Genomic DNA, 72,089 nt, shown 5'->3' on the forward strand with positions numbered 1-72,089 from the left:
GTGAGGAACAAATAATAGATGAAAAACTGAATAATTATTTCATGTCAGATTTCACGGCGGAAGACATGAATAATATCCCAAAAATTCAAGAGAATCAGGAGGCAGAGCTGATTAGGAGAAGCTACTCGAAAAAACTAAATGGGTATATACCCTGGATGGAGATCTTCCAGAAATCTTTGGAATCAGGGAGGATCCCAGAAGACGAGAAAATTGTGAACGTGGCACGCTGCTTGTTTAAATAGATATTTTTTATTGAAAAAAGGAGATTTTTGAATTGTTTTACAAAATTACAATGATAGTACAAACTAGCGTATTCTGCTTTATAATATAATAAAAACCCCAATATAGAATTTGAAAACAAACTACTAATCTATTCTCCAAACTAGCTAAACATAAGATAGGATATCCTACGTTACTAACAATAAACAAAAGGGTAAAAGAAAATAAATAAGTAAATAAATAACTAGATACATATTTTTAAACATTTGTATTAAGTAATAACAGATTTAATATTGATAGAGGATTACTCCTCCCAGGGCCCCCGAACCAGCCAGAACCACCCCCATGGCTAAGCAAAGTCTCTGAACAATGTGGCTGATATATCTGTGTCAATGTAGTTCAAGAAGCGATGCCATGTTCTATAAAATAATTCCACCTCTTAGTGCACCATATTCATAAGGAAGTTAAGGGGATATATTCCATGACTATCCTGTGCTAATTTGAAAGTCATAGGGGACCTTCGGATTCCAATTCACTAAAATGTTTTTTCCCGGACAAAAGGAAAGGATAATGAATAATATCCTCCAGTATACATCCAAAGAAGGGAAATTTGGGGAGCCGAAAAGTAGAGGCACAAGGTTCAACCCAATCTCCATACCCAGAATCTTTGGCAAGGCATTCGCTACTCTATCTCAATTCATGCAAGTCTTACGGGATGTCCACAGACAATGTGTGAGAGCACGAACTTCTATTTTGCATATAGGACTCATTGGGGATGCTCCTGCCTTAAACTTTGCAAGTCACCCAGGTGCTATGTGAGCCCTGTGAAGTATCTTCAATTGGATAGCCTGAGTTCTGTTACAAATAGACATCTCCCTAGCGTTTTCCCAGACGTCCTCCCACATCTCTAAGGAGTATTCAATCCCCAAATCTTGACCCAATCCCAACGTTCCCACTATAGGGGTATAAGGGAGGTTTTTTGTAGGTTACCCTCATCCTGTCTCATTATCCTCCAGGTTTTGATTGTATTTAATACAATAGAATTTTTACAATGATCCAAAATGACTCTCATCTTATCGATAAATAGTACATTGATGAGGGAATATTTTGCTTGGGGGGCTTCAATATGTAACCAGATTGATTGTGGTTCACAAGAGATCCAATCAGCTACGTAGGATAATAGAGAGCTCAATTCGTACCTCCTGAAATCCGGAAAATCCAGCCCACCCCTTATTTGTGGAAGCTGCAGCTTTTCTAATTTCATAAGGGGCTGTCTATGACTCCAAATAAAGGAGCCGAGCCAACCATAAAGCTTACGCAGCGCCTGCCTCGGCAGCATTAAAGGGAGCATTCTCATAGCGTATAAAAGGCAAGGTAGGACGTTCATGTTGACCAACGCTTTATTCAACCTAGCCAGGATATTGGGAGATCTTCCCAGCGGTGAAGGTCCTATCTTATTTTCTCAAATAAATGTGTATAATTGGCTTTATGTAGCTGACCAAATGCCAGAGAATTAAAAATAAATAAATAAAGAAAACCTCTCAGTGAGCAACGAAAGGGGAATCGGGATTCATTCGGGAAATTGTATATACTGGCAAGACCTCCAAGCAGCGTGGCCTGAGATTTTATTAAATTGATTTTATAATTGAGAACACACCAAATAAGTTAAGCACTTGAATTTAGCAGGGCACAGATGTCAATGGATCATTTAAGAACAGAAATACATCTGCACAGAGAGTAATTTTGTGCATACCCGATATAACCTCCGCAACCATTGTATTAGGGTCGGCTCATATAGCTTTCACCAACAGCTCAATCACTCGCGTAAATAATAATGGTGAGAGAGGGCAACCCTGTCGAAAACCTCTCCCAACGCTAACACTATCCGAACTTAAAACCGCTGCTTTGGGATCATTAGTTAATACTGTAACCCATTTAGTAAAGACCTCTCCAACACCAAACCGTTTCAGTGTACAAAAGAGATATGGCCATTCTACCCAGTCAAATGCCTTCTCTGCCTCTGGGGATATAACTAATGCCAGTATTGCTCCCTCCTGGCAGGCCTATACCATATTTAAGACTTTTGTAATGTTATTAGTTGATCTGCGACCCTTTATAAACCCCATCTGGTCCTCTTTTATAACGAATGGTAAAACACGCGCCAGTCTTAATGCCAACATTTTTTGTGAGAACTTAAAATGCACATTCAACAAGGGCATTGGTTTACATGAAGAGCAGTCATCTGGGGCCTTTCCCTTCTTAAGAATGAGAGAAATATTTGCTTCTCTCAGAGAAGGCGAGAGGCAGCCCTGACTATGTGAATCATTATACATATTGATAAGTGGCCTGGCCAATTCCCCAATCAATTCTTCATAGAACTCAGCTTGGAATCCATCTGGTCCAGACGCTTTGCCACCCCCTGGAGCTGCCTTACCGCGTCCTGTATTTCCTGGGTTGCCAGGGGGGCATTCAAGAACAACACCTGTTCCGAAATTAGGCCGGGGAGGGTCAGATGTTATTTTTATAAAAAGACTCTATCTTCCTCGTTCTACACTTACAGCCCTGTGATCTATACAATTCGACACAGAACTTTCTAAAGGCTGCACTACTCATTTCACGATCACAAGTCAGGGTACCAGCACTTTTTCTAATAGACATAATGGCTTGCGGAGCCAATTTCTTTCTGGAAAGGTATGGTATATACCTGCCCGGCTTGTCACCGTATTCAAATAATCTCTGCTTCGCCAGTAATATGCTGTTTGAGTAAGTGTGGTATTCAAAGTTGCCCTATGGGCTGTGATCAGCTGCAGTTTAGTAATGGAGAGTCTATCCACATACACTGTCTCACCCGCCTTCAGGCGAGCGACAAGCATATGCTTTTCTTCTCCCTTTTGTCTTAATGAGATAACCAAGCATCACACATATGCCTTAGCAGTCTCCCACATCACCAAAGGGTTACTGGCCGTGTTTGAGTTGATATCCCAGAAGGTTTTAAATTCATGCAAGAAATATTGTGTGAACTTACTATCCTTCAATAGGAAAAGGTCCATACGCCAATTTCGGGAAGCTGTCTTATCATCACTAGTCTTAACCTCCATATATACTGCGGCATGGTTGGAAATAGTTATATTACCTACTTTACAAAACAATATTGATTTCAAAAGTGTCGAAGGGACAGAAACATATCGACTCTGGTCTGGCATTTGTGTGGGTTAGATTAAAAAGTAAAGTCTTTACCCTGAGGGTGAAGACGCCTCCACACGTCTACCTGCCCCAACTCCCTACTCATATCCGCCCACTGCCGAGATCTTAAAGATGGCTGAAGGGTGACCTTATGGAGGATTACAAAATTATGAGTGGCATGGATAGGACAAATAGACAAAGTCTTTTCCCAGGGGACGGGAAGTCCAGAATGAGAGTTCATAGGTTTAGGTTGAAAAGGGGAAAGACATAAAAGAGACTTAAGGGACACTTTTTCTCCACACAGAGGTGGTATGGGTACGGAATGTGCTGCCAGAGGATGTGGTGGACGCTGGTACAATTACAATATTGAAGAGGCATTTGGATGGGTATATGAATAAAAAGGGTTTGGGGGGATATGGGCTGGGTGTTGGCAGGTGGGACTAGTTTGGTTTGGGATATGTGGTTGGCATGGACAGGTTGGACTGAAGGGTCTGCTTCCAAGCTGTACATCTATATGACTCTATGACTCTATATGCCCGCAGAGCTCTTATGTATTCTGTCCAGCCCTGGGTTGATGATACAATTAAAATATCCCCCTATAATTGTGTGGTGCATCCCGAGAACACTTCCATTACAAATTTAAAAGGGTGTGCCGGGGGTGGGGTGGGGTGGTGGCAACAAAGATTCAAAATCACATATACCTCCCCATATATTAGCGCATTAATGAATATATACCGTCCAGACTCATATTTTATCTGGCTTAGCATTTGGAAAGGTAGGTTCTTCCGAATAAGAATGGCTACTCACCTACTTATTGAGCTGAAAGATGAAAAGAACACCTTTTCAAAACCACCCTATTGCAGCTTCGAATGCTCCTTAGCAAGTAGCTGTGTCTCCTGTAGAAGGGCTGCATCTGCCCTTTCTTTTTAAAGACTTGATAATATCTTGTTCCTTTTGATTGGTGAGTGGCTCCCCTTGATATTTCAGGTGCACCACCTAAACTAATGACTAGCCATGATAATTCAAGCAAGCCCGAAACCCCCCAGGAGGAAGAACCCCATTCAAAAGACAATGAATTAAAACCAAAAATGATTCACATACGAAACACTCTTAAAAAGCAGCTAAATCAAAACAACTAAGAACCACTCCTAAAAACAAATAACATAAAACATATTTAAAAGGAGACTTTCCCCCTTGTTCACAAGGGGCACTATCATCTTCCAATAATCCAACCATTACATCTCCCAGTGAGAGCCATACCCTCGATCCAGGCATTACAATATGGAGTAAATAAATTCCAACATCTTATAAGACAGAAATTAAAAGTAGGCGACTCCCACATACCAACACCTAGATACACTTAGCAAGACAACACAATTTGAAAATATATAAATTTAAAAAATTACAATCCCAGCAAGTAATAAGCAACCAAAGTTAAAAAAAACGCCCACATATAATCAAATAAACTCCACTCGCTATAGGTAAGGGTCCATAGAAAGGATAAGGAAGGGTCTCCCACGTCACATCCCCTCACCAAGGAATCATGGAGACAAGAAAGAGGAAGAAAGGGCGAGAAAAACAAAAGCAGGGGCAAAATAAAGTCATTATCCATACATGTCAAGTCCTTCAGTCTATGTGAGAGCATCCAGGTATTATTTTATTTTTTTTTCCGGTAATCTGAAGTAATATACAGATCCTCCATGACTGCAGCGCATAGAATATTGAGTATTTAAATCCCTCAAATGCTTCGTACCCTCAACAAATGCCTTGCACTTATGGACACAGCCACAGAGAAGTCCTGGAAGAAGATTATCCTGGAGCCCTTGTAGATCATGGCATGAGAATCCTTCCCCAAGACTCTGAAGGCCTCTAGCAGCATCTGTTTTTCCCTCTAATGTTGAAGTTGAACTAGGACTAGGCAGGGGCGCTGGTCTGACCCGGGCCAGCTCACAGCAACCCGGTGGGCCCATTCAACCCGCACCCGGCCCAGCGCTGACTCCAGTTTCAGCAGTGTGGGAGCCATTGCTCCAGGAAATCAACAAGCCGCCCTTCCTCCTCCCGTTCAGGAAGGCTCAGCAACCGAATATTCTTCTGTTGACCTCGATTTCCTGAGTTTCTCGATCTCTCCGTCACGTCACTGCAGCATGACCGAGATTGACTCCCACCTGCACTGGGTCTCTTCAGTGGAAGTATCAATCTTCACTCGGAGTTTAACAAGCTCCGAGATCAGGCTCGCCCCTACAGGTGAGTCCCCCGGGGCGGCCGCAGAGGTTTATGTTGCTACAGGGTGGTGGTGGTGGGGAAGGGGTGTGTGTGGCGAGGGGTCCCTTCCTGTTGTGAACAGCGAGAACCTTTGCCTTTGGTCATTTTGAAAACCGTCAAATTCTAATCTTTGATGTAGATTAGCCAAGACTGCTGGGTAAAAACTGGTTTAAATAATTTAACAGGTGAGGTGAGGGTGGATCTCCCACTTTTTCTGAGTCTTGGGCAAAGCTCTGCAGACTCAGACCTACTGGCTCGCCGCCATCTCGGATCTCGCTGACTCCATGTATGAAAACGGATAAGGCAAAAGGCAGAAAATTACAAACTGATCAGCCTAACCTCGACCGTGGGTAAGTTCCTGGAATCCATTGTGAAGGATGAGATTTCTGAATAATTGCCAGTGCATGGCAAAGTAGGGCGAAGTCGGTATGGTTTTGACAAGGGGAGGTCATGCTAATGAATCTGTTAGAACGCTTTGAGGATGTAACAAGCAGGTTAGACCAAGGAGAGATAATGGATACTATGTGTCTGGACTACAATAAGGACGTTGACAAGGTGCTTCACAGGAGGCTGCTGAGTAAGATAAGGGCCCTTGGTATCAGAGACTAGGTCCTAGTTTGTACAGAAGCTTGACTGTTTGGCAGAAGGTAGAGAGTGGGAATAAAAGGGTCCTTCTCAGGATAGCAGGCAATGACAACTGGTGTTCCACATGGGAACGAAAAATTTTTACTTTGTACATGAACAATCTAGATGAAGGTACTGAGGGCAATCAAACGAGCTTTTTAGATGAAGCAAAGGTAGGTAGAGGGACAGGAATCATTGAGATGGCAGGGAGGCTGCAGAAGGATTTAGACAGGGTAGGAGAGTGGGCAAAGACGTGGCAGATGGAGTACACTTTGGAAAGTGCGGGGTGATGCACTTTAGTGGGAAGAAGAGAGGCATGGATAATTTTATAACTGGGGAGAAAATTCAGAAGTCTGAAGTGCGGAGTGTTGCAAGTTTCAGTCAGGATTGTCTCAAGGTAAATGTGCAGGTTGTGTCAGTAGTTAGGAACGTGGTGTATCTGCCATATAGTCTGCTTGAAATCTTATATTCAGCAAAAGAACTGAGTCAACTCTTTTTAGCAAAGATATTTGTTGATTGAACACAATTAGTATTAGAACAATAAAATGCATTATACTGTAATGAAAAACACTACAATCTATCTTATGATTTAACTTAAGTTTGGATGATCACATACCACCCCACCAGAAGGTGACCTTCCCCTCCTGATGGACTTGCAGGTGTCTTGTCTTTCAGTGGTTATTCTCAAGTTACCACTCTCTGAGGGGTTTTACAGTGATTCTTATCCTCCCAAGTCTTCACGCATTTTGGGATGGTTATGAGAATCTGCCAATGGAATGATCAGGTTCATTTACCCTGATCAATCAGATCCAACCTGGGGTTGTCACATTGATGGCCCAAGGGCAACATTCCATTCTCCCACTCAGATCAAACTTCAGATTTGTGTTACAGGGTCCGGAGCTGTCAGGTTTGTTTGTAAGTCATCTCTGGGTAGCTGCAGCCTGTCTGGATTCAGCAGCATGTGGATGAGCACAGAGACTTTGGTCAAGGCTGGGTTCTACTTCCCAGCATGCATTAATCATCGTTCATTTTTGGAACTCCATGGTAAATTTATTATTGCCCATTGTAAGATTATTATTTCAGGTGGCCTGTCTTGTCAGACAGGCAAATACAATGATGTTATTTGTTTTGCAATGGCTTGAATGGATGGATTTCCGCGGCTCTATAAGACTCTGGTCAGACCACATTTGGTTTATTGTGTACTGTTTTGGGCCTCATAACTCAGGAAGGATGTACCACCCCGGAGCATGTTCAGAGGAGCTTCATAAGAATGGTCCGAGAAATGACAAGCTCAACATATGAGGTCTCTGGGTCTATACTCTCTGCAGTTTATAAGGATGAAGGGGGATCTAACAGAAACGTACAGAATACTGGTTGCCTGGTCAGAGTAGACGTTTAGAAGATGCTTCCACTATTAGGTGAGAAAGGACTCAAGGACATAGCCTGGGAGTCGAGAGAACATCTTTAGAACGGAGATAAGGAGAAACATCTTCAGTCTGAGAGTTGTGAATCTATGGTAGAATGGCAGTTTCCTTCCCTAAATGGCATCAGTGAGCCAGGTCAGATTTTCTTGGCAATCGATTCATAACACCATCAGTCTCTTAATTCCAGAATTGAATTCAAGCTCCGCCACTTGCTGTGGCATGATTTGGACCCAGGTCACTCGAACATTATCTGGGGTGTATCACATAGGAATTCAATGATAACACCACGAGGCCACTGACTTGCTCAATCCTACACAGTGCGACTAACTTGTGCAGTATGACATGCAATGGGATTTTCCTTCATGTTATCCTTGACTTCCTTATCAAGATATGGATGATTTTTCTCTGTAATGCAATTCCTCTTCGGTCTTTCGTATCTCCCTAATTATTAGCCAAATTTCGTCAGCTGTCCTGCCTTTGACTGTTCTTTTCTTCCCCCAGAGTATCCACAGCATAATCCTTCCTTAGGTCAGTATAATTACCATTACCTAACACTAAACCTCTCATGTATGACTCAGTCTTTACTCTTTTAATCTGAATGTGAAACTCCAGCAAGTTGTGGTTACTCCTTCCAAGGCAAAGCTCATCCACCAATCCTTCCTTGTTACGTAATATCAAATCTAAATTAGATTAGATGCCCTACAGTATGGAAACATGCCCTCCGTCCAACAAGTCATTACCGACCCTCCGAAGAGTAACACACCCAGTCCCATTTCCCTCAGAGTAATTTACCTAACTCTATGGACAACTTAGCATGGCCAATTCACCCGACCTGCACATCTTTGGACTGTGGGAGGAAACCCATACAGACAGGGAGAGAATGTGCAAACTACACGCAGAGAGTCCCCAGTGGCTGGAATCGAGCCTGAGACCCTGATGCTGTGATAACCATTGAGCCACCGTGCCATCCCATTCTCTGGTTGGTTCCATGACGTCCTGCTCTCAGAAATAATCATACATGCACTCTATGAATCTTTATTCAAGGATATCACTGTCCAGTTGATTAAATGAGACAATTAATTTGCATGTTCAAACCGCCCATACTTACTGTTGTGCCCTTGTTACAAACCCTCATTCTTTTCTACCTCAAAAGTATTTTGGGGGGGGACAGTGCCTGAAAATTACTCTTCCAAAGAGGTTTCTACTTTTGCTTTTTATTTTCACTGAGACAGTTTTCAAATATGTTTTGGCACAAAACAATTTGAAAAGATCTGAGTTCCCACTCGCACGAACAAATGTTTATTTTCTTTTTATTAGCCACATTTCACAGTAAATATCGAGGATTTAAGAGGGCTAAAAGTGTTCATGAGATATCGTAAGTAAACTGGGTTGAGGAAAATCCCAAAGAGTTCTTTTCATATACAAGGAGCAAGAGGGTAACTAGAGAAATGTTTATGCCACACAAGGACAAAGGAAGAAAGTTATGCGTGGAGTCAGATAAAGCGGGTGAGTTTTGTAGCAAGTACATTGCATCTGTATTCACCAGGGAGAGGGACATGACGGACGTTGAGTTTAGGGATACATCTCTGAGTACTCTGCGTAAAGTCAACATAAAGTGGGAGGAAGTTTAGGATACTCTAAAAGCTATTAAGGTGGACAAGCCCCCAAGTCCGGATGGGATCAACCACAGATTACTGAGGGATGTGTGTGGAAATAACTGGGACTTTAACATATATCTTTGAACAATGATTGAACATGGGTGAGGTCCCAGAGTACTGGAGAATTGCTAATATTGGCTCCTTGCTTAAGAACGATAGCGGGGATAATCCATGTAATTGCAGACCGGCAAGCCTGACATCAGTGGTAGGGAAGCTGCTGGAGAAGATGCTGAGGGACTTGAGTAAGGCGTTTTATTCGGTTCCCCATGGTCGGCTGATGGAGAAGGTGAAGTCGCATGTTCTATCTAGATGGATAGAGAACTGGCAGGGCAACAGGAGACAGAGAGTAGTAGTGGAAGGGGAGTTCTCAAAGTGGAGACCTAAGACCAGTGGTGTGCAACAGTGATCAGTGCTGGGACGTCTGTTGTTTGTGATATATATCAATGATTTGGAAGAAGGTATCGTTTGCCTGATTAGCAAGTTTGCAGATGACACCAAGATGGTTGGATTAGCAGACAGTGAAGGGGACTGTTGGAGAATACAGCAGAATATAGAAAGATTGGAGAGATGAGCACAGAATTGGCAGATGGAGTTCAAGCAGTGCAAATGCAAGCTGATGCATTTTGAAAGATGCAGTTCAAGTGTGAACAATGCAGTAAACAGAAAAGTACTGGAGAAAATTGATTTACGGCGAGATCTGGGTGTTCGGGTCCATTGTTTCCTGAAGATGCCATCACAGGTCAGTAAAGTAGTCAAGGTAGCATATGGCATGCTTTCCTTCATTGGATCAGGTGTTGAGTACAAAAGTTGGCAGGTCATGTTACAGTTGCATAAGACTTTGGTTTGGTCGCATTTGGAATACTGCACATCGTTCTGGTCACCACATTAACAAAAGGGCGTAGATGTTTTGAATAGGGTACAGAGTAGGTTCACCAGGATGCTGTGTGGGATGGACGGTGCTGGTTATGAAGAAAGATTGAGTAGATTAGGAATATTTTCATTACAAAGATGAAGGTTGAGGTCTACAAAATCAAGACAGATATATGCAGGGTGGATAGCAAGAAGCTTTTTCCCCAGATTGTGGAACTCAATTACTCGTGGTCATGAGTTTAAAGTAAGAGAGGAAAGGTTTAGGGCAGATATATGTGGGAATTTTTTACACATAGGGCGTGGAAGCTTGGAACATGTGGCCAGTGGAGATGGTAGGTGCAGGAACGATAGCGTTATCTAAGATGTATTTAGACAGATACATGAATGGGCAGGGTGCGGAGTGATACAGACCCTCAGAAAATAGGTGGCAGGTTTAGAAAATAGGGGGTCTGGATCAGCACAGGATAGGAGGGCCGAAGGGTCTGTTCCTGTGTTGGAATGTTCTTTGTTCTTTATCATTCATTCTAAAAATAGCAAGTTTTCAACTTATTGTTTGCTACAATTTAATAACATAAACGATTTATTTATTTGATAGTGCATGTCAAATTATTGCCCTTTCTAAATTACAGTCACAGGATCAAAGAGATGTACAGCATGAAACAGACCCTTCGGTCCAACTTGTCCATGCCGAGCAGATATCCCAACCCAATCCAGTCCCACCTGCCAACACTCAGCCCATATCCCTCTAAACACTTTCTATTCATATACCAATACAGACGCCATCTAAATGTTGCAATTTTACTAACCACCACCACTTCGTCTGACAGTTCATTCCACGCACGTACAACCCTCTAAGTGAAAAAATGCCCCTTACATCTCATTTGCATTTTCCCTTCCCAACCGAAACCGATGCCCTCTAGTTCTGCACTTCCCCCACCCCAGGGAAAAGACCTTGGCTATTTACCTTATCCATTCCACTCGATTTTATAAACCTCTATAGGGTCACCCCTCAGTCTCCAGCGTTCCAGGGAATACAGCCACAGCTTGTTCCACCTCCAACTGTCGCTCAAACCCTTCAAACTTGGCAACACACACGTAAATCTTTTCTGAACCCTAATCGATCCAATCCTGGGGATTTTTTCCACCTTCATGCATTTCAAGACATTCAGCACTTCTTCCGAAATATAGGCATTTTTCAAGATATCACCATCTATTTCTCCGTATATCTACATCTCCCATGTCCCTCTCCTGAGTAAACACTGACATGAAATACTCATTTAATATCTCTCCCATCTCCTGTGGCTCCACACAAAGGCACCTTGTTGATCTTTGAGTGCTCTATACTCTCCCTATTTACCCTTTTGTTCTCAATGTATTTGTAAAATCCTTTTGGATTCTCCTTACCTCTATTTGCCAAAGCTATCTCATGTTCCCGTTTTGCCTTCCTGATTTCCCTCTTTAGTATACTCCTCTTGCCTTTATATTCTTCTCAGGATTCATTCGATCTATCCTGCCTGTACCTGTCGTATCCTTCCTTCTTATTCTTAAGCAGACTCTCAATTTCTTTAGTCATTCAGCACTCTCTATACCTACCAGCTTTTCGTTTTACCCTAACAAGAATATACTGTTTCTAGACTCCAGCTATCTAATTTCTAATCTAATTTCTAATTTATAATATCTAATTTCTGAAGGTTTCCCTTTTTCTAGCCGTCCCCTTACCTGCGAACATTTGCCGCCATCAGCTTTTTAAAAACCCTTTCCTAATAACGTCAAAATTGCCTTTTCTCCAATTTGGAACTTCAACTTTTAGATCGAGATAGCCTTTTCCATCATTATTTTAAAACTATTAGAATTGTTGGCAAATAAATGAAGTTCACACATTTCAGGTGAGAAATGAAATCGATTGATTATATTTAAATGTATAAGAGTTATAATTCTATTTGATTGTTCAATCATTTGCTCACTCTGAATATTCAATTAGTCAGAGATCAACCATTTTGCAAATGATAGAGCGACAATATAGGCATTTGAATACTGAGGTTCAGTGTGTAATTGTGATCACCAGCACTGTCAGACAACTGGTTCTTTTTCGATAAAAACAAAATGTGCATTCTTTACTTTTGTATTATAAAAGGTCGTTCGGTGTTTATATTTTAATTCAATCAATATAGAATCAATTTTATTGTTTTAAGCGACGATGCAGTTATTGTGAATAATTGTAGCTCATACATTATTATTGCCCAATTCATAAACATGGAAAACTCCCGATTATTTTTCAGGTCACCAAACCCATCTCTTTGCATCATGACCGACATTAAAACTGATTCCAAAAGGGTGAATTCGGGTACAATGCTACTGGACCTCACAGTTTCATGTAGCACTCAGAGAGACACTGGTCCTGAATCTGTGATGAGAGTTTCCCACCTGGGTCAGGGCAGTCATTCAAACATTCCCTCACAGAGAATCATTTGGAATCCACCTTGAGCAGAAGGAAACGAGCCAACAGGCTATCGCTGCTCTCAGTGTAGGTATCAATGCTGTCTAAATTAGATACCAATGGCTGACCAGGAACCATGCCTTACAAATTCACCCTCAGTCACAGCCTGGCCCAGGGAGCAGATATATGGACATGGAGGGTCAGAATCACATCTCAAAAGTTACTTATTGTGATGACAACTGGCACGTTACCCAGACTCACCCTGGACCAGACACTGGGTGAAAACGTTTACAATTGACAGTCTATTGCAGCATTTTGTGTCTCAAAGTGAACCCTCTGAAACTACATCCAATAAATGTACCTTCACATTCAACAGTATCAAAATAAAATTATACATGTCTGTGGATGGTCAGATACTAATTCATAGGTCACCCAGCAGAATATATCTGAAGAAACCACGAGCAAACGGCAAACAAAAAGTCATTTTAATAACTAAACTTGGTGGATTTTGTCTGGTATGGATAACCACACATACTGTGCTGACACCCAGGTGAATGCAACAATTACATCAAAACTGGAAGTCTTGGTCTAACGTCCCTCCCTACCTCCCTGAACTCACACCCCTCACTCCCTCACACACTCCATTCCCTCACTTCCTCACACACCTCACTCCCTCACACATTCACCAACTGATGATAATCCACAAGCTGAGTGAAACTTGGAACATTGAACGGTACAGCACCGTGCAGGCACTTCACCTCACTGTTTTGCCAGCCTTTTATCCGACTCTAAGATCAGAATAACCTACATAACCTTCAATGCACTTTTGTGTGCCTATCCAAGAGTCTTCTTAAATATCCCTAATGTATCTGACTCTTCTACCACCGCTGGAGGAAAGCGCTAGTTGCTCAACTTTTCTTTGTGAGACATGAACTCCAGTCCAGATAGCACCCTGGTAAATCTCCTCTGCACACTCTCTGAGGCTTCCACTTGTTTCCTATAATGAGGCAACCAGAACTAAACACAATATTCCAAGTGTGGTTGAACCACAGCTTTATAGAGCGAAGAAATAACCTTGCTGCTCTTAAACTCAATCCCCCTGACAATGAAAGACAACAAGCCGTATTCCTTCTGAACAACCCTATCAACTTGGGTGGCAACTTTGAGAGATCTATGGACAATGACCCCAAGATCCCTCTGTCCCTCCACACCGCCAATAATTCTGCCTTTAACCTTGTATTCCTTGTATTATTCATGTAAATGCGATCTTCCAAAATAAATTGCTTCACACTTTGTAAGGTTGAACTCTATCTGCCACTTATCAGCCCAGCTCTGCATCCTGTCAATATCCTGATGCAACCTACAACAGGCTTCCATACTCCACAGCCCCACCAACTTACTAACCTACTTGTCCACTTCCTCATCAAAGTCATTGACAACAATCACAAAGAGCACAGGTCCCAGAGCCGATCCCTGTGGAACACCACTGGTCACTGAGCTCCAGGCTGAATACTTTCCATCAACTGCTATCTTCTGTCTTCTATGAGCCAGCAACGCCCATATCCAGACAGCCAAATTTCACTGCACCCCATGCTTCCGTACTTTCTGAATGACCCTACAATGGGAAATGCCTTGCTAAAATTCTTGTTCACCACATCTACTAGTCTATCTTCATTAACGCGTTTTTTTACATCTTCAAAGAATTCACTAAGGTTTCTGAGGGATGACCTGCTCCTCACTAAGCCATGCTGTCTATCTTTAATCAAACTATCATTTTCTAAATAATTGTAAATACGCTCTCTCAGAAACGTCTGCAATACTTTGCCCAGCATTCATATCTGTTCGGTCATTCCCAGAGTTATCCCTATTCCCTTTCTTGAACAAAGGAATAACATTTGTCACCCTCCAATCATCTGACTGGCACTGCTCCAGTGGACAGTGAGGACGCAAACATCATCACCAAAGGCACGCCAATCTCTCCCGTCATTTCCTGGAGTAACCTAGGGTAACCCCATCTGGCCCGGGTGTTTATCTATCCTTACGTTTGTAATTCATTCAATCAGTCTGCACTTGCCTTCAACTTTTCTACACCATGCCTAACCAACTGACTGGCTGATTTCCATATCAGTGCAATATACAGTGCTGCCTTCCTGAGTAAGTACAGTTCACAACATTCTGCGAATCATGGAATGAAAAAATAAAGGAATGCATCAATGTCTTCCTGATGAAGAGTTTATGGCCGAAACATCGACTCTCCTGCCCCTCGGATGCTGCCTGACCTGCTGTGCCTTTCCTGCACCACACGTTTTGATTCTAATCTCCATCAACTGCAGTCCTCACTTTCTCCATTACTGAGGTCTGTCCCCTCTGCACGCTGAGTGGGGAATTAACCATCAGAAACTCACGTATGTGGAGCTGACTGCTCAGTTCTGGAAAGTTGTACTTGATGAATACATTTTATTAAAAAAATAAATTACAATTCCACACATATTCATTCAGTGCCAGATTTAGAGTTGTGGTTCATGGTTTGAGCAGCTTGATAACAAACAGGAAATGACTGAAGAACTCCGAGGTACAGGGTATTCCAGGTATTATATCCAGCTTACTTTAATGCTGGGAGTATTATCAGACAGGCTGAGAGATGTGATAAGGGAATGAGTTGACATGTGGAGTTGTGACATTTTTGACATCACAGAGACCTGTTTGAGGGAGGTCAGGGCTAACAACTCAATACTCTGTTGTACTGGAACTGTAGGCAGGACAGGGCAGGGTGTTAAAGAGGATGTGGTGTTGCATTATTAATTAACAAATCAGTTACTGCTGAAAGAAAGGGTCTTCAAATGAGGCTTTGTTGGTAGAGGTTTGAATCAAAGTGGTGACAGACACACTGCGTTTTTAAACACATTTTAGCTTACAGTGTGGAACCAGGCTCTTCGGCCCAACGAGTCCACACAGACCTCCGAAGAGAAACATTAGGATTGACAAGTCGCCAGGCCCGGACCAGATTTGTCCTCGGCTGTTTGGGAAACGAGAAATGTGATTGAATCGCCGCTTGTGAAGATCTTTGCATCCTCGCTCTCCACAGGAGTAGTACCTGAGGACTGGAGAGAGGCAAATGTAATTCCTCTCTTTAAGAAAGGAAATAGGGAAATCCCCGGCAATTACAGGCCAGTAAGTCTCACGTATGTCGTCTGCAAGGTGTAAGAAAGGTTTCTGAGGGACCATCTGGAAGAGCATGGCTTGATTCAATGCAGTCAATACAGCTTTGTGAGGGGCAGGTCATGATGAGGGTAGAGCTGTGGATGTGTTGTATGTGGATTTCAGCAAGGCATTTTTAGGGTTCCCCATAGTAGGTCCACTCAGCAGGTCAGGAGGAATGGGACACCGGGGAACTTAGCTGCCTGGATACAGAATTGGCTGGTCTACAGAAGACAGCGAGTGGTAGTAGAAGGAAAATATTCTGCCTGGAAGTCAGTGGTGAGTGGTGTTCCACAGGGCTCTGTCCTTGGGCCTCTACTGTTTATAATTTTTATTAATGACTTGGATGAGCTCATTAATAAAATTGAAGGATTGGTCAGCAAGTTTGCAGATGACACAAAGTTTGGAGGTGTCATTGACGGAAGAGAAATGTTGTAGGCTGCAGCGGGACATTGACAGGATGCAGAGATGGGCTGATAGGTGGCAGATGGAGTTCAACCTGGATAAATGCGAGGTGATGCATTTTGGTAGGTCGAATTTGAAAGCTGAGTACAGGATTAATGATAGGATTCTTGCTGGTGTGGAGGAAGAGACAGATCTTAGTGTTCAGATGCATAGATCCCTTAAAATGGCCACCCAAGTGGAAATGGTTGTTAGCATATGGTGTATTGGCTTTCATTAACGGGGGATTGAGTTTAAGAGTCGTGAGATGTTGTGGCAGCTCTATAAAACTTCGGTTAGACTGCACTTGGAATACTGTGTCCAGTTCTGGTCACCCTATTATATGAAAGATGTGGATGCTTTGGAGAGGGTTCGGAGGAGGTTTACCAGGATGCTGCCCGGACTGGAGGGCTTACCTTATGAAGAGAAGTTGATTGAGCTTGGACTTTTTTCATTGGAGGAAAGAAAGACGAGAGGGGATCTAATTGAGATATACAAGATAATGACCGATATAGATAGAGTTGAAGGGCAGAAGTGGCTAACACGAGGGGTCATAGTTTTCAGCACGTTGGAGGAAAGTATAGAGGGGATGTCAGAGGCGGGATATTTACACAGAGAGTTGTGAGAGCATGAAATGCGTTGCCAGCAGCAGTTGTGGAAACAAGGTCATTGGTGACATTTAAGAGACTACTGGACATTCATATGGTCACAGAAATGTGTGGATGCATGCATGAGGATCAATGGTCGGCACAACAACGTGGGCTGAATGGCCTGTTCTGTGCTGTACTGTTTTAGGTTCTATGTTCTGTGTTCTATTTTCAATGTCCTTGTACTTAATAATAACTTGGTCTTGGGTGTGGAAATGAGACCCATCATTTCAATGCTCCATACTGTGAGTTGTGCACTGTTGTCATCATATTTATATAAAAATGAACTGAATAAAGGTTGGGGGGGGGTGTTGGGTTGTGTTTATTGAACAATCTAAAAGTTGGTATTACGAAAGAATGTCGGACCTTCAGTAAAAAGACTTTGCTTTTAATGGTTAGAACAATGCTGCAAACATTTACAGAGATTTCCAGTTCAAGTCACACACAAGAATGTTGGGCTGGGCTGATGCAGGCCATCAATGGAGCTGCACAATTCTGTTTGGATACTGACATTGTGGAGATAACATACGCTGGATATGGTTTATGAGGGATTCAATGTAAGATGTCATGTGCTGCAGGAATTCGTCACCTTTATAACACATTCATTCAGGATTAGGTCCAAGGTACAGAATTACAGAGTTTAGGTGGCATACCAGAAGGGCTAAACTTGCAAGACATGGTTGTTTATAGGTCATTGCTACAAATATTGAACTGCATTTGGACCAGCGCCATGTGCTAGTTCATTGACCAATCTGCGCCAAACCCATCTCCCCGTTGTTCAGGTATGTCGCTAACCTGTTTATTGTAAGGATTGTGTGAGTAACTGCCCAGCTCCAGTTTGGAAGCTCCATGGACAGATTTTGGAGATGCCCAGTGTTTTGGAGGTCGTGGTGAGAGCTAAAAATCTGTGTCTGAATGTAGGTTTTTTCTCAATTTCATTTCCAACAGCTTTGCTGCCTGCAAGATGGTGTGTTCACTGAACTGAACATGAATCGGCTGTTGACTACAATCACTGATCTGTAAAAGTCAGGTGTGCGCTCTGGTAATTCAATTATTGTTCACTTCAATGGCTTTCAAGTGAAAAACAATGATTTGGTTCATTTTTAAAATATGTAAGAAACACAGTGATATTAACTCTTCATTATACAGAATGTAAAAGTGATCTGTTGTACATTTCCAACAGACTAATCAAGCAACAATCAGATATTGTCTGGAAAGCAAGATTATGTGAACAGGACTATTTCCCAGGCAACATCACCATCCTCTCTGGTAGGTTCTGTCCCACAGAAAGGGCACAGCCAGGCAGAAGAGGGCAGCTCCTTGGCATTTAGTCAATATAGTTTGGCGTGGTGGCTCAGTGGTTAGCACTGCTGCCTCACAGCACCAGGGACCCAGCTTTGATTCCAGCCTTAGGCAACTGTCTTTGTGGAGTTGGCCCATTCTCCCTGTGTCTGCGTGGGTTTCCTCCCACAGTCCAAAGATGTGCAGCTCTGGCGAATTGGCCATGGTAGTGGGTTGCTCTTTGGAGGGTTGGTGTGGACTGATTGGGTCGAAGGGCCTGTTCCCATCCTGTGGGGAATCTAATCTAATCTTAATTGATCCTGGATCCTGTGCTGGCTAGACTGCTGTGTGGCAGGTATGGGGAGCCAATTACAGGGAACCATATAATTGACCACATCATCACCAATCAGCCTGCTCCAGATATACCCCTCCATCGGGGTATATCGGTAAGAATGGTCACTGCACAATCCTTATGGCGAGCAAGGGCTAACTTCACATTTTCCAGACCTTCCTCACCATGACATGTACTGAATGGTACAGACTTTAAACAGATTAAGAAACTAATGACGATGCATCCATGAGGTACAATGGCCCATCGGCAGCAGCAGAATCATATTCTGTACAACTCATGGAGTCTGCAACTTCCTGGACCGACGCACCTCCCACTGTACATTAACCATCACATCCCGACATACCTCCTTCTGTACAGTAACCATTATGGCCCGACATACCTCCCACTGTACAGTAACCATCATGGCCCGACATACCTTCCACTCTATAGTAACCATCACGGCCCAACATACCACCCACTGTACAGTAACTGTCACGGCCTGACATACCTCCCACAGTACAGTAACCATCACGGTCCGACATACCTCCCACTGTACAGTAATTATCGCGGCCCTACATAGCCCCCACTGCACAGTAACCATCACGGTGTGACGTACCTCCCACTGTACAGTAACCATCACGGCCCGACATACCTCCCACTGTACAGTAACCATCACGGCCTGACATACCTCCCACAGTACAGTAACCATCACGGCCTGACATAGCCCCCACTGTACAGTAACTATCACGGCCCAACATACCTCCCACTGTACTGTAACCGTCACGGTGTGACATACCTCCCACGGTACAGTAACCATCACGGCCCAACATACCTCCCACTGTACAGTAACCATTATGGCCCGACATACCTCCCACTGTACAGTAACTATCACGGCCCGACATACCTCCCACTGTACAGTAACCATCACGGCCCGTCATACAACCCAATGTACGTTAACTATCAGGCCCAACATAGCCCCCACTGCACAGTAACTGTCACGGCCCAACATACCTCCCACTGTACAGTAACCATCACACCCCGACACACCTCCCACTGTACAGTAACCATCAAAACCCGACATACCTCCCACTGTACAGTAACTATCACGGCCTGAAATACCTCCCACAGTACAGTAACCACCAAAGCCCGACATACCTCCCACTGTAAAGTAACCATCACGGCCCGACATACCTCACTGTACAGTAACCATCATAGCCCGACATACCTACCACAGTACAGTAATCATCACGGCCCGGCATACCTCCCAAAGTTAAGTAACCATCAAGAGCTCAGTGCTTAGCACTGCTGCCTCACAGCACCAAGGTCCTAGGTTCAATTCCGGCCTTGGGTGTCTATCTGTGTGGAGTTTGTACCTTCCCCCATGTCTGAGTTAGTTTCCTCCGGGTGCTCTGGTTTCCTCCCACAGTCCAAAGATGCGCAGGTCTGGTGAATTTGCCACACTAAATTGCCCATAGTGTTCGGTGAATTAGTCAGGGTTAAGTACAGGGCAGGGCAATGGGTCTGGTTGGGTTACTCTTCTGAGGGTTGGTGTGGACTTTTTGGGCTGAAGGACCTGTTTCCACACCGTAGGGAATCTAATCTAACCTCCAAGGTTCAAGTCAGGAATATGATGGAATAATCACTTGTCTGAATGTGTACAGCTCCAACAGCATTCTAATATGGACTTAATAGCAACAGGAAACACAGTTGTGTGGGGAATATCTTGTCTCACAAACTTGATTGATTGTTTTGAGGAGGAGACAAAATTGATTGATGAGGGCATGAGGTTGGGCGTTGGCCGTTTGGACCTTAGGAAGGCCTTTGATATGGTTCCTTATGGCAGGCTCATACAGAAGGTGAAGTGAAATGGGATCAGCGGTCAGTTACTAAGATGGATAGAGACCTGCTTGGTCATAGAAGACAGAGTAGTGGTGGAACAGTGTTTTTGTGACTGGAGATCTGTAAATAGATTGGCAGAGTTGCAGATTGTGAGGATGATTGCCAGAGAATACAGCAGGATGTAGGTCAGCTGCAGACTTGGACAGAGAAAACGCAGATGTAACTTTATCTGGACAGTTGCGACGTGATGCGTTTTAGAAGGTCTAATATAGGAGATAAGTATAAAGTGGATGGAAAAACTACTGGCCGCATCGACATCCGAACGTGGCGACACGGGTGGATAGGGTGACCAAGAAGACTGATGGCAAACTTGCAGACATGCATCAGAGCATGCAGTGTGAATATTAGCGGGTCATATTGCAGCTGTAGAGAAACTTAGTTCGGGCACATTTAGAATATTGTGTACATGACTGGTTGCCACATCGGCAGAATGACGTGGAAGTGTTAGAGAGGGTATGGAAATGTTTTACCAGGATGTTGCCTTGTTTGGAGGGTATTAGCCAGAAGGAGAAATTGAACAAACATGGTTTGTATGCACCTGGGCATCACTGGCGATGGGGCGACCCGATAGATATTTACAAAATTATCAGAGGCATAGATAGATGGACAGTTAGAAGCTTTTTTTTCCAAAGTCGAAATACTCATGACCGTAGGTTTTAGGTAAAAGGGAGAAAGTTCACGAGATATGATCGGCAAGATTTTTTTTGTTTTTTCTGGACAGAACGTGCAAGTGCCTGGAATGCACTGATATAGGAGAAGGAGCCAATAGAGCAAGGTTTAAGAGGGATCTTGGCACAAATATGAGTGAGCAGGGAACAGAATGACGTAGAGGGTGTCTGAGCAAAAACTTTCGTATTAACTTTAGAACGGCATCATGTGTCAGTGCGGCTTGCTGGGATGAAGGGTCTGTTCCTGTGCTGGACTGTTCTTTAAAACAAGATTTGAGTGCAAGAGTTGCAAGATGTTGACTGAATGATGACTGATGATCAACAGCCACATTCAGTGACTCTCTCCTCATCAACTTGCAGCTTCATACCCTCCCTCCCATAGCAGGGAAACTCAATTTGGAGAATGGGACGTAAAAGTCAGAGCTGGGAACTGGTGACTACATCTCGCCCCTCGCTCCTGCAGCCTTCTATCTTGTGCACTCGCGTCTTGGGGGAACACTGCACAGAGAGAAGCTGCATGTACTCCACACCCACCTATGCTGACATCTGTCACATGCCAGCCTCATCATGCCATCCCAGCACATCTCCAACCCATTGACAGAACACTTTTGTACTTCAATGCTGCAGCTCAGGGTGCACTGAAAACTCTCAGTGCAATGCTGCTGCAAGGACACCGTGCTCAGGGACACACACCCAGCTCATGTACTGTCCCTCTGGGCTTCTCACTCCGTGTTGCTACACCCTCAATACTGCTGCAAGGACACTGTGTTCAGGGACACACACCAAGCTCATAGATGTCCCTCTGGTCTGCTCACTCCGTGTTTCTACACCCTCAATACTGCTGCAAAGACACGGTGCTCAAAGACACACACCAAGCTCATAGACTGTCCCTCTGGGCTGCTCCCTCGGTGTTTGTATGCACTCAGTTTGAACTGACTTGAATGCTCACAGAATTATTGCCTTGCCTTACCCTGCCCTCAGCAATGCTTCCCCTCAACCAGAGCTACCAGGCTCACCCACCTGCTGTATTGTCTTGGTGTTGTGGTTCTGTTCGCCGAGCTGGGACATTGTGTTGCAAACGTTTCGTCCCCTGTCTAGGTGACATCCTCAGTGCTTGGGAGCCTCCTGTGATGCGCTTCTGTGATGTTTCCTCCGACATTTATAGTGACTTGTATCTGCAGCTTCCAGTTGTCAGTTCTTGCTGCGGTGGTCAGTATATTGGGTCCAGGTCGATGTGCTTATTGATTGAATCTGTGGATGAGTGCCATGCCTCTAGGAATTCCCTGGCTGTTCTCTGTTTGGCTTGTCCTATAATAGTAGTGCTGTCCCTGTTGAACTCATGTTGCTTTTCATCTGAGTGTTTGGCTACTATGAATTGCTGGTCATGTCGTTTTGTGGCTAGGTGGTGTTCATGGATAGAAACCGTTAGCTGTCTTCCTGTTTCTCCTATGTAGTGTTTTGTGCAGTCCTTGCATGGGATTTTGTACACTACATTGGTTTTGCTCATGCTGGGTGTCGGGTCCTTCGTCCTGGTGAGTTGTCTCAGAGGGGCTGTGTTTTGTGTGCTGTCATGAGTCCTAGTGGTCGCAATAGTCAGGCTGTCAGTTCAGAAATGTTTTTGATGTATGGTAGTGTGGCTAGTCCTTTGGGTTGTGGCATGTCCTCATTCCGTTGTATTTCCCTTAGGCATCTGTTGAGGAAATTGCGGGGTTATCTGTTTTTGGCGAATACATTGTATATGTGTTCATCTTCCTCTTTTTGCAATTCTGGTGTACAGCAGTGTTTTGTGGCCGTTTCAACAGGGTCTTGATGCAACTTCTTTTGTGTGTATTGGGGTGGTTGCTTTCGTAGTTTAGGGCTTGGTCTGTGTGTGTGGCTTTCCTGTATACCTTTGTGGTGAATTCTACTTTCGGTGTTCTCTGTACCATCACATCTAAGAATGGGAGTTGGTTGTCCTTTTCTTCCTCTCTCGTGAATCGGAATCCTGTGAGTGTGGCGTTGATAATCCGGTATGTATTCTCGGACGCACACAACAGACTACACAAGTATAGACAAGAAATTGAACTCCAAAAATCGTTAATTTTAAAAACCACCATTCAGGAATGGACCCGGACCATAGAACAGGCCGTCACCATAAGGCAGAACAGAACCACACAACGCAAAAAAAGACGGCACTAAAAGAAAAAAAAGGCCAAACTAACACACAACAGAGAGGACACCACAAACCACTCTTGGGTTAGAAATCTCTCCCACAGACAGCTCACAGACATGGAAAGAACAAGACGGGCCAAGGGTCTCAATTACAACCACAGGGACACCAAGACAGCAGACTTCCTAGTACCACTAGAATGGACACTCAGAAACAATGGACTGACAGAAGAGACACAACAAACAGTGAGACAAAGTATCGTACCCCTGATAACAAGGAAAAGACAAACACATAACCTCAACAACAAGGAGAGGGAAGCACTAAAAGCACTAAGAAACTATAAGAACATAATCATACTACCAGCAGATAAAGGCAGAATGGCCGTCATTCTGGACAAAGCAGAGTACATCCAAAAAGCGCAACAGCTATGTGCAGATACCAACACCTACCAAAAGAGGGAGTTATACCCCACCCCACAGCTCACCAAGAGGATAAACAACACACTGAGGAACCTACAAAAAAACTGACAGATAACCAGGCTTTACCGAAAGAGAATGAAATCTGAAAGCAACAACACCGCTAGATTCTATGGACTACCTAAAGTGCACAAACCAGACATCCCACTGAGACCCATAGTATCACTACCAGGGAGACCATCACACAAACTGGCTAAAGAACTACAGCTGAAACTGAGACACCAGATCAGCGGATCCAGACACTCTACACAGTCAATACCGGAATTCTTGGACATCATCAGAGATATACACATAGACAAGGAAGAAACTATGGTCTCATTCGACGTAACGGCACTGTTCACCTCTATCGACAAAACCCGAGCCAGAGAAACAACAGCCAACCTGCTGGACATTCAGAACAGACAACAAGACGGGGAACCTATCAACAAAGACGGCATACTCAAACTACTGGACCTGTGCCTCACAACACAATTCACATTCAACAACCAAATATATGAACAAATCAACGGCACACCAATTTGCTCATCCATCTCTGGAATCATAGCAGAAGTGATAGTGCAAAGATTAGAACAAACAGTCTTACCGCAAATTCAATCCAAACTCTGGGTCAGATATGTGGATGACAACTTTGTAATCATTAAGAACACACCAGTTCATCAACGCCACACACACAGGAATCCGATTCACTAGAGAGGAAGAAAAGGACAACCAATGCCCAGTCCTAGTCGTGATGGTACAGAGAACACCGAACGGAGAATTCACCACAAAGGTATACAGGAAAGCCACACACACAGACCAAGTCCTAAATGACGAAAGCAACCACGCCAACACACACAAAAGAATTTGCATCAAGACACTGTTCAAAAAGGCCACAACACACTGCAGTACACCAGAACTGCAAAAAGAGGAAGAAGAACACCTATACAATGTATTCGCCAAAAACGGATACCCCCACAATTTCATCAACAGATGCCGAAAGGAAAGACAACGAAATGAGGACATGCCGCAACCTAAAGGACTACCATACATCAAGAATACTTCTGAACTGACAGCCAGAATACTGCGACCACTAGGACTCATAACAGCACATGAACCAACAGCCACTCTCAGACAACAACTCACCAGGACGAAGGACCCGATATCCAGCATGAGCAAAACCAATGTAGTGTACAAAATTCCATGCAAGGACTCCACAAAACACTACATAGGACAAACAGGAAGACAGAAGATCCGCATCCATGAACACCAACTAGCCAGGAAACGACATGACCAGCTATCCTTAGTAGCCACACACTGAGATGACAAGCAACATGTGTTCGACTGGGACAACACTACTATTATAGGACAAGCCAAACAGAGAACATCCAGGGAACTCCTGTAAGCATGACACTCATCCACAGATTCAATCAATAAGCACATTGACCTGGACACAATTTACCAGCCACTGCAGTAGACAGCTGGAACTGACAACCGGAAGCGGCAGATACAAATCACTATAAATCATAGAAGCGCTTCACAGGAGGCTCCCAAGCACTGAGGATGTCACCTAGACAGGCGACGAAGCGTCTGCAACACAAATTCCCAGCTCGGCGCACAGAACCACAACAGGGAAGAGTTGCTTTCATGCAAATCCACATTTTGTATGTGGGAACTGCTTATAAAGTCCTGACAGCAAAACCATCTGGTGAACGTCGTCCCGACTGCTCGAATTTCAATCTATTTTGTTTGAACAGATATTTCAAGGCCGCTGCATATCAGACAACAGGAAGAGATAAAGGATGATTTTGCACTGTTTCCTTCGCAGGACCAGCTTGTCTCCCCAGGCACCTAAAGTCTTTATTGTGGGTCAGAGAGCTTCAAAATTAATAGAGCACTGAAGGAGGCCATTTAGACTATTGTACACCGACGAGCTCTCCAACATCACAACTTGAAAACGGAGAGAACAGAGTGTGTGTGTCTGTGTGTGTGTGCGTGAGAGAGAGAAAAAATAACAGGCAAAAAGGGAGTGAAGAGAGATAGAAGGAATGGAGAGAAAACGGAGTGACAGAGTGAGTGAGAACAAGAGGTATCAGATGAGGGTGAAGTTAGATCAGAAGACAGCATGAGGAGAAATACACAGAAATTATATTTAGAAACTCCCACAGACTGCAAGCCCTTTGTCTGGTGCCGTACCCAGTGAGCACAATGCTATCATCCCAGATCATTTATCACCAATAATATCACAGAGCCGGGATGCTGACGGCTGAGCAGGATCCAAAAGAACAATAGATTGGTTCCAGGGAGAAGGTGAATTAATTAAATATTCTGGGCCAACAGGAACTTGTCGTCCCTCTAGACAGTGTGTGAGAGACAGGGCGAGAGAATCTCAGTGAGGGGGATCACTGACAGGAGGGAAATCAACATCTCAGCTGTGGGTCAAATAATGAACGATAAAGTTTGAACACCTCGTCCATGGTTTTGGATTCACATTTCAATTCATATAGCTCCACATCGTAAGTGTATTTTAACAAACTTGTCTCTTTGTAGTTTTCATGTTTTTGTATGTACAGAAATGCTTGTTTTTCGTCCCTGTATTTTGTGTTGAATAAACACATTTTATTACTGAGGAAGAAAGGACCTGTTCCGATGGGACAGTTTTCGTCTGAACCGTGCTGCGGCCAGAGTCGGGGTGATTCCTAACTAAGGCTGTAGACAGATCTTTAAACTGATTAGGAGTGTGCGTGAGTGCGGTGTGGGGGTGCAGTTATAGGGTTTAATTAGCATAGAGGGGGTAAGAGTACAGAGCTCAGGAGAGTTTATTTAAATCTGCAGCACAGATACAAATAGGACAGTGTATGGAAAGTGTAAGCAATCAAACTGAACAAACAAATGACAACGAGAAGAGGAACCATTAATACAGTATTGAAGGGGTTATATCTGAATGCACGCAGTATAAGGAATAGAGTAAATGAGCTTGTGGTACAGATTGAAATTGGTAGGTATGACGTGATGGGCATCACAGAGAAGTGGCTGCAAGGGGTCAGGATATTCAAGGACATATATTCTATCGGAAAGGTAGATGTTAGAGGGAGTGGATTTCCATTTTTAATAAGAAATGAAATTAAATCAATAGTAAGAAATAAAGAAGGTCAGATGGTATAGAATTTGCGTGGGTAGAATAGAGGAACCACAAAGGAAAGAGAATCACAGTTGGAGACTTGCACAGGCCTCCAAAGAGTAGTCAGGAGCTGGGGGACAAGATACACCAGGAGATAGTAAAGATCTGTAGGAAAGGCAAAGTTATAGTGATCAAAGGGGATTTCAATATGCAAGTGGAATTAGAAACCAGGTTGTTAGTGAATCGCAAGAAAAGGAATTTGAGAAAATGTCTACAGGATGGCTTTTTGGAGTAACATGTGGTGGAGCCCACTCGGGAAGGGATGTCACTGGATTTAATGAAACAGGCTAGATAAGGGAGCTTAAGATGAAGGAAAACTTCAGATGCAGTGATCAGAACATGGTTGAATTTATTCTGCAATAGCAGAGAGAAGAAAGAATCAGAGTTTACAGTATTTCAGCTGAATAAAGGCAACTGGAGAGGCAGAAGGGAGAAGCTGGGTAGAATTGACCGGGACAGCGGTCTAGCAGGAAAGACAGGGGAACAGCAATGGCAGGAGATTCCAAGGTTAATTCAGGAGACAATGCAGTGATTCATGCTGAGTAATAGAGACATGGTACAGGGAGGATGAGGCAACCAGGGCTGACAAGGGAAGTCAGGGATTGCATATAAGCAAAGGAGCCGTGAATGGCAGAGGAAGCGGGAGAATTGGGGCCAACAGAAGGCAAGAAAAAATAAATAAGGAGGGAGAAGGTTAAATATGGGGCTAACTTAACCACTAATACAAAGAAAACTGTAAGAGATTCTTTAGATATATAAAGTGCAAAAGAGAGTAAAAGTGAATATGGACCACTGGAAAATGATGCTGGAGAGACAGTAGTGGGAAACAAAGAAATAGCTGAGGAAATTTGCATCAGTCTTCACGGTGGAAGACACGAGAAATTTCCCAGAACTGAAGAGAGTGAGAGGGCAGTACTGAATACGGTGGCCATCACCAAGAAGAACATGTTAGAAAACGGAATGGCCTGAATGTGGATAACTCACCTCGACCAGTTGGACTACACCACAACCTTGTAAGCGAGATAGCTGAAGAGTTCGTGCAAGTGCAAGTGGTAATCTTTCAGGAATGACTAAAACCTCGAAAAGGCCAAGTGGCTGTATACTTGCTAACATGACACCCTGTTTAATAAGGGTGTTAGGCAGAAGATGTAAAACTATAGACTGATTAGCCTAACCTTGTATGTGGGTAACATCATGGAATCCATCGTGAAGAAAGTGATTTCTGAATACTTGGAGGTCTTTGGTAAAATAGGACAGAGTCAGCATGTTTCATCAAGGGGAGGTCATGCCTGACAAACCGGCTAAGATACTGTGAGGGAGTAATGAGCAGATTGGATCAAAGAGAACCGATGGATATTATCCATCTGCACCTCAAGAATCCTTTGACAAGGTGCCATGCATGAGGCTGTTGCGAAAGATATGGGTCCATGGTTTTAGAGGTAAGGTGCTAGCATGGATAGAAGTTTGGCTGTCAAACAGAAAGCAGAGAGTGGGGATCAAAGGGTTCTTCTCAGGATTGCAGCCAGTGACAAGTGGTGTTTCAAAAGAATCAGTGGTGGTACCACAACTTTTCACTTTGTGCATTCATTATCTATATGAAGGAACTGACGGCATTCTGGCTAAGCTTTCAAACAGTGCAAAAATAGATAAAGGGTCAGGTAGCATTGAAGAGGAGGTTCGGCTGCAGGAAGGTGCTCTAGCACATTTCCTCAACTTCGCACACCTCTGCCCTTGAACTACTGCAACAAGTTAGAACCTCTCTGGTGCTCGCCTTCCGTCCCACCAACCTCAGGATACAACTTATCATTCTCCGCCATTTCTGCTGCCAACAGTCAGAACACACCACCAGAGATATACTTCCTCCCATTCCTATCATCAAACTGCTGAGACCATTCCCTCACAATCTCTCCCTCGTTAGGTCCACGCGGCCCCAACAATCCACCTTGCACTCCCCGCACCTTCCCTTGCTATTGCAAAATGTATGAAAGCTGTGCCAACACCTCCCACCCCACGTTCACCCATGACCCCAATGGATCCTTCCACATCAGGCAGAGAACATCCTGTGCATCCAAACACCCCATTTAGTCTGTCCATTTCTCCTGGTCTCCACTACATTGGCGAGACAGGACGTCAACTTGCAGAACGGTTCAGGGAACACTCTCGGACACCCAAATCCAACAACCCCACTGCCCTGTGGCAGAATACTTCAACTCCCCCTCCCACTCTGCCAAGTTCTTACAAGTTTTTGGCCTCCTTCACTGCCAGATTCTTGCCACCTGACGTCTGAAGGAAGAACGCATCATCTTCTGCCTTGTGACCCTGCAAACACACAGTATCATGGACAATTTCACCAGTTTCTTCATCTCCCCTCCCTCCACCTTATTCGAGATCAAACCCTCCAACTGAGGACCCGCCTTCTTGATCTGTCCTACTTGTCCATCTTCCTTCCCATCTATCCACTCCACCTTTCATTCTGACCTATCACTGTCACCACCTACCTTCATTGAGCTGTCACCTTCCAAGCTACCTTCCTCCCAGCGCCAGCCCCTCCCATTTATTTCTCTGCCCACTTCCGCCCACCCCACATTCCTGATGAAGGCTTTATGCCTGAAACGTCGAATCTCCTGCTCCTCTGATGCTGCCAGACGGGCTGTGCTTTTCTAGGACAACCCTTTTTGACTCTGATCTCCAGCATCTGCGGTCCTCACTTTCACCTGCTGAAGGACTTTCACAGGTTTGGAGAGTAAGCAAACAAGTGGGAGATGGAGTACAACATGGGAGAGTGTGGGAACGCATTTTGCCAGGATGAATGGAGATATGGAGTATTTTCTACATAGCAAGCCAATTCAGAAATCTGAAGTGCAAAAAGACTAGGTGGTTCCAGTCCAGAAGTCTTGAAAGGTAAACTTGCAGGTTGTCAGTAGTTAAGAAGGCAAATACATTGTTGGTATTTATTTCAAGAGCGCTTGGATATAAAAGCAGGGATGTACTCCTAAGGTTCTACAAGGCTTTGGTCATGCCACATTCGGATTATTGTGCGCAGTTTTGGGTCTCATACCTCAGGAAGGATTCACTGGTCCTGGAGCGTTTTCAGAAGAGATTCCCGCGCATGGTGCCAGGAAATAAAAGCTTAACATATAAAAAATATTTGAGAGCTCTGGGTCTGTATTTGGTAGAGTTCAGAAGAATGTTATGAGGTCAACTGAAACTTACAGAATACTAAATGACCTTGAAAAGAGGGGATTTTGGGAAGATATATCCAATGGTAGGAGAGACTAGTACCTGAGGGGACAGTGTAAAGAGAAGACCTTTTCAAAAAATGATAACGAGAAACTTCTTCAGCCAGAGGGCGGTGAAATGATGGAATTCACTGCCACAGGGCGCTGTCGAGTCCAGGTCATTGAGTATATTTAGGAGTGAGACAGATAGGTTCTTGACTATAAAGGGGATCAAGGGTTACAGGTAGAAAGTGGGAGAATGGGGTAGAGAAGCTTAACAGCCATCATGGAATGGCGGAGCAGGCTCAATGGGCCTAATGGCCAAATTTCTGTTTGAATGTCTTCTGGTTGCATGGCTAATATTGGGTCTCCTCATTCCTCATTGGAGATGTATCCTGAAATTTGATCACCATATGATTTATAAAGTATAAAATTCCAATACAGATAGCTGGGAAATATCATGTTCCCTCCCTCCAGTCTCAGCAGCCATGCCCCAATATCATAATCACACTGCAGTTAAAATCCAGTGAAATTTACTTCAATGCAGTTGATTGACATCGATAACATTAACAGCATTACCCTCACCTGCCGTCTCTGATCCTTGAATAACCATCTGAATTGTGTGTCACATCATATTTTCTGTTAATTTATCCATGCCATTTGTCTGTTATCACTCATGTTGTCATAGGCACTTTTCTGGCAGATTATGGACTAGAAAAGTTCTCTACATGTTTTACTGACATTATAATCACATCACTGATCAGTAGTTAAAGACTGTATGTTTCGATTTATAAACGGAGAAACTTATTTATGTTCTGACAATCCTTTGACAATACTGCCAAAGCTAAGGCAAATTGAATGATTACATACATTCAATCTACCATCTCAAATATTTCTTCCTGTTCACCCCCACACACATATCCCATGCCAAATGTCTAAACTTTAAACGTTCTTTTGAATTTTAATAAAATCAATATTGAATTCAAAGGGGTTAAAGGGGTTAGCTGGAGGTATTTGTTCAGTGACTGTGATTAATATCAATCTGCGTGGATCCTAATTATGGCGTGAAGAGTTTCCATCATTGGAAGATAAATGGGCTCTCTTCAATGTGCTATCCCACAGTGTGAGTAGGAACATCACTGACAGCACTAACAGGGATTAGCAGCTCGAGAGAGAGAGAGTGGGAGGAGACATCAGAATCTGAGAACATTAGACTGGAATGTTCCAACAGTGGATCAGAATCTGAGAACTTTAGACTGGAATGTTCCAACAATGGATCCGAATCAGAGAACATTAGACTGGAATGTCCCAACAATGGACAGGAGTTTATCCTGGGTCTTTACTGGCTTTCTCGGCCTTGGATATCATTAGCATCACGGATCCAGGATATCCTTTGGATTATTCAAGGTGTTTACTATCCCATCCTTGTGATAGTTGGTGTTCCTGGTAAGTCATTATATTTGTCTACTAAACCGGGTTGAACTGAATTTCTGCTCATGATATATAAATTTTGGAAAGTGCAAGTCAATGTCTTCAGTTACAAACAAAAAAAATCCTTTCCTTATAAAATATAACTATCAAACTACTGTTTATAAATTAATCATTGATATGCGAGAAGGACACAGAATGTTCTCAAACTCCATAATCCATTTTGTCCTTCACAGATTTACATATCTATGTCCTCCCCACCAACCAAGCCTGTCCAAAACCACCATCATGAAATCTCAATCTCGTCTGCAGTCTCAGTGCAAGTTCTGAATGAACCATGATTTTTGCCTTTGTTCAATCTGGATGCAACAATCTGTGCTTTCTAATCACATGTCCATCACTAAATAATTGCTCTTGAGGATGTTTGACGTGTTCTCTGCACGTGCAGGAAGACAGTTTATGGTGGTCAAGCCATTGACTCATAATCTAGAGCCACAGAATAATAGTCTGTTGGTATCTCATGAAGGAAAGTGGTGGAATTTAAAAGCAAACATTATTATTTGTGATAAAAACCCATCTGCTTGCCTGAAGTCCTTTAGGTAAGTCAATGTGTCAACCTTCCCTAGTCAGGTTTCCGTGTGACTTCATTGATTAACATGTGGGTGTACTGCACCTTTAAACTACCTGACAGCACCAAGTCTTCTGAAAAGTAGATATACCTTAACATTTGGTCGAACAACTCGATTAGCTCATCGTCTTGAGACAAAAATAAATTCAGCCAAACAGTTTAAATTATACCCCAAATGACCCACCTCCAATCAAGTTTGAATGTAATATATTGGTAATCTTAAAAGCCAATGACACAATCCAATTGTTTGGAGGTACAAGAACGTGGAAAATTGAACAGTTGAGAGCAGAGCTGCCAAGCTACCAGCATGCAAAGACTGCCTGAAAAATAGCTCCCTTAAAAGTATATTCATTGATTAGTAACTAGTGAAGCTGAATCCCCCAGAAGAAAAGAAGACAGGAATATGGAGAAGAACTGAAAGTTCCTGGTTTTGAGTTAAGAAGTTTTATTATGTAAATCTTAATTAGGAGTCTTATCGGACTCGTATTGTGGAGGGGGAGGGTCAAAGATAGGTTAGAGGAAGAAGTTCTAAATATTCGTTCGATTATTATTCTCTGTAACACTTTAAGAAATAAAGTTGTTAATTTTTGCTTTAAATAGTTCTTAGACTATAGAATTATCACACATTACTGCATTGGATAAATCTTTTCTTTGTTGCTGGTTTTAATTAAGCTGGAGAATTTATCCTGTATTGTAACGCTACAAACACCCAGCAATGTGTTTTACTCTTTACTGTCCTGTGGAACAACTGAACCAGCCAGTCAGTTTAAGATTGGCGTAACATGCTGCCCTGACCAGTGCTGCATACATCCTGTGAGAGAAGAACAACAGTCAAGATTGATCCCTTCCTCTACCTGTTTCCCGTGTTTGTACATCTCATTTCCATTCACGTAGGTGATCATTACATCTTTTAGGTGTATTCGGTCTCATTGAAGTTCTCCCCGAGTGTGATGCACATCTCCATAGGCAACTCTGATGCTGGCTTTATTGATGCTGACGTACAGATATAAGGAACTTATAAATTCCATGTCAGTCGTAGTGCATAGAGAAATAATGGCGTTTCATAACAGGAAGGAAAAAGAGATGTTGAAGTGAGAGAAAAGGATTATTGTGATCATCCCTGAATGTGTTGAGGCCGTATTTGGGGTACTGTGGATAGACTTTCTCTCAAGTCTCACCAGACTAATCCCTGGGATGATGGCAGTGTGAACAGTGAGTGACGCTCAGTGAGAGAATAAGGTGATTGCATTAAACATTAAGGGGGATGTACAATCACTTATGATGTTCTAAACAGACATTTTGATAGTTTAAGAGCCTCTGAGAACATTCCACACAACCACCCCCACTACCTATTTCAATTCAGAGAGAGAGAGAGAGAGAGAGAGAGAGGTTCAGGCTTTTGGAAAAAAAGCTCTCCCAACGTTAGTACAGTTCAATTGTTGCGTGATTCTGCAATCAACGTCATGCTATCCATAATCCCGACAGCAGCAACAGTACCTACATTATAAAAGAGTTAACTCTTCCCAGCAGCTTCTGACGTACACAGAGCACATGGGAGTGACTTCTCGGAGCTAGAAGATGCCTCCTTGAGACTTCACACAAAATACTTGGTTTCCCTCCTCACTGGCAGCAAACCATGTTAAGGTAGCACACGTTCTACAAACAATGGAACCATGGAGCCCCCTATCAATGCAGTCTCGGTTTCATTGGTTTGTCATAGTAGAGTACCAATGACGCCCTCCTGTTTCTGTATAACTACCTCGTGGGGCTGAATAGCCTCCTCCTGGTCTCATGGAACATGTTTAAGGATTTGATTGGGCTCTGCCTGTTCCTGTTTAACAGCTCAATGTACAGACCAGACCCCTTCTCTTCCTGTGGGACAGGCAGACTGATTGAATGGGATGTCCCTCTTCTTGTTCAGTAGCTTCCACGGGCTCAATGGCTTCCACATATCAGTGTGCAACCAGCCTGGGGTGCTGCTCCTCTATTAACTGTGGAAATGTGCAGTGTCTGGCAGCGCTGTTGCATGAATGTTAGCGACACTTTAACAGCACAAACCGGAATGCTGTCCAGGTCTTGCTGCACATGGACACATGATGGTTCAGGAGCTGAGGTGGCAGAGAATGTCTGAATATTGTGTGATCTTCAGTCATCATCCCTACTTCAGATCTTATGATGGGGAAAGACATTAATGTAACAGTTGAAGATGTTTGTGCTGAGGAGGCTAACCTGAGGATCTCCTGCAGAGATATCCAGGAACTGTTAGGAATGTTGGCCACCGACTACAAGCATCTTTATTTGTGATCTGAAAGACCCAGACAAGTGGGAGGTTACACCTGATTTCCATTCAGCTCAAGTAAGTGAGTGGTCCTGATGCCATCCTCAGTCAAATACTGACTTGATATCAAGCCATTCACTGTTTGCTGAGCCCCTGTGTTCACCGCTCGTTCATATCAATTCGGTGACGATGTATGTAGGGAATGTTTTCCTCTCACAGCGGGTAATCAATGTCAGGAATTATCTGGGCGAGAGAATTAAGGGAGCTACATCACTGAAAGTATGTAAGGAGGAGGTAGATGGATTTTTGACCTGTCAGACAGCTAAGGGATGTGAAGAATTGGGCATTAAAAAGGAGTTAATGCCAACAGTAAATCAGCCATGATGGTATACAATGACTTGATCGTCCGAACTAGCTGATCCGGTTCCTTATGTCCTCATATTATGTAATCACAAAGTTAATGGTTGTAATTTTCCTGAACGTTGCAATCAGAAAGAGCAAAGCATTTCTGGATGAGATATGGGGGTTGTGTTCACAGTGAATCTCGACCAATATTATGACCAACAAATAAAGTACAAGTTGCCGAGAGGAGACACTCTGCAAAGAGACCAGAGGCGTCTTTCGAACCCAGCCTGGATTTCCAAATAGCATTTTCCAACCCACACTAAACCGTGTGTGTGTGACTGTCTTGAGGAATTGAATGAGATGCTGTGTTACTGTGGATTAGGTATTTGGAACAAGTGGCCTCCAACTGCTCCTTGCAGGGGCTGTGAGTGGTTGGATGGAAAATAGGAACATATGACTGAGCAGCAGGAGTGTGCCATTAGACACGTTGTCACCGCTCCACCAAGCACAACGATTATGTGTCATATGATTGTGGTCGCCCCAGCAGTTTTCTCTCTGTATACCATTTTCTACATTCACTTTTCTGTCAAATGTCAACAAATGCAACTTTGAATAAATGTAAACATCCAGGCAGCACAAACTTCTGGGGAGGGAATTTCTACTTGGACAGCCCTTTGAAAATTTCTCATTTGTGTTCCAGCCAATGTTGGAGGGTCACTGTTTCCTTTTCCGTCCCACTCCTCCACTGGTTACACCAATCTTAAAAGTAACCAGTTTAATGATGTGGCTAATGATATCGGTCTCAGAGTAGGTAATGTAAGACACAGAACGATGTACTCATATCAAATGGTAAAATGACAGAGTGCCCCAAATGTTATTCTACCTTTGAAGTTGTTCTGGACAAATAAGCTACTGTTTGTGGGATTTTTTTTCTTGAACAATTGAATTTGGCTGAATTCCCTTTGTTTCAGGCATATGAGAATTTCCAATAAATCCTCACCAGGAATCCATCACAAGTGGCAAAGATAACTCAGGGATTTTATCGACTGACACTTTGCTAAGTGGTGGAACAATGTAAGAGAAAGGGATCAATCGGCTGTTGGTTCTCAGGCAGGGAACAATATTCTTCCTCTCTGTGTTGAAACATACCATAATGTCAACTGAACACCAAACTGGACCATGTGCGATCTCCTGGAACATTCTGTGGAAAACCTGATTATGGATTATATGCAGGTGTGTCATTGCTCTTGTATACAATTCCATTCAATCTCAAAAAATGTCCCCACTTTATAATTTGAAGACATGCTTACACGTATCTGCGTAATTCGTAAGTATTGGTAGGTGCCTTCATAGCATGTGTATTGATATCAATGCATTTTTTTTTCTTCAAATTTATTCTCTAGCGTTAGTCTTCCTGACAAGAGATGATATGCATCCAGCTGATGCACTTTTCTGAAAGCCATGGTAATTCAATACTATTTCTATGCTAAGATCGGAGCTGATTATCCCCTATAACCAAAGGCCGGTATCCCAGGAATGAGAAAAGGGAAACCTCTTTGAAAATTTCAAAAATAATTATTTCCTTTTCTTTTAGTGTTAGGGTATCAAACCTGCGCACAGTGCATCAGATGTGGTCTCAGCAATGCCCTGTACAGATGCAGTAAAACATTCCTGCAATTAAACCTTAACCCTTTGCCAAAAACAGCATCATTCCACTTACCTTCCAAATCACATGCTGCATCTGCAGACTGACTTCACATGATTCATGTCCCAGGAACAGAGAAACCGCCTGTATCACAGAGTTCTGCAATCTCTCTCCATTTAAATTGATTACCATTATTTTATCCTTCATGCCAAAATAGAAAATTTACCTTATGTTATTTCTACTGAAGGTTTGCGCACTAACCTTTCCTGTGTTTAATCATATTGCAGACTCAGTATCTCAATTTGAGGAGACAATGATTGACCATCTTGGTGTACGAGCTAATTGAGCTCCAAGCCATTCCCTCCCCTTCTTCCAGATCTTTGATGCAGATTATTGGTCATTGATAACCCCACAGTGATCTCTGAGGCATTCCATCAGTTAGCGCTTTGCAGGCTGAAAGTAAATATTTCTCTCTACTCTCTATTTCCTGGTAGTGACATATTCCCTGTTCCTGTGTAGCTGTTCAGGCCGGTTGAATGGCCTCGTCCTGGGCTGTGCAATGTACTCAACGATCTGAATTACTTCATTCTATATTCCTGTGTAATTTCTTAGAGGGGCAGAATGGTCTCCTCCTGTCTCATTGTAACGATCCTGTCTGACGGATTGGGGTGGTTCCCTACCCTGTAACAGCATCGAGTGGTGGATTGAAGGAACAATACACGGGTTCGGGGCAGCAGTATATCTCTATAACAGCATCGAGGGTGGATTGAGATAACAACACATTCAGAATGCTCATGGCTGGTCCGATTGTCTCTGATCATCCCTCTCCTGTCTGTTCCCGATAAACATTGACTCTCCTGTCCAGCAAAGATCAGTCGAGCTCAGCCTAGAATATCCTCAATAACAGCGTCTTCCCTATTCCCTGAGGATGAGGATACCACAGACCGCACGGCACTAAATGCAAAGGGTCATCTTTACTTCATTGTCGGACCCATTACATTAAAACTGTGCTAACCTCGCATCAAATCACCACCTCTTTTCATACTTAATGATATAATAATTATGAATAACCATAACCCATTCTGCCGTCCAAACCTGTCCCACATTCCCACTGACTCTTTCCAGTCAAATATGTATCAAATCCAGCCTCTGCTGCAATCTCAGAAAGTGAATACTTCACAGCATAACACCACATGAGCATGAAAAATGGAGCAGAATGAGGCCATTCGGCCCATCGAGTCTGATATGCCATTAAATAATCTCTTGTATGTACTCCAAACTCATTTTCCTGCCTTCTACCTAGAATCCTTGCTCCCTGGATAAACCAAAAACGTGCCGATTTGTGTCTTAATGACACTAGCGCTTGTGTCTCTGTGTGTATGTATATATAGCTGAAAATGTGTTGCTGGTTAAAGCACAGTAGGTCAGGCAGCATCCAAGGAACAGGAAATTCGACGTTTCGGGCCAGAGCCCTTCATCAGGAATGAGGAGAGGGTGCCAGGCAGGCTAAGATGAAAGGTAGGGAGGAGGGACTTGGGGGAAGGGCGATGGAGATGTGATAGGTGGAAGGAGGTCAAGGTGAGGGTGCTAGGCCGGAGTGGAGTGGAGGCGGAGAGGTCAGGAAGAAGAAAGCAGGTTAGGAGGGCGGTGCTGAGTTCAAGGGAATCGACTGAGACAAGGTGGGGGGAGGGAAATTGAGGAAACTGGAGAAATATTAGTTCATTCCTTGTTTTTATATATATGTGTGTGTCCCTGTGTGTGTGTGTCCATGTGCTTGTTTTCTGTGTATTTGTGTGGCCACATCTGTGTACCTGTGTATCAGCCTCTGTGTGTCTATCTGTGCTTGTATCTATTTGTGTGCAACTGTATATGTCTCTGTGTATTGCAATGTGTGTGTATGCATATCTCCTTATATGTGTTGTGCATGTTAGTATGTTCGGGTGTTTGCCAATAAGTCTGTGCATTTCAGTGTCTGCATCTCTGTGCAGTGAGGTATCTGTTTTCGGTTGGGAGTGAATGGACTGACGTTGGAACTGACAGTGGGTTTAAAATGAGAACTGAATGTTGCTCTTTACTCAGTTGATGGGAAGTGGATGTTTCAGAAGCTCCACATGAGCCATCTTGTTTCTGTCTGGCTCATGCCAGGTTCCTCCCCACATGGCGGGAAAAGGGGGTGTGAGGGAACAGAAATCAGGCACAGCACCACCCGGCTTGGCCCTTTCTGTCCCATTCAAGATCGTTTGTCCTGGAACAGGAGAAAGGGAGAGAGGGAGCGAGAGTGGAAATGGGTGACCCTGCTGTTAGTGCTGGTGGATGTGGGGCTGGGGGGAATGGTGAGGTGTCTGGAATGAGTCAGTCGACAGTTGTAAATCAATTTAGTATTATTAGTGGCGGGGGTATTGCATAGGTGACAGAGAAAGTGAGGAAGAAAGTTGCTGAATTCAATAGTGAGTTTGGAAATGCCTGAGCCTTATTTGGAAATAGAGTGTGAGCCTTGTTCGTGGTCAGTGCTATAACAGGTATACAGGGAGTGTGAAGGAGCAGATAAAATATGGTGACCCTTATCCTGACAGCGGAGAAGGTTATTGGCGCTTGTCCTGTATCACAGCGTCAAGGTGACCCTTCTGGGGTGTCTTGTCCAAGAACTATCATCAATAACGCCACAGACAATGTCCCTCAGATTCAGTTTAAGGGAAGCTTACAAATAAAAAGGAGAAGCAAACATTGGTGTATTATATATCGGAACTAAAACAGTTGCAGAAATCCTGAGCGTCATATGCTCTGAAAATTAGACATGCAAATATCATGGATACTGCAGTCTTATTGGATGGTCTCAAGTTGCATTTCAACTGCGTTAACTAAGTGACTGCTTATGCTGTGAAAAATAAATTCCCTAAATGTATATCAGGTGGGTTGAAGAGTATGTATTGAACCAAATTAGAGATCAAGTTTTTTTCGGATTTGGTCTTGTGTAGTCAGGAGGACTAATCAATGTCCTTGCTCTGATGCAGCTTTGGAGGAGTAGTGACATTAATATGTTGTATCTTAGACGGCGTCGGCATACAATATAGAATGTTTGTACATTTTGGTCAAACATGATGAAAGCATGGAGCCGAGAGAGTCAAGTTTGTTCCAGTGAATTGGGAAAATACAAAATAGCATTCAGTGGGAGATAAGCAACGGTTGTTAGAGTCATAGAGTCCTATAGGTCCTTCGGCTCAAACTGATCCATTCCGACCAAAATGTCAATTCACACTAACTCCATTTCCCAGCCATTTCACCGTATCCTTATCATCATTTCCGATCCTGTATTTGTCAAAATGTATTCTAAATGTTGTGTATGTACCCATCTTAACTACTTCTGCTGGTAGCTCATTCCATATGCGTATCACCCTGTGTGTAAAAAAGTTGTTCCTCAGGTTCCCTTTTATTCTTACCCCTCTGATCTGATGCCCTCTAGTCCGTGATTGTCCAATCCCGGGAAGTAATGGCTGGGTGCATTCACTCTATCCATGCCTGTTATGATCTTATACCCTTCAATAAGATCCTCTCCCCAGTCTCAAACACGCAAAAGTAAAAAGTACTAGCTTTTCCAACCTCTCCCTATAACTCAGAGCCTTGAGTCTTTGGCAACATACTTGTAAATTTCTTCTGCACTCATTCCAGTTTAATAACATCATTCCTATAGCAAAGTTAACAAAACTGAACATAACGCTATAAGTATGGCCTCATCAGTGCCCCGTATTCTGCAGCATAGCTCCCCAAATTCGCTACTTAGTGCTCTGACTGATGAATGCCAGATTGCCAAAAGTCTTCTTCCTTGCCCTGTGTGCCTCTCAATCAACTTTCAGAGAACCATGCAACTGAATTCCAAGGTCCCTCTGTTTCACTACATTCCTGAAGATCCAGCCATTCACCATAAAACTCCGATATTGATTTGAGTTTCTAAAATGCAAGAACTTACACTGATCTGCATCAAAATCCATTTACCATTTCTCGGCCCACTTCCTCAGTTGGTCAAGGTACTGCCGTAAGTTCTGAAATTTCTGATAATCTTTGTCATTCTCCATGTAACCGCCTATTTTATTGTCACCTTCAAACTTACAAATCATGCATACAAACTCTCATGTAAATTATAGATATATGTAATATATATGATGCTAGCATCGCCCCGATGCATTCCATTAGTCCCAGGCCTCCAGTCTGACAAGCATCCTTCCACTATTACTCTTTGCTTCCTACCGTCAAGCCAATTTTATATCCAAATTGGCAACTCCTCCTCAATTCCATACGATCTAACCTTCCTGAGCAGCGCACCATGTGGAAGCTTATTGAAGGCCTTACTTGAATCCATTTGGACTACGCGCACCACCCTGACCTCCTCAATGTTGCTGGTCACTTCATCAAAGCATTCGAACAAATTTGTGAGCTATGGTGTCCGATGCACAAAGCCGTGCTGACTTTGATGATAGGCTTTTGCCCGAACCGTTGATTTTCCTGTTCCTCGGATGCTGCTTGCTCTGCTGTGCTTTTCTAGCACTACTCTAATCTTGCTCCGAATCACACCCTGCCTTTCCTAATGCACGTATATCTTATCTCACAGAACCTTTTCAAGTAAGTTACCTGCTACAGATTTAAGGTTTAGTGGTCCATAGTTCCCAGGTTTTTCTTTGTAGCCCTTCTTGAATAAGGGCACAACATTTGCAACCCTCCTGTTCTCCGGGACCTCACCTGTTGACCAGCGATGATGCAACAATATCAGCCAGGGCTCCCGCAATTCATTCTCTGTCCTCCTGCAGTGTTCCTGAATATATCTGGTCAGGACCAGGAGATTTATAGAAATAATGCAAAGTATGAATAATACATTCATTAATTATTTCGGTATTAATACCAACGAAAGGAAACGTGACACAATGATGAGTAACATAACAAATTAGAAAACGTATTAATCATAGCAAGTGGCTTCGGAAGAATTTCAGTCATTGTGGATACCTGAAGATTCTCGGAAATTCACGATTCAGAAACAAGAGCCATGAAATTGCTAAGGAAATCAAAAACAGACCATGAATGCTAACAAACAAGAACAGAGACACTGCATAAACCTACAATCTGTACTTCAAATGAAACAAAGTAACAGCAATGTCAAATATGGAAATTGGTAACCGGGAGAGGAGAGTTTATTGTTGAAAACAGGGAAATGGCCAAGAAAATAACCAGTTACTTTGTATCTCTCTTCATGGCGGAAGATCCACAAAATCACCCAGTAATACCCAGTGATCATGTAGGGCTTGTGCAACTGAAGACATAAAGTCAACTTATATCAGTAACAAGGTGGTATTTGAGAATGTAACTGGATTGAGCATTGCTAAGTCTGACAAACCTAATTATTCATATTAAAATGTCTGACATAAATCGGCAATAGAAATATTAATTGCACTGTCGATGACTGTGTTTCATTTTCCCGTGCATTCTGCAGAGGCTGGAAGCCATTGTGGATAAATGGAAGTTAGCAAACGTGGTCCAAGCTATATGGATTAATGGAAGGAATCCAAGCATCTGTAAAGGGAAGAAGACATAGTTTGGAGAACAAACAATTAAATTGACATCTGCAAGTTGAAATCTGTTGGAATCTATTATACAGCATGTGATATTGGATATTTAGGAAATAATAGCAACAATGGAGAAAATCCATTTGTATTTCTGACAGATGTCTAACTCGATGTGCTATTAGTTTTTAGACCCCATCAACCACACTCTGAGAAAAGGAACAGGAAGTGACTTTGCCACAGGAAACAGCATCACCATAGGAAACGACATCACCAACAAAAAGAAATCCAAACATATAAATGGAAAGCAGGAATTTTAAGGATTGTTTCGCATGAGGTCCACTGAAGATGTTACCTAGTAAGATAATGAAACGTCTGGAAATGTAGGGAGCAAACCTACATCCACTGTGTAAAGTGTTGGTGACCCAATCTGAGAAAGAATATACTGACCACAAAAAAATGCAATGTACATTGTCCAAAATAATCCCTCAGATGGCGAGATTTCCTGATGAGGAAACTCGGCCTGTGTTTTTAAGAGTTTGAAAGAAATAGAGGAGGGTCACAATGGAACTTGGAAACTTCGCAAAACATACGCCAAGTTGGAAATAAACAGGACGTTTCCCTGGCTGTCAGTTCCACATTCAAGGCAAATAATTGAAGTTTAAGGGACAGACCATTTAAGACCACAATAATGAGGAAATTCTTCACTTGGTAAGAACTGCCAAAAACAGAGGCATAGAAACCTGCTGGTAGGGCAAGATTAGGGAGAATTCCCAGATATTCTGCAAGTGTGTCAAGCCGAAAAGAATAACAAACAAAAAGGTCGGAGTCATTCGTGGCTTGCCAAGTTGCATCCAAATCACCTTACTGTTAGGAGACAGAGGGGTAGTGGTTGAAGGCTGTTAGTGTGACTGAGACTGGTATCCAATGGTGTATCACAGGGATCAGTGCTGTGTCCCTTATTATTTGTGATACGGAGGTGTTGGTGTTGGACTGAGGTGGACAAACTTAAAAATCACATCACACCAGGTGATAGTTCAGCAGGTGTATTCAGAGGCACGAGATTTCAAAGCGCAAAACTACCTGATGAAGAAGCAGCTCTTCAAAGCTAGTGCCTCCGAATAAACTTGTTGGAGTATAACCTGGTGTTGTGTCATCTTTAACCTGATTATTTGTGGTATTCATAAATGATGCAGCTGTGAATATAGATGGGGTGGCGGGAGTGTGACAACTAAGTTTGTGTTTGATACAAAGATTGGCCGGGTGGTTGGCAGTGAGGAGGAATGTCTTATGTTACAGGAAGATACAGATGGAATGGTCAGATGGTTGGATCAATGGCAGATGGAATGTAACCCTGATAAATGTGAAATGATGCACTTTGGAAGAAGGAACTGGACAGGGGAGAACTCAATGAATGGCAGGAGGCTTGGAAGATAAAGCAAGGATCGGGGTTTGGGCCCCAGCTATTCCCAATACAATCATATATTTGATTGAGTGGATCAAACACAAGATTTTCAAGTTTGCAGATGGCACTAAACAATATATTGTGAGTGGGTGAGCAGGATGTCAAAATGCTTCAAGGTGATTGAGACAAGTGAAGTGTATGGGCAAATACGTGGCACATGAGGAGCAATGGGGAGGGGAGGCGTGGGATATGTGATATGTGATATTGTGACCTTTGATGGGAAAACCAGAACTGGAGCCTATCATTTGAAAGGGCATTGTTTGAAAAACGTTGATCTATAAAGGAACTTAAGCTGCATTTTTTTCTTCTGTGCAGCCCTCCAAGGTCAGTGTAGGGCAATGAGATCTGAATCATGAAGTCAATACTGGTAATGGCATTGGCACGCTGACCAGTGTATACAGACACAACAAGTGGGAAGCTGTAACATTGAAAAATGATCTGGATCTCCCTGTACACCAGTCACTGAAAGCAATATTGCAGGAGCAGAAAGCAGATAGGCAGATAAATCGTGTATTCACCTTCATTTCAGGGGGATTTGAATACAGGAATAAGGGTGTTTTACTGCAGCTGTACAGGGCGTTGGTGAGACCTCATCAAAAATACTGTGCAGTATTATGTACAGTTTTGGCCTCCTTACCTCATAAAGGACAAACCTGACATTGAGGGAGAGCAGCGATGATGACCCGACTGATTGCTGTTGTGGGAGCAGAATCTGGGGCGGCTGGGCCTGAATTCCATGGGCTTTAGGAAAATGAGTGGAGATATCAATGAAATATATAAAACTCTGTCAGGACAAGACAGATTCAAAGCAGGGGTGACAATTCCCCTGGCTGGGACATCAAAACAAGGGGCCACAGTATTATGTACAGACAGACCACTCTGCATTGAGATGAGAATAAATGTCTGCACTCAGAGACTGCTGAACCTGTGGAAACCAAGGCACTGAATATAAAAAATGGATTTCTGGAAACTAAAGGGATAGGAAGAGAGCAGAGTATGGTATGAAGATAGAGGATCAGATATCATTACAGGTTGCTCTCAAATAACGTGGTAGCTGTGTTCCTGTGCATCACTGTGTTGCAGAAAATCATACAATATTACTAATGTGGTCTATTGGGAAAAGGGAATAATGGGCGAACCGCAAAATATCAGTAAAAAACAAAATTAAAGTTTGTCTAACACACACACTTGCACAGTCTAATTCAACCTTTCAATCATAAAAGGTAATGAAATAGTGCTGTAAATGCAACACTTTCACAATGCAGTCACTGGCTACATCCCTGTACCTTTCACCAAATTCTTCACCAGAAAGCGCACAGGGCTGAATGGCCACGTGATGCTAACTTGGAATTCCATTTCTCCTCAAGATTCTCCCCCGGTTGGAAATAAAATTCCTTCTAATTGAAGAGAACACTTCCCCGTTTCGGGCTCAGGTTCAAGACTTTGCAGAGCGGATTGCATTCCTGTTTTAGCTGAACACTCAGAGGGTGCATTTTGCAGACAGAGGATCCTGAAGCTGGGTTTTGTTGTTGAGCTGGTGCCTGGCAAGGAATCGTGTCACAGTGAGCGGGAGCTCACTTTATAGAAAAAAAGGTGCACAATTCACAAATCGCATTGCAGTCAATCACGCTTAATAAACCCGCATTATCAGAGAACTGCTTTTATACTGAATTGAGGAGCAAGATTGATGGACTGAAGGACTACAACAGTTCTTATTTTATATTTCACAATGTTTAAACATATTATTGGATATGAACACTGTGTCGGGAAAACTGCATTGAGGAGATTTTCTCAAGAACTAGAATGGGGAAGGCTCAATGTGTTGAATGGCCTACTCCTTTCCCAATGTTTCCGTGCAGTCTGTGGGAAAGCTGTGTAAATGTTGTCACAAGCTCTCAGATGTTAAGAAGGAGGTCTCTGCAGGGTCAACAGGACTGTGATTCCCGTTCCCTTTTCTGATATCGGGGCTGGTACGGGATATTCTGTCTGGTTTTATCCTTTAAGACCTTGGAGCAGTGTGATACAATTGAGTGTCTTGCTTGGCCGTGTCAGGGACCATTGAAGACTTTATCACATGGCTCTGTGTCTGGAGTTATTTTTAGGCCAGACCAGGAAAACACGGGAGATTCACTTCCTGCAAGTACATTGGGGAAGGAGATCGATGTTTACAATCAACATTGGATACAAGGTCACTGTTACCATCACCGGATTCTAGATCTTGATATTTTATTTTCTTTTTAACTTCCACCAGCTGCCCAGAGCATTATCCTGTATTGGTTTAATAATCCAGTGACATTTCCACAACAGCACTATGTCCACATAGGAACCCATCGAAAATCACACTGAGCGGGTTATTTCTGTGCTGCTTGACAGCTCTGTCAAAATGAACTCCGATCAATTTGATTATCATGAAGGGACTGAGGGGATGTTAAATGGTCAGAACGTAATTATTCACCTATTAGACGACTGAATATAGTTGAGTAATTTTCCACATTGCCAGGGAGTTGTCAGAGTTGGAGCTGGAATGAAACCCTTCCCCAGGGACACGGCTTGTCGTGTAGCACAAGTCTTCAGTCCTATTGCAGGAACGGGGTCAGGGCGCATTGCCTTTGTCGTATCTATTGTGTTCAGCTGTTTCTTCATGTCACAGGCAGCAAATCGAATTGGTTGAACACTGCCATCTGTGATGCTGTGGACATCATGGCGAGGGTGAGGTGGATCATCCATTCAACACTTTGGCTGTGGATGGTGCAGATACTACATCCTTGTCTTTTTCACTAATGTGCACGGCTGTTCCATTATTTAGGATGGGGATATTTCTGGTGTCCTCTCCTCCAGTAAGTTGTTTAGTAGTACACCGACATTTGTGTCTGGATGTGGCAGCACTGCAGAGCTTAGATCTGATCTGTTGGTCTTGGGATCATTTCGTCCTCTCTATCAGATGTTAGTTCTGCTGTTTGGAATGAAACCACACAAGCACCATAGCTTTGATGGTTTGTCATCAGCTTTAGGTACACATTGTTCTGACATTAGCATGTTCACCCACACTCGTCACTGAACCATCACTCGGCTTGGTCGTTATTGTAGACTGATGGAATATCCTGGGGAAAATGTTGCAGATTACGTTTGAATACAATCCTGTTTCTGTTGCAGCTGTTGTCTACAGCATGACATGAAAACCCAGTTTGGGCTGCAATATCTGCAATTCAATTCTACTGTCTGTCCCCCAGTTAACATCGAGACCCATTCACAGATCAGCCGTGTACTCAGTGACCACACCTTGTTTCTGATGCGGTAATACTTCCATTTCCATATTCTCATTCTGCTGAGGGTTCTCCTTGGTGTCCTGCTTTCAATTTGTTATATGATTCAAACTCTTTAACATAATCATCTGAATCTTTTCCTTGCTCGTTGTGCCATCTTCTGCGTATGCATTGAATGTGTTTCCCTCTGGTTTTCACCCTGACCATGATTAAGAACTCTGTGCTGTCAGTGATGCCAGCCTTATGCAGTTTCTGAGCGAATGAATGTGTGCACTTTGCATTATCGTTCAGTTCCCAGTGCACGGCGCTCTGTGTTGGATAGGGCATTTGAGCAGCTTTCACACATGTCATTGGAACTTGTTCAAAAACAAATTGCTGCAGAAACAAAGCAGGTCTGCCGGCATACTTTGTAGTGAATGTAGATTTAATCTTTCGGGTCCAGTGACCCTCTACAAAGCTCGCAGTATCTCCAGCAATTTTTGTATTTACTTCCAGCATCTATAGTTATTTGTTTAATTGAAAATTTGTGCTGTGCCTATTCGTTTCTGAAGAAACCCAGCAGATCTGGCAGAATCTGCAGAGACAGAGAAACAGAGTTAGCGTTACAACTCCAATGTGAATTGTTCAGAACTGACAAGAATTGGAAATTGGGCGTTTTAATCCCTTGCCAGAGATGGGGGTTGGGTGACTTGGAAAAGAGGGTGTGGAAAAATATAAACGGGCTATTAGCAGTAGTGAACGAGAAGATGATGCAAAATGGGTTTAAATTAAGGTATGAATGGGGGAAAGGGGGTTCTGTCTAACTGAGTGTAAGATAAAGAATACACAAACACACAAGGAGGAAGAATGTTGATCTTCTGGTGTTAAATAAATCTAGATCTATACGTTTTCACAGTATACATCATCACTGCCTTCACACTATGGAATTCAGGTGCTTGACCTCTTATTGGCACTAGTAAGAGTTTCATGTAACATAGAGCAAAACTAACAGTATGAAGTTTAGGCTGTTTTTTACACCTGTCATTTTTAATATTCTTTCAAATTTGCAGTGCTTATCGTTAAACATTTGATCTTGAAGTTAGTATCAGATGGAATGTACGAGGTTGAGGGTGGCAGTCTAGAAATTTATAATATCATGGGAGGCATGGATAGAGTGAAGGTCTTTTCTGCAGGATCGGTGAGTTCAAACACAGATGCATAGCTTTAAGGTGAAAGGGAGGAAACTTGAAAGAGACATTTTTTTTTACACAGAGGGAATGTATGTATGTATGGAATGAGCTGCCACAGGAACAGTGGTAGATACAAGTACAGCTACAGTATTTCAAAGACATTTGGACAAACATATGAATGGGAAACGTTTAGAGGCATATGGGCCAAGTGCAAGAAGATGGGATTAGTTTAATTTTGAAAATTAATTTAGAAAACCTGGTCAGCATGGACAACTTAGACCAAATGGTTTATTTGTGCACGCTATGACTGTATGATTCTAGAAAGCGAGGAAAATGTACGAAAAGATATGATGTAATAAATTGGCAAGAAATTTAAAAACAAGCACCGTGAGCTTTTCCGTCGACATATAAAAAGCTTGAAGATGTATGTGTGAGCTGAAGCAGAAGTGAAGTGAGGAAAGTACATTGAGGACATTAGGAGCGTGTGACTGGAGAACTGGCCATAGGGAACAGGCAATAATTTACACCAGTATTTTAAATCACTCCTCATGGGGAAAGTACCGTAAGCATATCAATGGTATCGAGAAAGTGGTAATAGGAGGGAGGGTCTTGAACTGTCTCTATCGAAAGGAACAAGGTTTTTATCTAACAGACAAGAATAAGGGTAGGCAGGTCCGCAGCATTTCATAGTTAATTTCAAAATAAGTGGTTACTGCGTGAAATATTCCATAAATCTCTGGATTGCAGGAGTGTTCCAGAGAAACTGGAGAACCTCCAATGTGGCGCCTGTCTTCAAGAAATGAATGAGACAGAAAGTGAGAACCATTTAGCCTAACCATTATTGCTGGGAATCTGCTCGAGCCTGTTATTAAGGAAGGAATTGCAGGGCATTTAGAAAAGCTTACTGCAGAATTAGCACGGTTTTGTGAAGGGGAAACTATTTTTGTTCTGTAAAATCATACAAGCTCTTTTTTGGAGATCCCTAAGAATGTCAAGATTTGAGTCATGTTGGAAAAGCACAGCATGTCAGGCAGCATCCACGGAGCAGGAAAATCAATGTTTCGGGCAGGAATCCTGCATCAGGAATCCCTGAGAAAGTGACAAGCAGATTTGATAAAGGGAACTGGTGAACATGAGGCTTTCCAGAGATTCTTCATAAGGTATCACAAAATAAACGTTCTGACACAAGGCAGAGGCTCGTAGTAGGATGAATAATATATTAGCATGGGATGATGGTTGCTTAACACAGAGAAATCGGAGAGTTAGGATTAATGGATTTTTATGAAAAAGACGTATTAACTGGGTTGGCACAAATATCAGGCCGATGGCATCAGTTATTTACAATCCACACTGATAGCCTGACGGCGGGAGCTGAGTGGAATATACATCCGAGTTTGGAGATGACACTGAGAACCAAAATGCAGGCTGCTATTTAATGAAGAGGACTCCCAAAAGAGGAGCAGTACAAAGGGATTGGAGTCTTCCTGTGTATGAAACGTAATGTCAGCATGCTGATGCAGCAAGTAACTAGGTTGGTTCATAAGGCAGCTTCCTGGGATGGGAGGGTTGAATTATTGAATACATTTAAAATGGTGAGGCGATTATTCATTGTGATTGAAATGAATGAGGGTGATATTACTGAAATGTACAAGATGCAGAGGGGGCTTGACAAGGTAGATGCTGAGAAGGTGTTTCCCCTGAGTCTCGAACTCAAAGCGGTAGATACCGAATAAGGAACATCGATTTCAATTTGAGGTGAAAAAATGATGTATTCTCTCAGAAGGTAGTGAATGTCTGGAAGTCCCTAACCCAGAGATTTGGGTAGGAAAGTGGAGTTGAGCCCGGAAGTAGATCAGCCATGTTCTTATTGAATGAGAGTTCAGGCTTGAGGCGGCGAACAGCTGACTCATGTTCCTACTTCTTACGTTTTTATGCTATGCTTTTGGAAATTAATTGTTTATTTTCCTGGAAGTCGTGTTGTACAATGTTGCATTCGGGAGAGGAGAAATACTGCTTCCAATATTACTATATCCTTTCTCAGATAAGAATGCAAAAATAAAACTAATCTCACACACCGATGAGTCAGTTTATTTTTGTTTTCTCAGGGTGTAGTGAACCTTTGGAACACTCTTCCCTGCAGACCATTCGAGGCAGAGACATTGAATATGTTTGAGGCAAGGTTCACGAATCACAAAGGAGTCAAGGATTATCGAGGAGTGGGCAGCAATGTGCAGTGTTGGGGACAAAGTAGACAGTGGCACCTAATGACACGGCTCCGGAATATCCAGGAATTAAAAGAAATGATAAAATCGATGAAGTTTTAAGGGGGAAACAAGATGGCAGCGATCTGAATGGTCTGCTTTGCAGATCTCTGCATCACAGTAATGCTCTACCCCACCCCAGCAGTCATTTACTTACAATTCAACACTAAAGGAGCTATAGAATCGTTATTAATCCCATTTTGTCAAATGGAAATAACAAAATACAGGAAAGGATCGAATAAGTCCCAACACGCAGCGAACCCGTCAGAAGGTTTCAGCATGCCTGTGGCCGCACGTGTAACCCCCTCTGCTCGTTCAATGGACCCAATTACTCGCCAGGCCTTGGTCACCGAGTTCACTAAGTTACCTGAAATGATTGAAGCCAAGACTGAAATAAAATTCAGCAGGAGGATAGAACCACTCTCAGCAGTGCTCAAAAAACATAAGCAGCAACTTGAAAGCCTTGGAAACAGAACAGATGAGGTCGAGTGCCAAACTGCCGGGGCAGAGACTGTGATCGATTTCTGTCAGGAGCGGATCCACACCTTTGAAAAACAGGTCCGTACCTTAACTGAACAAGGTGACGACCTCGGAACAGTGGCAGGATGAAGAACATTCATATCATCGGTCTGCTGGACCGGATAAAGGTGATCAGCCAGTGAGATTTTTTCGAGAACTGGCTGCAGTGTTTCCTCCACTTTGAAGCTGAAGAGGGACGGGTGAAGAGTGAGACAGTTCATCGGGTTACGGTGGGCAGGTCAAGCTCAGACCAACGCCCTCACCCTGTCCTTGTGCGATTACATAGTTGCAGGGACAAACAAAGACTTATGGAAGCTTCCAGAACACAGGGAAAAGACCCGACGAGAGCTCCAGGGTTATGATCTTCCAGGTCTTTTCAGTGGCAGTGATTCATAAAAGAAAATCTTTTGATGATATCAAGAGAAGATTAAGAGAACTTGAGATTCAGTATTCCTTAATGAACTCAGCGGTGCTCCGTATGCTTTCAATAGATCCACCCACTGGTGGATCTTTCAATAGATCCACTGACTCTCCAGAGGATGTGAAAACTTTGTGGACACTTTAAAGTAGGCTGGATGCTTTAATGGAAAGCGATAATCTTGTTTATCATTTTTAAAGGAAAGTTTGTTGAAGGTTTCTGGTATTAAGTACTGTTAAATTATAGTCGGGGATGGGTAGAGTACACACTTTTAACTTCTTCATTAGTATTACTATTCTTTTTTCCCTTGCTTAGTTTGTGTGTCGGTTTCGGCTCAAGCTGGAGGGAGGTATGAAGGTGATCCCGATGACTGAATACCTACCTAAGGGCAGTTCAATCCCGATGTTTGTGATTAATTGCCCTGGATGCAGTATTGTTAATGGAGCAGAAGATAAAGATTTGTGACGTGGAAATGCCCCAGTCGGCGGGGGATAAATGCCATTGACACTTTGTATCCTTTTTTTTGTGTTTATATGTATTTAGTTTTGGAACGTTTTGAGAGCTTGTTAGTTGTAGTAGCTTTCGTTTGTATGTCTTTTTAGGCTCTATGATCCTTTTTTTCGTTGGTGCTCAGCGATTTGTAATTCGAGTTCTTCCTCTCTGGATTTAAAATATTGTTTCAGTGTGTAATGGCTAATGTCGTGCTTAAATGGTGTATCTGGAACATTTAGGGGAGCCATTCGCCAGTTAAGAGGGAAAAGGTACTTTCTCGTCTTAAAAAGGAGAGGGTGGATATTGCCGTATTGCAGGAGATGCACTTTGATGACAAGGAACATTTGCCATTACAGCAAGGTGTGTTTCATTGGGTTTATTTCTCGTCATTTAATAATAGGAATAGGGGAGAAGCCATACTGGTGAGGAAGAATCTTTCTTTTAAATTAATAGATTGTATTAGATACCCACGGGAGGATCATAACCCTCAAAGATATATGGGGAAGAAAGCGATTATCCTAGGAGGAGATTTCAATTGTCGTTTGCACCGACAGTGGACATAATGGCCAAAGGCACCCAGCACCATCTTTCCAATCTAAGCAAATAGTGGACTGTTGTATGGAACTGGGGCTGGTGGATGTATGGAGGCAGATCCACCTCATAGATAGGGATTTTACTTTCTTCTTTAACCCGCAGAAATGCCACATTAGGGTTGATCTCCTCTTCACCCTGCAGCAATCTTCGATTCAGTCTTGTTCTGTACAATTGGGAATATTACCATTTATGACCATGCAGCAGTATACCTATTGGTTAAGATGAAGGACAATATAGCAGGTTCGAGACACTGGCGAATAGATCCCTTTATTCTTAAGGATGGTAAGTAGATTCAGTATTTCTGTAATGAATTCAGCTCTTTCTTAGCCATTAATTCAGATTCAACCAGTAACCCATCCATTCTATGGGAAATTGCTAAGGCTTATACCAAAGGAATAATTATTCCTTAGGATGCAGCAGAAGCTGGAGCAGGAACACTTGCTCCAGGCACGGTTGAAGGCAGCCGAGAGGCCACACTGTGATAGACCCTTGGTGGTTAGGCTGCAGAGGATCACAACGCTTTGGTCTGCAGTGAATTCTATGCTCACACAGACAGCCAAGAAGGAACTTACTTCTGCAAAATAAAGGCTGTTTGAGCATGGTGATAAGCCAAGCAAGTATTTAGCCGACCTTGCGAGGAAAAAGAGAGGCCCACAGCCATTACCTTAATTTGGGAAGGTACTGGAAACCTTACCTGAGATCCAATAAGATTGAAGCAGTATTTCGGAGATTTTTCTCCGAAATATATCAGACTGAGCATTATGAGGCTAGATGGACAAAAAAGAATCTTTCTTGAAGAATTTGGATTTTCCAGGGGTGACCCCCAAATAAGTGTCTTGCCTTAATGCACCATTGTCAGTGCTGGAGGGTGAAAAGCTGTTACCAGGCGGAAAGGCGCCCGGTCCTGATGGATGTCCACGTGAATTTTATGAGGAATTTATAAACCTATTGTCAGGGTCGATGCTTACCAGTTTAGTCACTCACACAGTCATGACTGCCTCCCACCATCCTTAAGAGAGGCTCATATTTCTCTTATTCTTAAGAAAAGGAAGACACCGAAAGATTGTACTTCCTATAGGCCCATCTCACGTCTAAATGTTGATTTCAAAATTCTGTCTGAGTCCCTTATATTAAGGATGGAAACTATTTATCGTTCCATTGACAAAGTGTACCAAACCGGCTTATAAAAGACTGCAGATATTCCAACAATGTTAGATTACTCAATATGATCCAAGTGTGTCAACAGCAAATTATAAAGGTAATAATGATCTCTTTAGATGCAGAGAAGGCGTTTGCTTGGGTTGAATAGCTGTATCTCTTCTATACGTTAGAATGATTTACCTCGGCAAAGTTTTTGTAAAGTGGGTGAGGGTCCTTGAAAGTGATCCTCTGTGTGCGATCCTGTAAAATTAATATGTCTAGCGGCAGTCGACGAGGTTATCCCCTTTCACTAGTGTTGTTTACGTTGGTGATTGAGCCACTGACGAAGGCCATTTGCAGGGACCCCAACATATCTGCCCCAGAAGTGGGATGGAAGTCACGTAGGATTACATTGTCTGCAGATGACGGTCTTAAATTTTTGGTACCTCACCTCATGCAATGCATACGTTAGTTTGATGCCTTTTTCGGATGTACCTTTGATTTTACAACGTCAGGGGCCATGTCTATGGGCGAACTCAGGAAAATAACTGATGCTGTGGGAGAATCCTGATTTTCTTTTCAATGGTCCCAGGGGGTAATGAGGATGTTCCCTATTTAGGTGTATTCGTTAATGCTGTATTTGAACTTATATTTACGTGGGATTTGTCCATTTGTTTGACAAAATTAGACAAGACCTTCGAATATGGGAGCACTTCCAATATCCTGGCTAGGTCAGATAGTTCTTATTAACATGATTTCCCTCCCTTGTTTGCTATACCGCGTGTGAATGCATTCTTTGATGTTTCCCAGAAAGACATTTAGGAGACTAAATGGATGATGTAGCTCCTTGATTTGTCACCATAAGCGACCACCATAAGTTAACCAAATTACATCGAGACCACAGTTTGAGGGGAGTAAATCTCCCGAATATTAAAAGCTATCAAAAAAGCTTCTCTTTACCCGATGTTAGTGAGGCCTCGGCGTCAATATGGTTATATATTGAAGCTTCTCAGGCAAAGTGCTCCCTTATTAGTCTGCTATTCATAGACAAAATGAGGACATTTATGGAGTATTGCCATTTCCCAACCAGTATCAATAATGTTAAAGTAGGGAGGGCAATGTTTCCGATTTAGGGCAATACAGCAAAACCTCATTTCTTACCCCAAAACGTGGTGTACCGTGTTTCCGACGGGGGATACTGGATTCCATGTTTAAACTGTGGGCAACTCGTGGGTGTATCTTGCTTTGATGATTTATCTGAGGGAGAAGCAAGGATGTCCTTTGATCAAATATGTCGTAACAATAGACTACCGAGTAGAGATCTCTTCTGTTTTATTTTTTTTATCAGATCAGAGATGTTATTCCAAAGAGAACCACGCTTTTAACAGACCCGTACAGATCCGATTCAGAGAAGAGGGTGCTTAGTGCTAAGAACACACTCTCTGTCAGTACACTTTGTCATTTGTTGGACAGTGGCCCCTCAGACGAGACTTTGTGCCTTTCTGAGGTCTGCAAAGAGAGTTGGGAGTTCAGATCTCTTTGGACACAGGGGACGATATTTGTGAAAATGCAAGAAGTATTTCGACCTGTAAGAATACTGTTGCCATGTAGTTAAAGATTCTTCACAGAGTCTATCTGGCTGCAGATCCTCTCTCAAACTTCAAGATGGGAGTATGTCTTAAATACAGAATAACTATGGGCACACTTACTCATTGCTTGTCGACCTTCCACCAGCGCTATAAGAGCGGTGTGTTCGGTGGGATGGAGAGGATCTTGGGGACGGAATTGAAGATGGCTCAGGTTTCCCTTTTCCTGGGCCTGCCCAGTCTACCTTACTCAGATGTGTATAGGAAAAAGTACTTCAATACCCTCACTCCCTGTGTTTACAAAAATGTTATGTTGTGTTAGGTGTCTGAAAACCCCTGGGTCTATTGCGTTGTCGTATCCTAGTCATGGAGCATAGCCCTTTGGAATTTTTTAAAGGTATGTTGCACCAGAAAATAGAGGATTTTTACAAGACATGACAGCCCTTTTTGAATTACCAAGATACAGGCTGATCTGCCACACTAATAAGGACTTTTATATAGCTATGAAGAACTTGACTAATGAATGTAATGTCCAGAAAGGAAGAAATACGAACAAATTAACGTGTATTAGTTAATGCTCTTGGAGGTTGAGAGCTATAGTTTTGTTGCACTGAGTTCTACTATTCGTTTTTTTTTATTTTACTTCAGTCCATTGATTTTCCTTGTTTTTATTTTTATCTACATGCACATAAGTGTAATTGTGTTCATTTGCATTGCTTTTTGAGTTGGGTATTATTGGTTCATTGAGCATTAAAACGAGTTTCTCTGAATAAAAATATTTTTGACAAAAACAAAATGTTAACATGGACAGAATAGAGTACCAAAGGACGATTTCATCATTAGTGAGACCACAAATTATGGTTCACGTTAAGGGTCATCACACCTCGGGTGAAAGGATGATGTTGAGAGGGCGTCCCATTGGTGGCAACCTCAGTCTGTGTGGGGAATTGAACCTGCACTGTTGGTTTTGCTCTGCATCACAAGCCAACCATCCAGCCAACAGATTGCAAGACTGTGTAACTGCTTTGATAGAAATAACCAAAGTCAAAATAAAATATAAACTCTGATAAGAAGGAAAAAAAGGTACAATTCAGATAACGGTCAAGATAACGGCTGACAAAAAATACCGTCTCTGCTGGAAATTATATTTTATAACGAGACAGTTGATTGGATGCTATTTTTGGTTGAATGTAAAAAGGTGTCCCAAGCGAAATAACCAGCATTACTAATTGTGGTTAGATATCGATAACTAGAAAATATGAGTACATTTTTGATTGGCTTGTGTGCAGCATTTTTACCATTGTATGAAAGTAAAAAAGCTGATGGAACATATTTTTGGAGTGTTGGTCCCCAAGGGAAATTCCTGCCGAACACATGCTTGAAGAAACCAAGATTAGAAAGTACAGCACATTTGAAGGGCTGAATGGACTCATTATGGATTTTAATTGCATGTGATTAAAAAAAAACGCTCTGTTCCTTCACCTAATGTTTTACACACTGGGGCACTGCCATTTTCCTGAAACTGGGAACTATTTGAAACATTATCTGGAACATTCCATAAACACCCTTCTCCAGAGCATACTACAATCTGTGGGCATATTACAAAGGCAAGAGACACGGGGGGTGGGGGGGGTGCTGCTGCGTGCAGGAATGAGAGTAGAAGAGCATGAGCCTTGTTCGGGTGTTGGTGATGGAAGAGACATACATTCAGTGCGAGGGACGAGAGAGCATACAATGACCCTTTATCCTCGCAGAGTAGGGAATGTCATCGACGTTTTCCCTGCATTGCTGGGCATTGCTACTGATCGCTGATACTGCGCTGAGCTGGGTAATGAGCTCAGACCATGTTCGGTGGGTCTGGTGGTGTAAAACAGCAAATGTGACGCCACTGTTTAAAAAGGCTGGTAGATAAAAGATGGGAGACTACAGACCAGTTAGTTTAATCTGTACAGTCGGAACGATGCTTGAGTGTATTATCAAGGGAGAAATAGCAAGACATTTTCATAGAAATCGGCCCATTGCGCAGACAAAGCATGGTTTCCCGAAGGGCAAGTCATGCTTAACAAGTCTTTTGGAAATTTATGAAGACATTATGAGCAAGGTAGACAATGAGGCTTCAGTGGATGTGATATATCTAGGTTTCCAAAAGGTGTTCGACACGTGCCACACAATAGGCTGCTGCATAGGATAAAGGCGTTATGAGTAAAATATTCGTATGGATAGAAGATTGGTTGACTAACAGGAAGCAAAGTATGTGCCTAAATGAGTGCTATTCATATCTGGAAATCAGTGACTAGTGGCGTGCTCCAGGGATCAGTGTTGGGGCTGCAATTATTCACAATTTCTAGAGATGATGTGGTGTTGGGAGCATTCGGAGTTTGTCAAAGTTTGTAGATGACACGAAGATGAGTGGCAGAGTGAAGTGTGCAAAGATCTGTGAAACTTTTTAGGGGAACACAGATACTTTGAGTGAATAGGCAAACGTCTGGCAGATGGAATACAATGTAAGTAAATGTGAATTCATCTATTTGTTAGCAGTACCAGTAAAAAGGATTATTACTTGAATTGTAAAACGTTGAAATATGCTGCTCTGTAGAGGGACCTGCGTATCCATATTCGTGAAACACACAAGATACAGCAAGTACTGAGGAAGGCAAATGGTATGTTGTCCTTCATTGCTGAAGGAATTGGATTTAAAAGCAGGTAAGATATTTTGCAGCTCTACAGGGTGATGGTGAGGCGAGACCTGGAGTATTGTGTGAAGATTAAGCTGCCTTACTTGAGAAAGAATGTGCTGGCACTGGATGGGGTCAAGAGGAGTTTCATTGGGTTGAATCCGGAGTTGAGAGAGTTGGTGTATGAGGAGAGACTGAGTATACTGGGATGATAATCATTGAAATTCAGAAGGATGGGGTTCGGATCTTATCGAAACATACAGAATAATGAAGGGAATGAATAACATACAAGTAGGGAGGATGTTTCCACTGGCAGGTGGAGGAAGTACATTTAAAATTGAATTGAGAACGAACTTCTTCATCCAGAATGTTCTAATTCTATGGAATTGCCTGCTCAGTGCAGTAGTTGATGCTTTTAAAGCTAAGGCATTTTGAAGAATGAAGTAAATAAAGGATACGGTGCGAGCGTGGGGAAGTGGATATGAGTGTACGAATAGATCAGCCATAATCTTATTAAATGACAGAGCAGGTTCGAATAGCCAGCCAGCCTACTCTTGATCCTAGTCCTTCTGTTCTCCTGTTCTGAGGAAAGGGAAGTAGCCAGTTCTCCCAGCGCAGAATAACAGCGCAGATTCTCTGCTTTGGTTTGTTTGGCTTGATTTTTCGCAGTATTGCTGTTTGCTGAAAGCAGGCAGCAGTCGTGAAGCTACCAGACTCAAAGAAGCAGACCCATTCTGATTCGCCCTCACTCTGACATCTCTCCTGTAAGAACCTGGGGTTTATTTTTCCTTTCATTTTTGCCATGGTGTGTTTATGCGGATTGTTTCAAGTTCTTGGAACAACATCATTAAATTGGGATAATTTGTTGGTTTTTCAGATAGTTAAGTTATTCTGTCTGCTTTCCTCTTCTGTATGTGTTTCATTCAGCTGCGTCACTCCTGGAAAATCCACCTTACACCTGCTTAAATCAATGAGAAAATGTTGGGTCTGTGCTACTTCCTTGAAATGATTTGAGGAGGTCTGTCCTGGCCCATAACAGTGTGTAACAGCTGGATCTAATTTCCTGGCATGGGTTGAGAATGGGAGAGTTGAAAGGAAAACGTGAATCAGCAAAAACAGTTCTATATATTTTGGAGTGGAAAGCAATGACTAGTATGATAATCCAGGAATTTGTGTTTGCAACCGAACTATTCAGAAAGCATATCAAACATTTGTTCAAGGGTATTCAATGTAATCCTTGCAAATCTGCTGATGGCCCCAAATTGAGATTGTGTGTAAGTGGTCAGGATGTAAAGAAGTTCAAAGATGATTGAGACAATTGGAGGGAATGGGGAAACACCTGTCAGGTGAAGAACAATGTGGATAGACGTGACATTAAGCACATTGTTTGGAAATATAGAATAACGGCTAACATTTCAAAAAGAACTGATGTAAACCTATTGCTCTATGAAGGTTCTTCTGTGTATACATTTGTTGATTTCTTCACTAAACTCTGAGGTCAATGCAGGGCGGTGAATCCTGAAACCAGAAGTCAGTACTGGAATTGAGATTGACACATGCCCAGTGTACATAGAGACACCAAGTGGGGAGCTGTGTCATTGAAAAGGATCTCGATCTCTTTGTACACCAGTCACAGAGAGCAGCAACAGAAAGCAGACAGGAAGATAATTAGTATGCTGACCTTCATTTCCATGGGACTGGTATCCAGAAGTAAGGGTGTCTTACTGTAGATGTACAGGGACTTGGTGAGTTCCCATCTCGAAAGTTGTGCAGTATTGTGTGCACGTTTGGTCTCCTTACCTAATAAAGGATAAACCTGACATTGAGGGAAAGCAGCGAAGGATAATCAGACTGATCTCTGGGATGACAGGCTTGTTGTGGGAGCAGAGTTTGGGGCGACTGGGCCTGTATTCCATGGGGTTTATGAAAATAAGTGGAGATCTCGTGTCATATATAAAACTCTGTCATGGCGAGACAGGTTGTCAGCAGGGATGATAATTCTCCTGGCTAGAATGTCTCAAACAAGGGGCCCACAGTATTAGATGCAAACAGGTCACTCTGCATTGAGATGAGAAGAAATGTCTGCACTCAGAGACTGGTTAACCTGGAGAATTCTCTGCCTCATAAGGCTGTGGAAGCAAAGGCACTGAATATAAATAAGGATATCTAGACACTAAAGGGATGAAGTTGAAGCAAGAGTTTGGGATGGGGATACATGGTAAGCCATCATTATATTGAAAGGGAGAGCAAAGTTGATGGACCGAAGTTCCTACTTCATTTTTTATTCCCGATAGTTAATCAGTTCAACGGATATAGATAATGCAGTATTTGGGAAAAGTGAATTGAAGAGATGTTTGGCCAAAAACTAGAGTGGGGAAGGTTCAATGTGTAATATGACCTACTCCTTTCCTGATGTTTCTGTGCAGTCTGTGGGAAAGCTCTGTAAATGTTGTTACAAACTCTCAGATTTTAGGGAAGAAGTCCCTGCAGGGTCGACAGGACTGTGAATCCCGTTCTCTTTTCCAATACAGAGGCTGGTTCCGGGGGTTCTGTCCAGGTTTATCAATTAAGACCTTGGAGCAGTTTGATACAACGGCCTAGCTTGGCAGTTTCGGAAACCATTGAAAAGTTTACCACATATCTGTATATCTGGAATCACGTTTAGGCCAGACCAGGAAATCACGGGAGATTCATTTCCTAAAAGTACACTGGAGAAGCAAATTTATGTTGACAATTGACATGGGCTTCAGGGTCAGTATTACTGGCACCAGATTTTACATCTCGATATTTTATTAAATGTTTCTAACTTCTACAGCTGCCAAAGCTTTTATCTTGTCTGGATTAGTAGCCCAGTGGCATTTCCACAGCAGCACCATCTCCACATGGGGAGCTATGGGAAACTAGACTGAGCTGATTATTTCTGTACTGCTTGACAGCTCTGTCAGGAAGACTTCTAACCAATTTTACTGTCTTGATAGGACTGACGGGGTGGTAATTGGTCAGATTGTAATTATTCCCCACTTAGGGGACGGGACATAGTTGAGTAATCTTCCACATTACCAGGGAGATGTTAGATTTGGAGCTGGAATGAAACACTGTGCCCAGTGACACGGCTTGGCGTGCCGCACAAGTCTTCTGTTCTGTTGCAGGAATGGTGTCAGGGCCAATTGCCTTTGTCGTATTGACTGCATTCAGCTGTTTGTTCATGTCACGTGTGGCAAATCGAATTGGTTGAAGACTGGCATCTGTGATTCTGTGGGCATTATTCAAGCAACACTTCTGGCTGAGGATGGTGTAGACACTGCATCCTTGTCTTTTACACTGAATGTGAAGCAAGGTTCCACTCTTTCGAGGAATGATAGAGCAATAGCCACAGGAAAAACTGCTGAGATGTTAGTCAAACAACTCCAGTAATGTTCTAGTCACCTGAGATCGAATCCTGTTACAGTGGATGGTGGAATTCAAATCCAACAAATGTTTGGAATTAAGTGTGTAATGATGATCATGAATCAATTTTTGATTGTGGGAGAAACCCATCTGGTTCAGTGATGCCTTTTTTGGAAGGGAATTACCATCCATACCTGCTCTGGACACATGTAACTACAGACCTACAGCAAAGTCTTTGACTCTTAACTAATATCTGGGCAATAAATGATGACGAAACCAGTGACGCTGTAATCCCATTAAAGAATCTTGTTTTTAAATAATATTTGTAGAATCATCTTTTATTGTCAGTTGTTTCATAGTTCAACTCCATTTCTGACTGTCTGTGGCAGAACTGAAGAGCTTCTATCTGATCTGTTTGTTTTGTATTCATTTCGCCCTCTCTCTCAGATATCAGTCCTGCTGTTTGGAATGAAAGTACAGTGGTCAAGTGCAGTAGCTTTAAATGGATTGTCATCATTTTAGGTTCATATGGTTCTGCCACTGGTACATTCACCAATTCATCTCTTAAACATCGATCAGCTTCATGGGAATGACAGACTGAGGGATTATCCTGGACAAAATGTTGCAGATTGTAATTCAATACAATTCGCCTTCTGTCCATCTGTGATCGACAGTACCACATAAATTCTCAGTTTTGAGTTGCAATTTCTGCATTGCAATTCTGTTATCTGTCCCCCAGTTCACACCGAGACTCATTCACACATCAGCCCATGACCTACTCTGATTACTGATATCGTAACACTTCCATTTAAGTATTCTCATTCTTATGAGCGTTGGTCCATGGTGTCACACCTCTGACTTGTCATGATTCTCAAAACCCCAAAACTTGCCCCACCCGGAAGCACCGTGGGTCCGTGATTAGCACTGCTGCCTCACAACACTACGGGCCCAGATTCAATTCCATCTTCCGGGGATTGTCTATGTGGAGTTTACACATTCTTCCCATGTCTGCGTGGGTTTGTTCCAAGTGCTTTGGTTTCCACCCACTGTCCAAAGATGTGCAGCTGAGGTGCATTGGCCTAGTTAAATTGCCCATAGTGTTCAGTTATGTCCATTAGTCAGGGATAAATGTAAGATATGGCCATGGGTCTTCGGAGAATCGGTGTTAACTTGTTGGGCCAACGGGCCTGTTGCCACACTATAGCGATTCTAATTCTAACATTCATCTGAATCTTTTCCCTTTCAGTCATGTCACCTTCGGTGTTTAAATTGAATGTGTTTCCCTCTGTTTCTCTTCATGGTCTTCATTAAGCTCTCTGTAGCGGCAATGATGCCAGTCTTACTTCGTTTCAGAACCAATGAATTTCTACATCTTGCGTTATTGTTCACTTCTCAGTGTATGGCGCTTCATGTTGGACAGGGCGTTTGGGCGGCTTTGACACACGTCTTTAAACCTGTTCAAAACCAGAAATTGCTGGAGAAATTCAGCGTGCCTAAACATATTATAGTCAAATATATAAATGGGAAACGTTTAGATGCATATGTGGCACGTGAAAGCAGATGGGACTAGTTTAGTTAACCATGGACAAGTTGGACCTATGGGTCTGTTTGCGCGTGATGTGACTATGAATTTAGAAAGCGAGGAAAGGGGAACGAAAGAAATGATGTAAGTAAATTGGCAAGAAATGTAAAAACAAGCATCAAAAAATTTTCTGCGTATCTAAAAAATAGTTCAAAATGAGTGCGTGACCTTAGATCGAAATGCAGTCTGGAAAGTATATTGATGTCATTTGGAGGATGTGACTGGGGAACTGGCTACAGTGAACAGGCATAAATTACACCAGTACTTTGCAGTGTTCTTCATAGGGGAAGGCACTGTAAGCATGTCAATGATATAAACAAAAAGTTAATAGGAGGCAAGTTTCTGGACTGTCTCTAACAAAAGGAACAAGGTTTTTTGACAAACAGATAAGAGTAAGGGTAGACCGGTCAGCAGTAATTCATAGTTGTTGTTTTTTTAAAGTGTTTACAGAGTGACTGGTGGTACTGTGTGAAAGATTCCATAACTCTCTAGATTTCAGGAGTATTCCAGCGAAACTGGAGAACCTCCAATATGGCACCTGTCTTCAAGAAAGGAATGAGACAGAAGGCAGGAAACATTTAGCCTAACCATTATTACTGGGAATCTGCGAGAGTCTGTGATTAAGGAAAGAGTTGAAGGGTATTTCGAAAAGCATGGTTTTGTGAATGGGAAACTATATTTTGTCTGCAAAGTTATTCTGAGATCTCTGAAAATGTAACATGCGGACTTGATGAAGGGGAACTGGTAGGCATGTGGCTTTCCAGAGATCTTCCACAACGTATCACAAAATAAAGGTTCTTACACAAGACAGAAGCTCATAGTGTTATGGACAATGTATTAGCATGGGATGACGCGTGGTTAACACATAAAAATCGGAGAGTCAGGATTAATGGATCGTTATGATAAAGACATATCTACTAGAGTATCACAAATAACAGTCCGATGGCATCAGTTATTAATAGTCTATTCTGACAGCCTGACGGCGGGAGCTGAATGCAATATACATCCGAGTTTGAGGATGACACTGCGAACCAAAAGGCAGGCTGTTAGTTAATGAAGAAGACTCCCAACAAAGGAGCAGTAAAAAGGAGTTGGAGTATTCCTGCATATGAAACATAAAGTCAGCGTGGTGTTGCAGCAAGTAACTAGATTGATACAGTACGCAGGTTCCTGGATGGAAGGGTTGAATTATTGAATACATCTAAAATGGTGAGGCGATTATTCATTGTGCTTGAAATGAATGAGCGTGATATTACTGAAATATAAAGGATACAGAGGGGGCTTCACAAGGTAGATGCTGAGAATGTGTTTCCACACCTGGGCAGAGTCTCGAACTCAAAGACAGAATAAGGAATATCGATTTGAAAATGAGATACAACGAGATGTTTTCTTTCAGAAGGTCGTGAGGTCTGAATTTAACTAACCCAGAGAGTTGTGAAGGCTGGGCCACTGAATGTTTTTATAGATGGGCTGGATTGGATTTTGACATATCATCGAGTTGAGGGATATGCAGGGTTAGCAGGAGAGTGGAGTTGAGCCCTGGAGGTTGAGAGAACGTCCCCTCCATAGTGACCTCTGTCAGCGTGGGAAATTGAACCTGCACTATTGGCCACCCTCTACATCACAAACCAGCCGGCCAGCCAGCTGAGTGGGAGCCTGTGTAACTGTTTCAGACAGAAACACTCACAGACAAAGGGCAAGAGAAACTTGCATAACAAGGAAAAAGGTACAATTCACGTAATGGTCAAGCTACCAGCTGAGGATAAAAATGTACTCTGCTGGAAATTGTGGAAACAAGTGTTTAGATGCTATCTTTAGCTGAATTCAATAAGGTGACACAAGCAAAATAACCAGAATAATAATTGTGTTTAGATATCGACAACTATTAAATAACAGTATATTTCTGCGTGGTCTGTTTGAAGGATGCTTACTATTGCATGAAAGTAGAAAGCTGATGGGACATATTGGTCGGAGAGTCTGTCCCCATGGGAAATGCCTAAGGAACACATGCTTGAAGAAACCCAGGATAAAATGCCTGAATGTCGTCTGGTCAGTGACAGGACGCCGGGGACAGCATGACTGAAAGTTCCTATAACATGGAGCTCAGGAGACAGTTAGATCACTCCCGAAACATTTGAAGGACGGAATGGCCTCATGATGGATTTAAATTTCGTGTGTATGTAATTTTAATTTTTAAGAAACACACTGTTCCTTCCCCTCATGTTTTCCACACTGGGGCACTGCCAATCTCCTGAAACCGGGAAGTTTTTGGAACGTTATCTGGAACATTCCATAATCAGCACTCTCCAGAGCATGTTGTAAATGGGTGGGGGTATCACAAAGGCTAAGGAGAGGAGGAGGAGGTGCTGCCTACAGCAGTGAGAATGTTGGAGCATGAGTCGCGATAACAGATATACAGTGAATGTGAGGGAGCAGAGAGAGAGAGTACAATTAACCTTATCCTGACAGAGCCGGGAAGGTTATTGATGCTTGTCCTGTATTGATGGACATTTCTTCAGACCACAGATACTGCACTGAGCTGTGTGGTTGAGTTCAGACCATGCTTGGTGGGTCTGCTGGAATAGTCGCCCTCTCTACTACCCCATCCACCAGGACATCAATTCCCTTGTCGACAAACCCGTGTTGTAATTGCCCCTTATGGATGGATAAAGCGCTTAAAGATGGTGGAATCAAGGGTTACGGGGATTAGGCAGGAACAGGATACTGATTGTGAATGTTCAGGTATAATCATAATCAATGTTGGTGCAAGCTCGAAGGGACGAATGGCCTGCTCCTGCACCTATTGTCTATTATCTATTGTCTTATCTGCCATGCTCAGCCTCAACTGGGCAGGGCATCTCCGAACTGAGAAAGTTCAATTATTTGCCCACTGGCGTTTATTTTTGGCATCAGTGCCAGGGATCACGGAATATCCAGGGATTTCCGGCGATGGTGAATACCTCCAACAGTGCTGAGTGGGAGAATCAGGCTGGCATTGAGTGACAGGGACACCATGCGGTGGGGCGGGTAGTGAATGAGGTGAGTTTGATAAGATAGCACCAGGAAACTAGCTCCGTCTCATCCAGACAATCGCTCTGTCACTCAATGAAAATGACACTGAGAGAAATTAGTGTTAGATTCAGCCCAGAGTCAAAGACTCTGCTGACCCCACTCCCAGGTACAAAGCTGCAGAACAAATCCTAATCCAAAACTCTCCATCATCTGAACTCACACCAATATTCCATTCATCCGTCATTCCTGGTAATGTTGGCTTATGTTGTCAGATGCTATCGACATGTCTACATTCAGAATTCTGAAACCTGTGAACATATCTTTCAATGACATTGTTTCTAAACCACCGCCACCCCCACCTTCTCTGTCTATATCCCAAACTACTTCCATTCACATTCCTAAATCCTACTGCACGGAGAAAGGCCCTTCAGCCAGTGCTGGTCCATTCCGACCAAAATGTCCGTCCACATTGACTCCGTATCCCTGTACTTGGCCCATATCCATCTCAGCCTTTCTTATCCATGCGTTTTTCGATAAAAATGCAGCGAGATTTTGTAACATCGAGAAAGGCATCGAGACAAATCTCGCTGAATCTACCATTCAGCTCACTACGGTGCTCAGTTTATACAGAAACTGTTTGACTGTGGCATAGAACAAAGAAGAAGAAACAAACATTGGTGGAAGATGTGCCTGGAAGACAATGCTGCAGGGAAATCTTTGTTTAAGTTATATACAGGAAATTAGATACATAAGAAGTTGCAGGAAAACCTCAACAGGTCTGGTTGCATCTGAAGGAAGAAAGTCGAAAAGTGTGGCCCCCGAAGAGCACAGCAGGTCAGGCAGAATCCAAGGAGCAGAAAGACTATGTTTCAGTCATAAACCCTTCATCAGGAATTCATTTTAGAATTCACTGCGTTTGCAGTTGTCACTTTCTCGCAATCCTTTGTCAGAAGAGAGCAGAGTCAATGTTTCGAATCTGGGGAGTCATCATCAGAACAGTATTGGTTACCGATCTCCAGTGTATGCAGCTTTTTGTATTATTTTAAATCAGCAATTATCTGGCATGCTGCAGTATTAATGGAACACTTGATCTGGATAGGAGCAGAAGGGGTGAGGGCAGCTATGCAGGCAATGTGTCAGTCACAGTTTAAGAACCTGTCCATTAGAATGTGAATCCTGGGGTGAAGGTTAAGGAGGGCTTGACAGAGGCACCAAGCTGGAATTCAACATCATCTGAACAGAAGTGACAGATCCAGAGAAAGTGGGAGAAATAAGCCGCTCTCTCTGATGGTCGTTCGGTAGCAAAGTGGCTAGCCATAGTGCTTTAGAACACCAATGAGCTAGGTTCGATTCCACCCTTTGGTGATTCTTTGTGTAGTGTTTGCTTTTATTATTAATTTTATAAATCATAATTGACTGTAACACTGTCCTTTCATTGACTCTACTATCATTGTCGCTGTTGTTGTTCCTGCTGAGACTCTAAATCGAGATGTTCACTTTACAAACCACTACTAACTGCAGCAAATAACTTGTTAATTCACTCTCTCCCTCATTGCTTCTGGCAGTCATACTCATGCGTCTCTATGTTGAACTGTCTCGTTTCAACTGTGAAACATGATTCATTTTATCACTGCCCTTGCTGCTTAAATATTGGAAGTATTAAGGTTGCTATGTTCTGTTCAGTTCCGGTTACAGACTGCATTTCGTCCCTCTGACTTCATCCCATCCCCGGTCAATACTGAGGCTGAAATACACTGGCATAGTCTACACAGCTCCCCATGTTGTGCAGATAGTCCAGCTTACTGAGCAATACACTGCCACGGCCTGCACAGCTCCCCATGCTGGGCAGATAGTCCACCTTACTGAGCAATATACTGGAACGGTCTGCACAGCTCCCCATGCTGGGTAGATAGTTCAGCTTACTGAGCAATGCAATGGTACAGTCTGCACAGCTCTCCATGCTGGGCAGATAGTTCATTTTCTAAGCAATACATTGGCATACTCTGCAGAGCTCCCCAGTTTATCACACTGCCCTGTTTTTTCCCCTTATTTCACCAATATGGCCTATTTCTATCTTAGTTATCTGTTTCTATCTTTAATGTGAATTTTTCTGTCCTTCCGTATCTTTCCCTGGCTTTGAGATTTGGCTCCGTAATGTATCCAGTGCTGACATTGTGAAACTCAGAAACAATAAAATGGTGTGTGGGGGCTGTTATTTACTTCCCCGTCTGTCCCATGTTCCATGTTATATATGCAATCCTGCAGTGTTCTTGCACTACTCCCACATACATGGAAGAAAGGTAAAAAAGCTGACAGTTGCATGATCCATATTGGACAGGAGGAATTCAGCAGTTTTGAATCACGTCTTTGAATCTTAGTCTGTGCCTGTCCACTGAACACCTGAGTTTGTCCCTCTCAGCTGATCGTGTGGTCAGTAGCACGAGGAAGCCCCTCGAGTATTATTGTAAAGGGACAGGCATCGATCTTGCGTCGGAGGCTGAGGGTTGACCTTATAGAGGTTTGCAAAATATGACGGCATGGATAGAGTAAATAGACAAAGTATTTTCCCTGGGGTTGGGGAGTCCAGAAAAAGAGGGCATAGGTTTTGCTGAAAGGGAAAGGAGACCGAAGGGGCAACTTTTTCACACAGTGTAGTACGTGTATGGAATGAGCTGCTGGAGGAAGTGATGGAGCCTGGTACAATTGCAACATTTAAGAGGAATTTGAATCGTTATGTGAATAGGAAGGGTCAGGAGGGATATGGGCTTGGTGCTAGATGATAGGACTAGATTGGGTTGGGATATCGGGTCGGCAAGGACGGGTTGGACCAAAACGTCTGTTTCCATGCTGTACATCTGTGTGACTCTGTCACTCTATGAAAATCTTCTTACTGATTCCTGCTTTTCAAAATTTAGTGGAGGTGTTGGGGATGGTTTGCTGGAGGGTGTGCTGTGAGCTGCCACAGACATTCAGGGAGTCCTGAGGATTTTGAGACCCAACTCTGGATGGAGCATGGGGACTGTAGTGACAGTGTCTGGATCTGTAACATGAACAACAAATGGAGCAGAGGCTGTAGAGTGTGGAAGCTCTGAAACCAGGGCGTGAGTCTGTGTGGGGAAAGGGATCTGCCACATCTGTCTGTGTCTTAACGAGGACACACACATCCGCCACCCTTGCATGCAGATGTGCACACACACACACACACAGACACACACACGCACACGCTCTTTCTCTCTCACACACACACACACACGCACTCTCTCTCTCTCTCTCACTCTTCCCCCACCCCCGTGCACACACACTCCGCATTTCTCACATGCATACACGCATAAATCTGTGGGGTGAATTTGAATTTGCAGATTTGTATTTGCAAATGCATTCAATTTTGTTTTAAAAAAATATGCACTTTGTAGACAGTCAGTCAATGTGGCATTTTATAAATTTCTGCTTGGAACTAAAACCCGTCTGATTCCAGAGTACAACACAGACAGACTCCCTGGCTTTGTTCCGGGGAGGTCACATCTTCCCAAACATAATAGATTTCTTTGCGGATATGAAAATTGATAGTCACGAAAAGGCTGTAGATGTTATATAATGGACCCCAGTAAGGTTTTTGATGAGGTAAGCTGAGGTAAGCTAACATTGACCGTTTTCAATTGCTTGGCTATGATTTCTGGTTTAAATGAATATTACCAGTAGTCTGCTATATTAAGGAACGAAATCCTGCATACACACTCTGCACTATGAAGGATCTCGAGTAGATATCAATACTGAACACCAGAGACGAGGACGGAGCACAATTCCGGGGCCAAAACAACGGCCATTATTTCAAATCTCAAACATATCGCTTCCCTCTCCCTAAAATCATTAATTATTATAAGGCAACTGCTCCATTGCCAGCTTCACCTTACTGACTCCTCCCTCTGCCTTCATAAGGCAAACCAAAATCTGGGTCTTTGGGAAACTCAAGCCTTGTGTCTGTAGGCCTTCTGGAGAGGGGAGTGTCGGTTTCATCCGAAGGGGGAGTGTGAGGAGCCAGTAATATAATTCACTGGGCTGAGGTATGGGAGATGGGGTTTAACATGGATACATGTGAGGCATTGCATTTTGATAAAACAGACAAGAGTAGGGCTTACACAATTAATGCTGGGCTTTGGCAGTAATTAAAAAGAGGGACCCGGGGCGCAGGTATAATTCTTTGAAATTTGTGGCGCAGGGTGTTTAAGGTTACTTCCCCAGACCTTTGAGTTTAGAAGCTGGACAGGCACGTTGAGACTGCATGACATTGATAAAGACTCTTCTGTAATTCTGTGTGCAGTCCTGTTATAGAAATTAGATTATTAAGCTGGAGAGGGTACAGAAAAGATTTACGAGGATGTTACCAGTAACATCTCATCTTCTGCCTCGGGAGCCAACAAACACACGGCATGAATATTGGATTCACGGATTTACAAATTTCCCCTCGCCACCCGAGATCCCAGATCCAACCCCCCCAACTCATATATGCCCTGAGGAGACTTAATGTCCATCTTACGTTCCACACTCCTCACTGATCTATCACTATCACCTCCTACTTTCGCTCACCAGTCACTAACCTTTCCCCCAGCCTCACCCCATCACCCATTTTCTCTTAGCCCCCTTTCCCCTCGCCAATCCTGAAGAATGGTCCAGCCTGAAACGTCAACTCTCTTGCTCCTTGGATGTTGTCTGACTTACTGTTCCTTTTCCACCGCCATGCTTTACCTACACTGAATTATAAAACTGCAGCAGTCTCCACTGTCTGTGACGTACAATTCCCTGTTAACGTAACCATGTCATTGTCTGTTATAACCGCACGTAGTCTTAGGGATATTTTCTTCTCAGCTCATGGACGATAAAAGTTCTCTCAACGTTTTACTGATATTGCAGTGCTTGATCAGTAGTTAAAGAACATAGTTTCAATTTATAAACAGAGAAGCATGCTTATGTTCTGACAAACCTCTGCCATTGCTCCCATATCCAAGGCAGATTGAATGCTTACACATGATTGATCTACCAGCCCTAACATTTGTTCCCTCAGTCACTCCCACATATCCCATCCAGAATGTGTAAAATGTAATCATTTTTTTTTAATTTTAGCAAAAATGTATTGAAGTGAAATGGGTTAACTGGAGATATTTGTTCAGCGACTGTGATTGATGTCAGTCTCAGTGGATGTGTCACTCTAAATGTGTCACTGGAGGGCTTTTCTCTTCTATTAATTAGGATCTCGGGTCAATGTGTTATCCCATAGTATCAGCGGGAGCATCACCGATAGCACTAACAGGGATCAGCAGACCCAGAGAGAGGGGGATGAGAGATCAGAATCTGAGAACATTAGGCTGAAATGTTCCAACAATGAATCAGAATCTGAGAATATTATATTCCAACAATGGACTGGAGTATATCCGAGGGTCTTTACTAGCTTTCTCAATCTTTTATCGCATTAGTTTTGCGAATCTATGAAGTGTTGATGGTTATTCAAGTTGGTTACTGTCCTATTCTCGCTATAGTTGGTGTTCCTGGTAACTCATTCTATCTGTTCATAAAGCCAGGTTAGGCTGAATTGCGGCTCATATTATTTAAAATGTAGAAACTTGGCGTCAATATTTTCAACTCCAATGGAATATTCATTCCCTCACAAATTATAACGAAAATATTTCTCATGAGAAATTGCTCACCAATATGCAAAGATGAACCAGACTGTTCTTAAACTCCATAATCCTTCTAGCCCTGCACAGATCTACATTTCTATATCCTCCCCACTCACTAATCCTGACCAATACCACCATCATGATATCCTTGTCTTCTCCTTAGCCTCGGTGCATCTTCTGAATAAACTATCAATTGTGCCTTTGTTAAATCTGGATACAACTTATCAAGTCCCTTCTAACCACATGTTAGTTGCAGAATAATTGCTCTTTAGTATGTTTAACTTGTTCACTGCACAGAACCTGTCAGACAGGCAGACACTGCATGCTGCTTAAATAATTGACAATTAATCTAGAAGCACAGAATAATAATCTGTTGATATGTCATGAAGGAAATTGATGTAATTGAAGTGAAACCATCATTATCTGTGAAAACAAAAAGGCCCAGCTGCTTACTTCACGTCCTTCAGAAAAGTCAATGTGTTTTACCCTTTATTGCCCTGTGGAAGAGCTGAACCAGCCACTCAGTTCAAGATCCATATAACATACTGGCCTTGTCAGGACTGCACACCTCACATGAGGGAAGAACAACAGTAAAGTTAGCTCCCTTCCTCTGCCTGTTTTCCTTATTCCCACACTCCATTTCCATTCAGGTAGGTGACCATTCCCTATTTCAAGTGCAATCTTTCTGACTGAGTCGCTCCCCAACCGTGATGTTCATCTCCACACGCACCTCTGGTGCTGGCTTTACTGATGCTGACATACAGAGGTAAGGAACTTTTGAATTCCACATCGATGGCAGTGCATAGAGAAGGAATGGGTGTTTACATCATAATAAAGATGTG

Source organism: Hemiscyllium ocellatum, unplaced genomic scaffold (genome assembly GCF_020745735.1).
Source record: "Hemiscyllium ocellatum isolate sHemOce1 unplaced genomic scaffold, sHemOce1.pat.X.cur. scaffold_281_pat_ctg1, whole genome shotgun sequence".
In the NCBI taxonomy this organism is placed as follows: Eukaryota; Metazoa; Chordata; class Chondrichthyes; order Orectolobiformes; family Hemiscylliidae; genus Hemiscyllium; species Hemiscyllium ocellatum.